The following is a 72,089-nucleotide window of genomic DNA, read 5'->3' as shown; positions in this document are numbered from 1 at the left end:
CTCCAGAATTTTCCCAGGGATTCATGTCAGACTGACTGGTCTGTAGCTCCCAGGTTCCTCCTTTTTATCCTTTTTGAAGATAGGGATAACATTATTCTTCCTCCAGTCATCTGGCACTTCACCCATCCTCCCTGATTTCTCAAAGAGAATAGACAGCGGTTCTCAAAGCTCTTCTGACAGTTCCTTTATTACTCTAGGATGAAGTTCATCTGGCCCTGGAGATTTGAACTCATTCAAAGTAATTAGGTGTTCTTTGACCATATGCCTATCAATCTCAAGCTGCAATCCTGCCCCTTCAGCCTGTACTTTGCCTTTGCCAGGGGGCTCATAGACCCTCTTTTGGGAGAAGACTTAGCCAAAGTAGGAAGTGAGCACTTCTGCCTTGTCTTTGTCATCTCTTATCATTTTGCCATCCTTATTTAATAGCTGAACCACCATTTCTTTCCTCTGTCTTATACTATCCACGTAGCTGAAGAAAGCTTTCTTGTTGCTTTTAGCATCCCTCGCTAACCTTAGCTCATTCTCAGCTTTAGCCTTCCTGACGCCATCCCTGCAATTCTGTGCTACCTGCCTGTACTCTTCCTTTGTAGCTTGGCCTTCCCTCCACTTCCTATAAGTGTCTTTTTTCTTTTCTTTTTTCAGGCCATCTCTAAACTTTTTGTGAAGCTACATCAGCCTCTTCTGTTGTCTTCCACCTTATTTTTCTTGTTGGAATTGTTTGTAATTGTGTCTTGAGAATTTCCTTTTTAAAAAAACTCCCACCTATCTTGGACTCCTTTTCTCATTAGAGTCGCTTGCCATGGGACCTTACTTGTCATTGTTCTGAGTTTATTAAAATTGGCTTTCCTAAAATCCAGGGCACACGTTTGGCTACATCCAGCTTTTGCTTGTTTTAGAACCAAGAACTCCCAGAGAGCAAACAATCAGAGTGAGCAAACAGGGAGAGCAGACAGGAGTTTGGCAGAGGAGTTGCAGTTGAAGAGGAGACAAAGGCAAAGTGGTGAGTGGGCTGGAGTAAGCCCAGGGGACTGTCCTTTCCATTCTGAGTTGCCATGTGCTCACCAAGTGCTCCTGAGAGCTCCAACTGAATTGAAGGGGTGTGGCCTGAGTACTCCCAGCAACTGTGTGGGCAGGTAGTTTCAGTCTGATTCCCACCTCCTAGCTGAGCAGAGCAGAGCAGAGCAGAGGAAGCTGCTCCGGCTAGTCTAGGGACTATACAAGCAAGCAAGCAAGTTCCCAGAGAGTGAGCAATTAGAGCAAGCTAACAGGGTGAGCAAACAGGAGTTTGGCAGAGGAGTTTGGCAGGAGAGGTCAAGGGGGAGGTCCCTAACAAATTTTGTTTTCAATGTCTTTTTCTTGTAACACACACTTCCATACCAGTGGGACTCTGTTTTTAACCTCCAGTGAATAGAGGACAAAGCACTGGCTATCCTAGTACAATCAGAAAGCTAGAAACATAAAGGGAATAGAGACTATGGAAGGAAAAGACTCTCCAGTGGTGGTGACCTGCAAGGTCCATGCAAAGTTTGTTTTCTTGCCTGATCAACATGGCCTACATGTGCAACAAGTGCAAGTTGATCATGCTGTTGGAAGACAAGGTAAGAGGACTGGAATGGCAAGTGTCGACCCTCCAGGGAATAAGAGAAGACAAAGAGTTCTTAGACAGAACGATGGAACTACAGCAGCAAAGTGAAGTACAGAAGCTAGAACAGCAACAGCAAGCTGAGGCAGAAGAGGAAACTGCTGAGGTGAGGAAAAATGAAGTAGAGGATACTCCTTGGAAAAGGGTGACAGTTAGGAACAGAAGAACTAGAAGCCACTCTGCACTAGTGGAAGCAGTGGAGCTATGGAACCGTTTTCAGGTACTTGAGGATGAGACTGGAGGACAGCCTGCAGAGGAAGAATTACAGGGGACCCCACATGACAGCGACCAAGAGGCTGAAGGTCAGTCAAGCAGAGGCAATAAAACCAAGGCCTACAACAACAAGAAGAGAAGAGCAGTCATTGTGGGAGACTCCTTGCTGCATGGGATCGAAACCCAAGTATGTCACGAAGGTCCATGGACTCACCAGGTATGCTGTCTCCCGGAAGGACGGATTAGAGATGTGACTGAAGGGTTGTCTGCACTCATAAAGCCACTGACAGGTATCCCTTTCTTCTCATCCATGTGGGAACAAATGATACCGCCAAGCGGAGGTATGAAGAAATCACGTCAGACTTTGGAGCTTTGAGAAGGAAACTCAAGAACTTTGGGGCTCAGGTAGTTTTCTCATCCATCCTTCCAGTAGTTAGAGGAGGGATAGAAAGAGAAAGAAAAATACTCCAGATGAATGACTGGCTACAAAGGTGGTGCTGACATGAGAGATTTGGATTCTAAGACCACAGACTATACTTCCTGGAAGATGGACTGTTGGCAAGGGACGGGTTGCACCTCACAAGGGCTGGGAAGAATGTGTTTGGCCACAGCATGAAGAACTTCATCAGGAGGGCTTTAAACTGAATCCTACAGGGGAGGGAGACGTAAAGTTGGGGGTAACAATGGATGAAAGCTCATGCACCACAACAGACACAACAACAGCTCTAATAGAACCCAATAATAGTCTTCAAAAACATATAGGAAGAAAGCCAGACTATAAAGCACATGGTCTTCGATGTCTGTATACTAATGCCCAGAGTATGGGAAACAAACAGAATTAACTTGAACTCTTAATACGGGAGGGAAATTATGGCTTGATAGGTGAGACTTGGTGGGATGATTCCTATGACTGGAACACAGCAATCGAAGGATATAACTCCTTCAGAAAGAACAGAAGGAACAGAAAGGCAGGTGGAGTTGCACTATACATATACATATCTCTGCACAGAAATACAGAAGGATGAGCTTTGTGGCCTCATCGAGAGCATCTGGATTAAAATAAATGGAGCAAAGAATAAAAGGAACATGGCAATCAGAGTCTACTACCGGCCACCCAATCAAGGAGAAGAAAAGGATGAAACTTTTGAAAAGCAAATAGCCAATGTTTCAAGGAAGCAAGATGTAGTAGTAATGGGGGACTTCAATTTCCCTGATATTTGTTGGGAGACAAATTCTGCAAAACATGGCCCCTCCAGGAAATTCCTGACTCGTGTTGCTGATAACTTCCTCCTACAGAAAGTGGAGGAAAGACCTAGAGCATCGGCTATCCTTGACTTGATCTTAACCAACAGAGATGACTTTGTGGATAAAGTAGCAGTTACGGTAACTCTGAGGAAAAGTGACCATGTTATACTTGAGTTCAGCTTTCATAATGCTGTTTACCACATGTACATGACCTGAATTCTCCAAATGAGATGTTAGATATAGCAGTGGTCCAGCTGTAGAGAGTATCATTCTTTCCACATGGCCACTGAATGAGGATTCCTGTGAGTGGGAAGATTCAGATAACAAGGAACAGTGCAGTGGCTAATTAAAACCTTACAGCATACTGCCTGTAACATTTGGAGGTGATCTGAGCCAGAAGTCTCACCACCACCGAATACATGCACATGGCTGCTTGGAAATTCAGCCAATGGTGGATTTCACTGTGTTATCGGAGGTTACACATGATATTTCAGTGACTATTGTGTGACTTCCAAACATCTACATCAGGGGTAGGCAACCTGGTCCCTTCGAGATGTTGTTGGATCCCAACTCCCACCAGCCCCAGCCAGAATCGCCAATGGTCAGGGATTATGGTAGTTGTAGTCCAACAACATCTCAAAGGCATCAGGCTGCCTACCTTTGTGTAATTATTTCCAAAAGGTTACATATTTAAATTTGGGGAGACAGGCCATCTGAATGCCTGTATTGCAGATATAATGGAAAGTACAGACACGTGAGAATGACCACTGGCTACCATGCTTGGATATTGCCTGACATAGTAAAAAGCAAACAATGATCCGCCACAACAGATCACATGCTGACTGATTACAGGATGCTCACAGATGCCGTTACATGTTATAGCAGTGATTTGGGAGCTGCATTTCTGTGAGTTCATTTCATGGCACTGCTGTAATATGTAAAGGCCCACAGCCACCTGGGCACGGATGACAGCATGGGTTCGTAATGGGAAATGGTCATCCTGCTCCCCTGCAGGTGACCCTTCTTTGGTATGGATCTGGTTGTGGGCCTTTGAGCATTCCAGCTACTCTGTGGGATGAGCCGCTGGAAAAGTGCATCCCATGGAGCTAATGCAACACTGACAGGGAACCACAGACTTCGATTACCAGGAGAAAAACCACAAGTACTACATGCTGAAGTTAACATGAGATCACCTTTAAATCCAGCACCATTCAAGAATACTTCAAATGCTTTTTTCTTTTCTTTTCGGCACTTTCAGAAAAACAGAAGAACTGTTAGGTTGATTTCTTTGCCAAAGAGAGCTGGTTTACTGTTATCAAATAAATCCCACCTTCATTCACAAGGGCAGAAGAGTATCCCTCACATCCTCCTGTACTTTATCATACAATGTTGTACAGATGCTGTGTATTATTCTACAGCTGACTGCATTTTTTTGCTGAAGTGATCCTTTGGTGTATCAATTTTTGTTCTTTCATGGAAGAAGATGCTAAATACATCAAAAACGAGATATCTTGAAGCATCGTTGACGATTTCTAAGTAAAACAAGTGCTACCTGTAAACTTTGTTTAACCCTATTATCTTTCTGTCCTCTATATGACTATTATGTTCTTTGTCCCAGGAACTGGAATGTACAAGTCGCCATTTCCATTATTATATTATAACAACACAATCCTTGTCAGGGGAAAAACAAACACCATACAAGACTTCACATAACCAATTTGCTGACCTGCTAAATTATATTGTGAATTTACTTCAGCAGTATCTTCATGCAAATATAAAGCAGATGATTATTCTTATCTTTCATTCATGGGATGCAAACTGTCCCCAGATACTTTCCATGTGATATTTAAGTAAGATTTACAATGGTGCATAGCCTGCTGGTTTCTTTTGGAATGGATGCTAAGCAAGTTGCTTAAATGATATGCTTGACCTTGGGGGAGCTGGGGGTGGCGACGGCCGACAGGAAGCTCTGGTGTGGGCTGGTCCATGAAGTCACGAAGAGTTGGAAGCAACTGAGCGAATAAACAACAATGATCTGGAGCAACTAATTTAATCTTAATGCTACTAATAACCTAAACTGGGGGTTGCATCCATACTTGGAGCAAGCACAATGAAATTAATGGGACCTGAGTTAGTCATGACCAGCAGTTAGACTAGCAGTCAGAACACCTGGGGAAGAAGGCTGCCCTGCTGCCCTGCTGTTGTGGCCAGACTCCTCTAGAGGAGAGGAGAGGGAGCCAGCTGTGAGACATCTGGCATGGTGAGAACTTTCCACCCTCTCCAAACTGTATTTAGCCAGTCTGCTGTGGCCCCCTGGAGTGCATTAAGACCACCATTAGTAAGATGGATTATCCTTATTGGGTGGGGTGGGTTGGTCTGGTAACTTGGATTTTGTTCAGAACTTGCTTCAGTGTAATAATGGTCGCAATCAGACATCACGATAACCCATGATGGATTAATAAGTTTTGCCCAGTAGCTTATTTTTGAAATAGTCCATGATCCCCCACCACATGAACAGGCTAATGAGCTACAGTGAATAGCTACTAAGCTATTGCGTGCAATTTGACTCACCACAACCCTGCCCCCTGTTCTGCTACAGTCTCCTGCCTGAGCAGTGGCACGGTTTCACCTCTAAAGCACTGGAGGTTTGCAGTCAGGAGGCACCAGATCCAACATCAAAACCTACACAACTACTCACCAAGGAGTGAAAATCCTAAGTACACCGAAAAGGGGGGGGGGGATAAAATGATGGAGTTCTGTAGGATCAGGAAAACACTTCATACACAATCTTCTGCAGTTGGGAGGCTCCTGATCCAACAACAAAAACCTTGCACAATTCCCGAAGAGCAGCAAAAATCCCGAGTGCACCAAAAAGGAGGTGGTGGCTATTAAACCTTGGGGGTTTGCAGGATTGGGACAAAATTTCACACACAGCCTCTCCTAATTGGGAGGCACCCAATGCACCGTCAAAACCCTGCACAATTACCCCAGAAGAGGGAAAATACCAGGTGCACCAAAAAAGGGTGTGGCACAAATAAATCCTTGGGGGTTTGCAGGATCAGGACAAAACGCTCAATAATGCATTTCCGCCCATAGCTATTGCTGCCATAGATGCCTTGTCATCAAAATAAAAAACAATAGAGTAGCACATTTCAACCCCTCCCCGCCCCAACATTGCTGGCAGAGGCGCTTCTGTTCACTATAGTGCTAAAGCACAATAGCACTTTAGCCCTAAAGCGAAATTGTGCAACTCCCCCCCCCCAGCCATTGCTGGCATAAAGCCTTTACTCTCTCAAAAGTGCTACAGTGCTTTAGCAATACAGCGGAGTTGCTCATTTCACTCACACACACACACACACACACACACCGCCCCCCCTCGACGTTGCTGGCAGAGCCACTTCTGTTTGCTATAGTGCTTTAGTGCAAAGGCGCAATTGCACAAAACTGCAATTATGCATCCCCCCCTCCCAAATGCCATAGCCATTTTGCTTCTTCGTGGAAAAGTGACCAGAGAAAGAAAAAGGGGGCAGGAGCTACAACTTCCAGACAGTTTGCTGGAATGGGGTGAAATTACACAGGTGGGATGTCCTCATGGGAAGCCTGCAGATGCTGTAGTGGATAATTGTGGAACCTCTTTTCTTCTTGGAAAAACGAGCAGTTCTTCCCCTATTTTCCCCTGCTTCCCAAGTTATGCAGTTTCAAAGCAGCAATCAAGGAAGCCTGTCATTGTGCAACTTCCCTGTAGTGGGATAGCACAAGGTTCTCATTGTACTCAGGGGAAATTGTCATTTTGGAACTGTAGCACTGTATCAGGTGCTTGCTTGGCTGCTGTTGTTCCTGGGCTGCTTGTCAGATCTTTGAAAAAGGGCTCTGCAGGCTGGAGAACAGCAGCTGCAGCAGTTTTTGCTGCTCTTGCCAGCTGACTCTGTAGGTGACCAGAATAAGTTGCAGTGAGCACCAGATGACACGATAACCCATGGTGGGTTAAATAACCCTTACTGCAAACTGTGGGTTATCAGAGTGGGTTATTTCAGCCAAATAAGCCATCATGGATTTAACAATTCTCGACAGATGACATGATAACCAATGATGGGTTCAGTAAGCCATCATGGCTTATTTAACCCATTGTGGGCTATCGTGTCGTCCAAACCCAGTCACTATATTTACTTTATATTTATTGAAGTGTTTTTGTATTTGACTTTTTAATTGATGTTTTGTAACAAATTGTGTCGTGTGTCCCCCCCCCCCCTTTAATGTTGTCTTTTGATAAGATCATGGCTATTGTGAGCTGCTCAGAGTACAGTTTACTGTAGAAGAGCAGCATATGCATATACTAAATACATTAAATAAATAACTTATCATTGTTTTCAATAGGTCTACTCTAAGTCTGATTTGTGGATCCCCCAACTGAAAATAAATATCCAATCTAGGAGTTGGGGTAGAAATCAAAGGCAGTGAGACATGTCTTCATGTCAAAGGTGACCATGTTTTATTCAGCAGAGTTTGAGATTTGACATGCAAAGCTTGTCCAAACACAGCACTGTAGTGATGAGTGAGAAACTGCACCTGCTGAATGTTTCTCTGCTTCCAGTTCTTTCCTATGTTAGTTGCCTTTTGCAACTAATGTAGGAAAGGTTAGAATGCATTTGCTTTTTTGTGGCCTTCCAGATGTAGATGGACTACAACTGCCAGCATCACTGACCATTTCTCATGCTAGTTGGTGCTGATGGGACTTGGAGTGTGACTACATCTGGAAGGCTGCAGGTGCCTTACAGCCTAGTTAAGTCAAAGAACAGATTTAAGTCAGAGCTAGTGAGATGCATAGTCTGATCTGATGCAGTTTCACTCAGAGGTTAGTCTCACAGAGTTCAACTGGGGCTTACTGAATAATAATGCATAGGATTGCAGCTTTAGATGATATGCTGTTGTTTTTATTCCGCCCTTCCTGCAAGGAATTAAGTGGACATGATACAGCAATTTACACCTCCTGCATGAGCTGCATTCACATGAACTTACAAATCACATCAGCCTCATTATAATCTACCTAGCTTACTTCAGGGCAAAACCCCAAAGGGAAGAAGGTGAACCATACCAAAATTATCTGGAGAAGTCTAGCATATTACTCGTGCCACCTGAAGAGAAACAAATGAGTGAAATCACTTAGGGCCTTTAATCATACTGGGAAACAGTCCCAAGCTCAAATCAACTTAAGCATTGCTTTCATGGCTCAGACCAAAGTCCATCTGGTCTATGACTCTGTAACAGCAGCCAGCCAGATGTCTCTGGCAGGTCAGAAGCAGGACATGAAGGCAGGGCCTGTGGGTTCACCACCACATTGTTTGCATTTCTAATTACAAGCTAAAGGTTGCATGTCAGCTGGCTGAAGGTCTTTTGCTTAAGCACCATCTGTTTTACAAGATATGCAGGCTGACATTAGCACCGCTGAGTGCAGTGGAGTTTATTTCCAGGTATCTCCCTTCCATAGGATTGCAGTCATGTGGATCCCAGTAAACTGGGTATTAGGTTATGTACTGCTGCTCTTTGGTGTGTGTGTGTGAGTGCATGGATGTACATACTGCGCACACTGTCATTATTATTTCCTGCATGAATGTACCGCTACAGCACTGGCCTCACACTCAACCAGGCTATGGCAGGGGAGCTGAACCTCTTATTGTTGGAGGGCCAAATTCCATTTTGGACAAGCTCTTGGGGACTGCAATCCAGTGGTGGGGAGGGCTGAAGGTCCAAGGGGCAGAGCCACAGACAAAAAGAGCGGGGCCAAAAATACCAGCATATTCTCACTTAAGGCTGTAACTGCCAGTCACTTAGGATAGGCATTTCAACCTTTAGGTATTTCAGCGCTTTGGCATTTCAACCTAAGCTGGGAAACCACCAAATGACAGGAGGTTGGGGAGAAGATGGTGGCTCCAGGTGATGGGGGGGTGCCCATCCAGGAAACCCCAGATGGCCAAATTGGGACCCCAGGAAGGGTTCTGCATCCCTGACTGATGCTGGCTAGCGACACCTTTTGACAGTCTCAGGCAGGGAGAGCCCTTTCCCAGACCTGTGATCCTTTAGCTGGAAATGCCAGGCATAGAACCTGACCTTCTGCAGGCAAAGCAGCTGCTCCACCACTGAGTTACAGGCCCTTCCCTAAAATATACACAGACAGACGCCTGTCTTTGGTGAGAGATTCACCAAAGTTCTTATGGATTATGAGGAAAGATGCCCAGAGAATTTTAGGTTCTAAGGTGGCATACAAATGTAATCACTCAGTCATCGATTTGCCATTCATCTCTTTCCAGCCCTAACCAGGAATGAAACAGACCCTCTTCACAAGTACGACTGGCAGTGGCACGGCATGGTGATGATGATAGTCTGCCTGTGTTGTCTGTCTGTTTCCAGCAGTTGGTCTTCAGAACTATGACTTCTCAACATCGAGGTTTCAAGTTAATTATTACAGCTAACAGCAATCAATGGACTAATTTGGATCCAATTCTTTCAAAGCTATCTCAGCTCATGAACATTTTCATCTCTTTTAAGAATGAATTCCATGTCAATTATGTGTTGTGTGAACCATTGGCTTTTATCTGTCCTGAATGTTCTGCCAATTAATTTCATCAGGTAACTTTAAGTACCTGTATTATAAGAGGAAAATAAACCATCATCCACTCTCTTTGTGAGCTTCTTAGTTTTATAAACCTCTAGCTTGTGCCCCATATTAAAACCTTCCCAAATTGTTTAACCTTTCTTCATAAGTAGAATCCTTTAACCTTCTGAACTGCCCCCTCCCTTTAGTTCCACAATATCCTTTTAAAGATGTGGTGACCAAAACTGTAAACATTATTCCAAATGGGACTTTTCCCAGGTGAGGAGAATGAGAGGGGACAGTAGACAGAGCTCAAGCTTCCATGGGTCAGATAGGAAAGCTCTGTGGGCCAGATTAGGCCTGCAGGCAGGTGTTTCGGCAGATTAGGCCTGCCATAGAATATTCTGGCCTTCGGCATGAGGGAAGGGCCATCCACAGAGACTCCTCAGAAAGGAAGTATTAAGGGCTGATGTCTATTCAACATATGGACCCAACAGCCCACCGTGGCTTAATTTATCTGCAGGGGCTGACACATCATGCCAGGTGCACACAGGCAACATGTTTGCAGTGCAGGTGGGCACCTGGGTTGCCATGGCTTGTCATATCATCCGAACCCAGGCAGCACGGGTTGTTTGGGGGCAGACAATAATTCTTATTTGAGGGTTGTCTAACCCTCAAACAACCCCTGCCGCTGGGTTCACATGACCCAACAAGCCATGGCAAGCCAGGTGCCCACCAGCACTGTGTAAAAATGGCACAATGTGACAACCCCTGCGGGTAAATGAAGCCAGAGCGGGCTTTCGTGATGTGAGAACAGGCCCTTTGTCTCTATCAGTGGCTGCTCCTGATTCTCAAGAGGGAGAAAAGCTCTAAGATCTTAGCAATATGCATGTGGCCTCTAATAATAATAATAATAATAATAATAATAATAATAAATATTATTAAAATATATCTAACTCTGTATTGAATTCTTAGCTTCCACAGCTACTCTAGGGAGACTGTTCCAGAATTGTATAACTCTATCAGAGACTAAATGTAACATGAGTTTTCAAGTCCAAGGAAGGAAATTCACTTCCAAATTAAGGGTCGGGGGAGCTTCAGCTTGCCCTGATATGAAGTGCCTAAACAGAGAAAAGCACATGTAAATAATCTGATATCATGTTGTTGTATCAATTCACGGTATGAAGTCACGCCACTGAAATGCAAATTGACCTGAAAGATGTTCTCAATTATCTAGCAGAGGAAATAGTTCCTATACAATATATGATTACTGTTATTGTGGATGAGAACAGACAATATCTATCCAGCATTATTGAACAATTCATCTGAAAAACTGAAACCCCTCCAGTCTCGAAGACAGATGTTGGTCTGGAAATTAACCTTCTCTGTGCACTCTATGGAGTAACAGTTGATGTGCTCAGAACTTTCTCTCTCACTTTCTGCACATAGCACTGTCCAGTGAATAATGCCCTGCAGTTGTGCTGACTACAGGGGAGCCTAGAACAGAAAGGAGGAAAAAACTAGAGTGCCCCGCTAATATCCACATACTTCTCTCTGCCATCTGTCCCCATCAAAGCCTGGATCGAACCATTCACCCAGGTCTGAACGTCGATATCCTTAGAGTTCTAGTTGCAGGGCACTATATTTTACTGACTTGTACTGATTGCTTCCTTCTCCCTTCTCAACTTTTAGCCTCTTGGCCTTTGGATGTAGTGGTAAGGCTAGGATAAAGGATAAAATGAGGCAGATGGAAGGGACAGGGCACAGGCATCAGAAAAAAAGCAGTGTGGCTCTCTTTCCCTTCTGAACATCAATTCTTAGGACCTGATTTATGTCTCAAGCATTTACTCATGTAAGTGTTCCATGCTCGCCCAGTCACAGACACTCACCACATGCCCTGGTCCAACCTGGTGCCCTCTAGGTGATTTGGATTTCAACTCCCATCAGCACTAGTCATCAAGAATGCCAAGAACTGTAGTCCAAAACACCTGCAGGGCACCAGGTTTTATTTATTTAGATTTCTATCCCGCCCAATAGCTGAAGTTCTCTCTCCATCCAGGTCTAGGGAAGTTGCCGTGTATCATTGGCACACCCGACCACTATGATCACAGTGTGCTAAACCCATTATGCATGCTGTAAATGCACTGAAAAATTATGGGGTCCTATAGTGGAAATGCAGAAGACTATTGGATATCAAGGAGCTAGCGGTGTGCCACACTTGTTCTCTTGTCCATGTCTAGAGTGTCATTGGGCCTATTTGTTGAACTGATGGGGGGATAGCTATGCTGGTTCCCAGGGCTAAGGCTGTTGATGCTGTGCTCAAGGCTGGTAGATGAAGCCTTTTAGCACAATATCAAGGCCAGCTGAGAGCGGAGACAGAAGTTATCTGTGTGGGGCTGCCTGCCTGCGAATTGTAGTGGCTGATTATTTCCAGTCTACAAGGATGTAGAATGTTTGAAGTCATGGGACCGTGTCCAAAATGGGAGGGGTCAAGAGGATAGTATAGTCAGTGCCAGAAATATTGGAACAAGGATAACTGCTTTGGCAGTTGGCCTCTGTACACCACCACATTGAAGTTGAAAGGAAACACACCCAGATGGGAGTGAAGTCAGGACTTTCAGCTGTAATTCAAGGGGTGTGACAAAAGTGGGGCACTAACCATTCAGGAAGGACAGCCAGTGGCATGCACACACACCCATCGTTGGTGGCTCATAAGTAATGGAACAAACCAACATCATTTCAAACTTAAGGATCGCCTTTAATACCTGGATGAAAATCCTTTGCAGTCAATGACTGCCTGAAGTCCGGAACCCAAGGACATGACCAAATGCCAAGTTTCCTCCTTCGAGATGCTTTGCCAGGCCTTTACTGCAACTGCCTTCAGCTGCTGCTTGTTTGTGGGTCTTTCTGCCTTCAGTCTTGTCTTCAGTAAGTGAAAAGCATGCTCTGTTGGGTGGAGATCAGGCAACTGACTTGGCAATTGAAGAACATCTCACTTGTTTGCCTTGAGAAACTCTTGGGTAGCTTTTGCTATATGTTTTGGGTCATTATCCATCTGCAATATGAAGCGGCGTCCTATCAGTTTGGCAGCATTCGGCTGAATCTGTGCAGAAAGTATAGCCCTATACACTTCAGAATTCATCCTGCTGCTTTTATCAGCAGTCAGGTCATCAATAAACACCAGTGACCCGGTTCCATTGGCAGCCATACATGCCCATGCCATAACACTGCCTCCACCATGTTTGACAGATGATGTGGCATGCTTTGGATCATGAGCTGTTCCTTTCCCTCTCCATCCTTTTCTCTTCCTATCATTCTGATACAAGTTAATCTTGGTTTCATCAGTCCAAAGAATCTTATTCCAGAACTGGGCAGGCTTTTTTAGGTGTTTGCTGGCAAAGGCTAATCTGGCCTTTCGGTTCTTGAGCGTTACCAGTAGTTTGCACCTTGTTGTGAAGCCTCTGTATTTACATTCATAAAGTTGTCTCTTGACTGTAGATGTTGACAATGACATGCCTACCTCCTCAAGAGCATTCTTGACCTGGCTAGATGTTGTGAAAGGGTTCCTCTTCACCCTGAGCAGCATTCTGCAGTCATCCACTTTAGTTGTCTTCCGTGGTCTTCCAGGCCTTTTGCTGTTGCTGAGCTTGCCAGTTAATTCCTTCTTTTTCAGGATGTTCCAAACTGTTGTGTTGGCCACTCCCAATGTTTTTGCTATCTCTCTGATGGGTTTATTTTGTTTCCTCAGCCTAATGATGGCCTCCTTCACTCTCATGGACATCTCTTCGGACCTCATGTTGGGAGTTCCCGTGAACAGCTACCAAATGCAAATGTAACACTCAGAACCACGTCCAGGCCTTTTATCTGCTTGATTGGTCATGGGGAAACAGGCCACCCCTGGCCATGCAGCTGCTTGTCAGCCATTCGTTCCATTACTTATGAGCCACCAACGATGGGTGTGTGTGTATGCCAAGGGCTGTACTTCCTGAATGGTTAGTGCCCCACTTTTGTCAAACCCCTTGAATTACAGATGAAAGTCCTGACTTCGCTCCCATCTGGGTGTGTTTCCTTTCAACTTCAATGTGGTGGTATACAGAGGCCAACTGCCAAAACAGTTATCCTTGTTCCAATACTTCTGGCCCTGACTGTATATGATTCCCTGGGACCCTCCCAAGGCAGAGAGTCTCAACACAGACTAATTGTGAAAGTGCTGTGTACCAATCAGGATGACTCTTGGGGCACGCTTGCTGCTGGGATGGATGCACAGGAGCTGAAGGAGCATACACATATTAATCTTGTGTTGTAATTTCTTTTTTGACTGCCATTATTCTGTATTATTTTACTTCCTTGGTTTATTATTTTAGCTAAATAAACTTCTTTCCTTCACCCATTGGTGTGCTCATTGCCTCTGAACATCGAAAACAACCATCGTCTATTGGCAAAACAGGCTGATGTGGTTAAATTTGTGCTAGTAGGTGCTTTGCCCATGGTTTGTATCCCATCACATATAAATTGAACTTGTGCCCAGCCTTGCCCAGAGCTATACATAGCCGCTTCTTTCCCTCAGTCTATAAGCTTTTCTACATGAGGCTATTAATTGGCTGTGTCTACCTTTGGAGGAGCATTTCTTTTCCTGCTTTTCCACTACATAACCTCTAGGTAGCACTGTGGCCACCTAGTGGAATAGCTCAAGAGGGCATTGCACTTTCTTTCACTTTCACAAGTAAAGGCCACATTTTCCCTGCTCTAAAAAACTCACCAAAAGTGCTGGTTAGACACAGAAGCGAAACTTGAGGATCACAATGTCATCTAAAGAACCTGTAAACAACCATGAATAGGGAATGATGAGTGCATGATAAATGCCTCGTGTAGACAAGTCCTAGAATAGCTTGCTCTGCTAGCTGGTCAGCAGTTGGAACCTCTTTTCACCCTGAGCAAACTGTGCATAATACAGCACAGTTATAGATTCTCCACCTTCCTCCATTTCCCTCCCTTCCTCTGATGTTTCCTGTGTATTTATCATTAGATTGTAAACCCCAGCTGAACCTGCTATTTGAGCATCGCCATCACATCAATGGTGCTATATAAATAACAGCACAAGCCTACTGAATTCAGTGTGGCTTTGTATGTATAGGACTGCTGCCTAAATAAATTGTGAGAAACAGGTACAGGGGTACACTGGAAGGATTGTGGAAATGAAAGAACATGTGTGATGGGGGAATCCCTTTTAGCAAAAATACTGGTCAGAGATCTTACGTTGTGGTTTATATCCCAATTGGCATCTTCTGTTCATAGACAGCAACAGGATCCAGTGGAAGCTTCCTGTTGCAAAAAGGGGATGAGAGACAATCTTTGCCAATTCCCCTTACAGCCCCCTTCATTGCCTCTCTGTTGCTCTGGAGGATCCCCAGCCCTCGAGAGCAGCTTTTCAGGAGGCACAGGGGGCAGCAGGTAGAAGGAGAAATTGTGATGGTCACCTCCCCACCTCCTTCCTCCAGTGCAAGCAGAACTCAGCTAAGCGCTACTCTGGACTCAACCCATTGTAAGTCTTATCAAAGGGTTTGCCCTATCACATGCACCTGGGGCACTTCTGTTGGGGCATATGCCAGAGAATGTGACTCATGAGCATCATGATTTAAGCTGCAATCCTAGACACACTTGCTAGAGAGTAAACGCCATTGAATACAATGGGAGTTGCATCTGATTAAACATGCATAGACTGTGCGGCTACTTCATCTTATGTTGGTAGTGGCAAAGATTTCCCTGACTAAAAATGGGAAAGATGTAAATATTTCAACCATTAAAAACTGCTTATGTAAACTGTGGGGCATTGCAAGTGGTGTAATGTGATATCATTTTATCACAAATGAACTAAAAATATTAACAATTTTTAACGTACTAAACAAATACATAGAATACTCTGAATTGCCATTTTCCTGACTCAGAGGCTCTTGAGCATTCCAGTGTGCACACCATGATGGTGTACACAGACCTGTGTTTCCTCCAAAGGAGGCAAGTGTTTTGTATGTCCAAATAAGGGGCACGCATAACAGAGGTGTACACACACCATAGTTCCTGCACCCATAAGAAACCACCTTATGGTGGTTCATGTTTATATATCACATTTAATATGTAGTTTGGCAGAGTCTGGATTATTGTTGGTATACTTTAGAAAGTGCCCTAAATGTATTGAAACACAGTTTTTGTGGGTTTATCTTCATCAACATACATCCAAAGGCAAAATACTGATTTTTTTAAACAGTTCTGCTGTTTATCATATTTTCATTGCTTTCTTGATAAACACCCTATTAGGTGGTTGCAACAAATAAATAAAATAAAATATTTATCCATTGAGTGCACAAGCTTTGTGTTGCAAATTGATGAGGGATCCGTAATTAAGAGGGAAGATCAAGTACATCTGCTCTAAGCAAAAGTAATTTGCAACAGTGAATTAATGCATTTTTTTATTGGCATTTGGAGAAACGTTTGGTTTGGTTATTGTTTCAGGGGTGTTTATTTATTTATTCTCCCTGATTTCTCATCCCTTGTGTCTTTTTCCACAACAGCTTTTTTTCTTAATAAAGCTGAGGACAAATTTGTAAGAGACTTATCCTCCCTACTCCCAAATGCATTTTGCAGCTCCTGTGTTCACCTCAATATTTTTTCCCCCTGGGGTTGCCACCAGCTGATCTTCCTGTAAACTACCTTGGGATGAACTAAGAGTGAGAAGAGGCCTGAACTGAATTTGTCCAGGCTGATGGTTAGGAGGCCCGGATAGCATTCAGGAGGTTTAACATGATTGACAGAAGCAGTTTTTGGGTGCTGCTGTTGAATTTCAGGGCTAGCATTGGTTGCCAGTGTTGAGCGCACGACAGCCTATCCACTCATCAGTGCAGAGGCTTGGTTGCTAAGATCAGTGAATGTAACAAAGTTTGCAGAAAAGATTCCTGTTCCCTCCTTCCTGCTGCGGCTGCCTGAGCCACCCCTGCCCCAAGCCTCTGTATAAAACCAGGGGAGCACTCCTGAATGATGTGGGACAGGCAGCAGCAGGTTGTGCTTGGGGGGGGGGGACTGCCCCAAATCAGATGGAGTTATATTCCATGAAGATGCCTCCACCTGATTTGGGGTATTTCCCCTGCTGCTGAGGCCCATCTCACATTATTCAGGAAGGGCCCTGACTCTCCAGAATAGCTTTTTGGGGGGTGCAGGTAGCTGTAGACGGGAAGGAGGGGACAGGAAACTGTTTTCCCCATTCATGGACCTTAGGTTGCAATCCTACACCCACTTGCCTGGGAGTAAGCCCCAATGAACTCAGTGCGACTGACTTCTGAGTAGACATGTCGAGGATTGCAGTGTTAGTATCCGTGCTTTTGTACCGACGAATGAGCAGAAACGCAGGCAAGCGGTTCTAGTCCTGAAGTTCGATAGCAGCACACAGCCATCCCCAAAACTGCTTCTGTCAACTACATTAAAACTATTGATTCTATCAAAGAATGTCCTTCCATTTATGTCTCCTAGGACCCAAGCCATAGATTATTAGTAAGGTTGCAACATTTAATAGATTAAATGGTAATGAATGGTAGACTGGTAGAGAAACTTAATCAACGTAAACAGTGCAGCAATGAAAAATGTATTACGTTTAATACAAAACTGCATATGGCCAGCTTTATCCTAGAAGAAGCATCTTCCTTCTCTCACCCAGGAGACAATGTCTGTCCTAAGATGATGCCTGTTATGACATGTGGTCATCATCTAAAAACAAAGGAAGTATGCTTCTTGTCTCAGAAATATTGTTTTTATGCATGTGCAAAAGTAATAACACTGAAGTAGCCCATTGGCTATGTGAGGGTTGCTTAACCCTCACATAAGCCACCCTTGCCGGGTTCGCACAACCCAAAAAGCCATGGTGACCACCCACTGAGGCTTGAATATTCAAAAGGGCATCTCACATGCATCACAACCCATTGTGGCTTAAAGAAGCCACTGTGGGCTGCAGTAATAGTGTGAAACAGCCATTCCGTTTGACCCCGAGCCTCTGAAAACTGAATGCCCAAATCAACTCTTGAGCAGATACAAACCAACAGAATGACGACTTTTCTTTATGCCAGGCTACACTCTCTCAGAGGAAGTCCAAGACGTCAGGAAATCTAAGTGATGCCCCTTAAGTAGAAGAAATGTACTACCTGAGGTGGGGCACCTTGCTCTGCCTAATGGCAGGGTGGAACTCCATCATCCCTTCACTAATATCGATCATGCCCATCCCTTTTTGTGTTAACAGCAACTTTGGCAAGCACCACCAAGCCCATGGCTTCCAATCCAGGGGACAATCCAGGACAGCCAGCGTGGTGTAGTGGCTAGCGTGTTGGACTGGGAGCTGGGAGATCCAGGTTCTAGTCCCCACTCGGCCATAGAAGCTCACTGGGTGACTTTGGGCCAGTCACAGACTCTCAGCCCAACCCACCTCACAGGGTTGTTGTTGTGAGGATAAAATGGAGAGGAGGAGGATAATGTAAGCCGCCTTGGGTTCCCTGCAAGAGGAAAAAAGGTGGGATATAAATGCAATAAACAAGTAAGTTCTAACATTCCAATTTTAATTCTATCCTACTCTTGCAAAAACAAACAAACCACCTTACCAGGAGCAGGCAAGCTAATCCAAAATCCTTTACTTATGTATGCACTATTTTTATTTATTACATTTTTATACCACCCAAAAGCTGAAGCCCTCTGGGCAGTTCACAAAACAAAACTTAAAACTACAAAATACAATATAGTAAACATAACATAAAAACCTCAAGTTTAAAACAAAAAGCAAAGCAAAAACCAGAGTAAAAGCCATCAGCAGTGAAAAGATCTAAAAAATGCACTGACACAATTTTTAAAACTGAAGGACTAAAAAAACAGAGAAAATAAAAAGGTCTTTGCTTAAAAAACCACAACGCAGACACCAGGCGACCCTTTACTTAGCAGATCTTTCCGCCTAGCTGCCCCAGGTTTTTGGAACAAAGTGAACACGTTGGCCCCAAGCACCTAGTCAATTTGATCAATCTGCTAACTGGGCAGGAAAAATAAACCCTGAGTGGGGGGTGGGGGAGAGGAGGAACAGACCAACAAAAATCTGTTTTCTTCCTATCACAGATTGCTGGCACTCCCACCACTAGAGGTTAACATATTGTCTGCCTGCTTTTAATAGAAACATTCTTCTTGCATTCTAACAAATCACGTATCTCTGAATTCTGCATATAAAGTTGTAATTCCATCAAGGGCTTGTAATGACATTGATAAATGATGTCACTGAAACCCCTTGCTTGAAATACAGCTTTAATTATGGACACCTGGGTCCTTATTATTCCTTATATTATTTCTGTCATAGTACTATCTTGTCTTACTAGCTGGGCCACTATAGCAATTTGCTTTATCAGCAGCGCCAGTAATGCAGCATGGTATAGCAGCTCCTGTCCATGTTAATACGCTGCGTCTAGGATAACGCAGATTTGTAGGATTTTAAAAATCATAATGCAGAGCTACAACAGTAAATAGTACGTGGAAGTTATTCTGAGGCTCAAACTATACACAATACTCAGTTGCTCCCCTCCCTCCCGCCCCAATGGTTTGTATTTTGTTTTATAAAAGTAAAGCAACCTTGGATACTATAACAAAACAGGAAAGCGGGAGAGGAGCTACTTAATGCTTTTCTTTCCTGCCCTTTTTCTGCTCAAGATCACTCCCACCCTGCTTTTGCAAAGAGACACTGCATTCCCACACCTTTTCTCCCATTGGTTAAAAAGCAGTGCGGGGGAGGGGGTGAGCAGACATACAGCAGGAGAAAAAGGGCTCCTACACCAGAACTGACAAGCCAGCCCTGCTGCACATGGGGCCCTTCTGCTCACTCTGCTGAGTGGGGCCTTGGACTTCTGCCCCAAAGTCCTACCCTGACAGCACCACTGGGAAGACAGATCCCATCGCATATATCATATAACTGGTCAAGGAAGTGACATCTTGAATATGATGATTCAATGTGCTTTATTTCCATCATATAACCAGGGCTGGCTCTAGATTTCGGGGGAGCTGGGTCCAATGTCCTTGGTGGCCTCCCTCCTCTATCAGTGGACCCTGGCAGGCTTACCTGGCTGTGGTGGCAACACCTGAAACAGGGCTGGGTGGCTTTAGTATTTGCCATGGAAGGTCAGGGGCATTCTGGGAAATTAAAAGGGTAGCTAGATCCAGCTGCCTGGTGTTGTTGGGGACGCTTGACCAGGGGGAACATCTAAGGGGGCCCCAGGCAGTTGCTCAAGGATGCCAGTTGCTGAGGCCAGCCCCACATACAACCAAAGGCAGGGTTAGGAAGCCTCGTGCCCTCCTCATGTTTTGGACTACAACTCCTTGGATCCCTAACGATTGGCCATGCTGGCTGGAGGGAATGGAAGTTGCAGTCTAAAACATCTTGAGGGCACTAGGTTTGACCAAAGGAGACAGTGACCAAAGGAGACCAAAGGACCAAAAGGACCTTACCTTTGACCAAAGGAGACAGTGATTACCAGTATTTGTTGGGAGTCCAATTGATGAGGGAGCTCCAAAACTGGAATGTTATCACTTATCAAGCTTGGATATAAACTCATGACTAAATGTGAAGGGGATAATTATATGTTGCACATTTACATCCAACCCATAATGTAGTTAGAAAGAACATAGCTGCAGCTTCACAGTGCTCTTCAGAATACCTCATGATTTGGGCTGATGATAACTGGACAAGAATGGCAGGTGTTCTTAATTCATCTAGAATAGAGATGGACAACATTCCAATAACAGTTTCTCCACTAGAAGTTGCATTTTAGACTTTGGCCATTTCTACACAAGGCATTTATCATGTCCTCATGACTGGTCACTCACGGGTCCTATACATGATGTTGTCATCTTCCTCTCACTCTTTGCAAGCTCTTTGCAAGCATCACAGGATTTTCATGATGACGAAAGTCTTGTATTTCCCTTCCTCCCACTATGAACTGCGGTAAATCTATGGTGTACTGATGAAATGGCACTTTATTACAGCAATAGCACAGCACCATCTAGTGGCTTTGTAATGAACCATATAGAACTTGCCCAGAAAGGAGAGAAAGAAAAAAGAAGAGGAAAACACCACATGGAAAGGAGCCAATCATAATCCTGTAAGAAGCCCCAGTAAAGTTGTGGGATTTTAGCTTGATGTAGAGAGAGCCTTTAAAGATTCATATAATCAAAGCTATGGTTTTCCCAGTAGTAACGTATGGCTGTGAGAGCTGGACTATAAGGAAGGCTGAGCGCCAAAGAATTGATGCTTTCGAACTGTGGTGCTGGAGAAGACTCTTACGAGTCCCCTGGACTGCAAGGAGGTCAAATCAGTCCATCCTAAAGGAAATCAACCCTGACTGCTGATTGGAAGAACAGATACTGAAGCTCAAATATTTTGGCCACCTAATGCGAAGAGAAAACTCACTGGAAAAGACCCTGACACAGCACACAGATTGAAAGAAAAAGGAGAAGGGGACAGCAGAGGATGAGATGGCTAGATAGCATCACCGATGCAATGAATATGACCTTGAGCACACTCCGGGAGAGAGCAGAGGACAGGAAGGCCTGGCGTGCTATGGTCCATGGGGTCACAAAGAGTCGGACACGACTTAACAACTGAACAACAACAGAGAGAGCCTTTGGCTGCACAATTGAGAGTCAATGTACATCTTCAGTCCTTTAGGACTAATAACCTGCGAACTGACTCAGCTTTTGATTTGTTTACATGCCCAAACGGTGAATTAGAGGTTGAAACAAGCTGGAAAAGAGCAAACACTCCAGCCAAAAACGGGATCTTGGCTGACCCCTCTTCTATCTATCTCTGAATAGTGGAATTCACAGTTCCACAGAGAAACAAGTCACCTGTGAAGACCAAAAATATTGGATGCGAAATACTCTGGATATCTTTATTTATTTATGAATTTATTGCACTTCCCATTGCACTTTCAAATGTGTGTACAGATAACAACCCCTTCATGGATCACTGCCTTGTTGTGGCGAAGGGGCTTGCGTAACTGAGTGAAGCCATAAGCTATGCCATGCAGGGCCACCCAAGACGGACAGGTCATGGCAGAGAGTTCTGACAAAATGTGGTCCACTGGAGAAGGAAATGGCAACCCACTCCAGTATTCTTGCCAAGAAAACCCCATGGAACGTATCACAAGGCTAAAAGATATGACGCCGGAAGATGAGCCCCTCAGGTCGGAAGGTGTCCAATATGCTACTGGGGAAGAGCAGAGGGTATTTCCAAGTAGCGCCAGAAAGAGTGAAGAGGCTGGGCCAAACCCGAAAGGACACTCAGCTGTGGATGTGTCTGGTGGTGAAAAGAAAATCCGATGCTGTAAAGAACAATATTGTTTAGGAACCTGGAATGTCAGATCAATGAATCAAGGTAAGCTGGAGGTGGTCAAACATGAGATGGCAAGATTGAACATCGACATCTTGGGAATCAGCGAACTAAAATGGACAGGCATGGGCGAATTTAATTCAGGTGACCATCATATCTACTATTGTGGGCAAGAATCCCTTAGAAGAAATGGAGTAGCACTCGTAGTCAACAAAAGGGTGGGAAAAGCAGTACTGGGGTACAATCTTAAAAATGATAGAATGATCTCAGTACGAATCCAAGGCAAACCATTCAACATCACAGTAATTCAAGTCTATGCCCCAACCACTGAGGCCGAAGAAGCTGAGGTTGATCGGTTCTATGAAGACCTACAACACCTTCTAGAACTAACACCAAAAAAAGATGTCCTCTTCATCATTGGGGATTGGAATGCTAAAGTAGGAAATCAAGAAATCACCGGGATAACAGGCAGGCATGGTCTTGGTGTACAAAATGAAGCAGGACAAAAGCTAATAGAGTTTTGCCAAGAGAACATGCTGATCATAGCAAACACTCTTTTCCAACAGCACAAGAGGCGACTCTACACATGGACATCACCAGATGGTCAATATCGAAATCAGATTGATTATGTCCTTTGCAGCCAAAGATGGAGAAGCCCCATACAGTCAGTAAAAACAAGACCTGGAGCTGACTGTGGCTCAGATCATGAGCTGCTTCTTGCAAAATTTCGTCTTAAATTGAAGAACGTCGGGAAAACCACTAAACCGTTCAGGTATGACCTAAATCATATCCCTGATGAATATACAGTGGAGGTGAGGAATAGATTTCAGGGATTAGACCTGATAGACAGAGTGCCTGAGGAACTATGGACGGAGGTCCATAACATTGTTCAGGAGGCAGCAACGAAATCCATCCCCAAGAAAAAGAAATGCAAGAAAGCAAAGTGGCTGTCTGATGAGGCTTTACAAGTAGCTCACGAAAGAAGGGAAGCGAAAAGCAAGGGAGAAAGGGGAAGATATACCCAACTGAACGCAGAGTTCCAGAGAATAGCAAGGAGAGACAAGAAGGCCTTCTTAAATGAACAATGCAAGGAAATGGAGGAAAACAAGAGAATGGGAAAGACTAGAGATCTCTTCAAGAAAATTGGAGATCTCAAGGGAACGTTTTGTGCAAAGACGGGCATGATAAAGGACAAAGAAGGCAGGGACCTAACAGAAGCAGATGAGATTAAGAAGAGGTGGCAAGAATACACAGAAGAACTATACAGGAAAGATCTGAATGTCCCTGATAGCCATGATAGTGCGGTCACTGAACTTGAGCCGGACATCCTAGAGAGTGAAGTCAAGTGGGCCTTAGGAAGCATTAGTAACAACAAAGCTAGTGGAGATGACAGTATTCCAGCCGAGCTATTTAAAATCCTAAAAGATGATGCTGTTAAAGTGCTGCATTCAATATGTCAACAAATCTGGAACACTCAACAGTGGCCACAAGACTGGAAAAGGTCAGTTTACATTCCAATTCCAAAGAAGGGCAACGCCAAAGAGTGTTCAAACTACCGCACAATTGCGCTCATTTCACATGCCAGCAAGGTGATGCTCAAAATCCTACAAGCTAGGCTTCAGCAGTATGCGAACCGAGAACTACTGGAAGTACAAGCTGGGTTTAGAAGAGGCAGAGGAACTAGAGATCAAATCGCCAACATTCGCTGCATCATGGAGAAAGCAAGAGAATTCCAGAAAAACGTCTATTTCTGCTTCATTGACTACGCTAAAGCCTTTGATTGTGTGGATCACAACAAACTGTGGCAAATTCTTAAAGTGATGGGAGTACCAGACCACCTTACCTGTCTCCTGAGAAACCTGTACGAGGGTCAAGAAGCAACAGTAAGAACCAGACATGGAACAACCGATTGGTTCAAAATTGGGAAAGGAGTACGACAAGGCTGCATATTGTCACCCTGCTTATTTAACTTATATGCAGAGTACATCATGAGAAATGCCGGGTTGGATGAATCAGAGGTCGGAATTAAGATTGCTGGGAGAATTATCAACAACCTCCGATATGCAGACGATACCACCCTAATGGCAGAAAGCGAAGAGGATCTAAACAGCCTCTTGTTGAGGATGAAAGAGGAGAGTGCAAAAGCTGGTTTGAAACTCAACATTAAAAAAACGAAGATCATGGCATCTGGCCCCATCACTTCCGGGCATATAGAAGGGGAAGAAATGGAAGCAGTGACAGATTTTACTTTCTTGGGCTCCAAGATCACCGCAGACGGTGACTGTAGCCATGAAATTAAAAGATGCTTGCTCCTGGGGAGGAAAGCTATGGCCAACCTAGACAGCATAGTAAGAAGCAGAGACATCACCTTGCCGACAAAGGTCCGTCTAATCAAAGCTATGGTTTTCCCAGTAGTAATGTATGGCTGTGAGAGCTGGACTATAAGGAAGGCTGAGCGCCGAAGAATTGATGCTTTCGAACTGTGGTGCTGGAGAAGACTCTTACGAGTCCCCTGGACTGCAAGGAGGTCAAATCAGTCCATCCTAAAGGAAATCAACCCTGAGTGCTCATTGGAAGGACAGATACTGAAGCTGAAGCTCCAATATTTTGGCCACCTAATGCGAAGAGAAAACTCCCTGGAAAAGACCCTGATGCTGGGAAAGACTGAAGGCAAAAGGAGAAGGGGACGGCAGAGGATGAGATGGCTAGATAGCATCACGGATGCAATGAATATGAACTTGAGCACGCTCCGGGAGAGAGCGCAGGACAGGAAGGCCTGGCGTGCTATGGTCCATGGGGTCATGAAGAGTCGGACACGACTGAACGACTGAACAACAACAACAACAGATAACAACTCTGAATTAACTTCTGAATTCTACAAACAAGATCCCATAGGTTAGAATCTCCTGCAACTCTTCAAAACATGAAAACCCTGCTTGATCAGAGACACTGGGGGGATAGAAAAATGAACATCTGTAACCATGAGTTAAACTGCAGACAGGAGGTATAACTGAATCCATTGTGAGAGGGAACCCAGAGATCCAAGGGCTGCAATGTGGCCAGGAATCATATACTGCAGAGGTGGGCCTGAATATAAATAGAACAGAGGGCTGTAATGATTCTGTTGGCAGTCCTGTCCATAGGCAAGTATAGCTCCATCATGCCTCCTTCCAGTCTCTGAAAGCCATTGTCTGTGCACAGCACAAGTTGTTCTTCCAAGGATGCCTTAACTCTGGTCACGCTGAGGTCAATGCTGGAATGGGAGAGGGGGGGGGGGTTGGCAAAGGTGGAACTACAAAAGGATGGCTGTGCTTGATTCCCATGTGGGCAAGATGCAGGATGATTTGTAGGATATTTGAATGCATGCTAAAAGCATATTAGATGAGTTAAGTGCAACATAACTAGAAAAAGATGGGCAGAGTGAGATCATGTGAATATCTAGTGATTCTTTTAAATCCCCTCTCCCCAGGTAGGAAACTGGGTGATGTCAAGCTAAAATCTGTTCTTTTTCATGCCTTATTAACCACTAGCTTGAATAAATGGAGCTAGATTACCATTTATGAGCCTGCAAATGCTAAAGACAGAGTTTAGCTTGACATTTAAAAAAATGGTCTAGGTAAGCCATTGGGTAATTATTCAATGTTGCCATGAATCTGAAGAGATGTTAGAAAAAGCAGATAAATGCATTTAGATAAGGGTAATTAGTAAGATGTTCAAAACTCTGATTGAAAGCAAGCCTTAAAATTACTTGGGAGTTATCCTTTAACTCCTAGGTCACTAGTTCAAATGTATACTGGAAGAACAGTAATGGAAAAGTGGTGGTTGTTATTTTACCATCCTGAGAGCTAATAGACTATCTTCTATTCCACATGTTTGTAGACATTTACACACAACAAAAGCCAACCGCTAACAACTGGGAAGATATTTCCTTGACATGTAAATTGCAACGAATGGTATGTTTAAGGACAATTCACCACAACGAGTCTCAGCCAGGCTGGGTGAGGAAGGTGAACCTCTCAGTTACAGGGCTTCAATTCCTCTTTTGCTTTCTGGTTAATCTCAGTAGAGTATTTCATTGACAGACCTACCTGGGGTGGGGGTGGGGCACAGGGGAGGGAGAATCCAGGACAGCTGAACCACCACTTCCTATGCCCAGCTGGGTTGGTGCTAGTAGAGCAAAAAGTGGGGGAAGTGGTGTGTGTTTTTTAAATCCTGGACAACAATACAAACAGAAGAGAGGGCTGTAAGGGAGGAATAGAGAGATTGCTTTTCTGTGTTCATGACCAACAAGTTACTGCTAAAGTGGAATGTGCAGTCAAACCTGGAAAAGCAAATTCCCTTTCCCATATTTCTCTGTATCTGTACTGCAACCAAAATGATCCAGCAGTCGGAGCAACTCCCCTATGCAGAAAAGTTACAATGTCTGGGGCTGTTTAGGATAGAAAAAGAGGCAAATAAGAGGAGGCATGATAGAGGTGTGCAAAATTATGCATGGTGTGGAGAAAATGGATAGGGAGACATTTCTCTTTCTCATAATTCGAGAACTGATTGGTGGGAGATTCAGGACAGATAAAAGGAAGCACTTCTTCACACAGCACACAGTTAAAACTGTGGAATTCACTTCCACAAGCTGTAGTGATGGCCACAAACTTGAATGGCTTTGAAAGGGGTTTAGAGAAATTCCTGGAGAAGGCTATCAGTGGTCACTAGTCCTAATGGCTATGTGCTACCTACAGTATCAGAGGCAGTGTGCCTGTGTACAGCAGTTGCTGGGGAACATGAGCAGGAGAGTCCTACTGCACTCATGTCCTACTGTGGGTTTCTCATTGGTAGCTGATTGGCCACTGTGTGTGCAGAATGCTGCACTAGATGGTCTGATCCAGCATGGCTCTTCTTGTATTCTTCTATTCTTATCAAGCCTGAATGTGTAATTACACTGCAACACTATACATATTTACACAGAAGTAAGCCCTGTTAATTTCAATGGAACTTGCTCTCATGTAAGTGCACATAGCAGGAGTGTGAAACCTGTGGCCCTTGGCCTAATATCATGCGGGTCTCAGCCTAATTTCAGGACTCTGCTAGCAAGCAGTTCAACCCTCTGGCAAGAACAACCTGACTCTCCCACTGGGTGGAGGGTAGAGAATGAAAAGGAGATGTCAGAAAGAGAAAGTGGTGGCTCCACCCACTTTTGGCTCTGGCCCTACCCACCACTGGCTTTGGCTATGTCCACTGCCAGCATGTGGCTGACAGATTGACCTCAAGGGAATGCTGCTCTCAATAGAAAAAGAGGTTCCCCACCCCTGCTTGCAGCCTTAAGTTACTTTTAGGGCAATCCCACCACCACCTCCACCACCATACACAGACTTTGTTGATGAAAGGTTCTGGAGACATTTTTGTTGGTTCTAATAGTTATTTCTCTACTGTAATTCCTCCTCCTTCCCCCTTACGGATCAATATGCTTGTTCTGTGTGCCTTGCAGAATACTAAATTTATCTCTTCAAGAATGAGATCGTAAACTGGGCGAAGAGGATTTCCTACCACCTGAAGGTGGGGCTTTATTCTTTGACGTTATTACTAGATAATGTTACCCAATTTGGCCAATATTGGCTTTAGTACCTAGCGCATGACCTAAAACTAAACTAATCACCGGCTTTGCTAATACAAACACTGCCATGTCTCTCTTTACTTCTGTTCTCTGCCTAACAAGGAATCTGCGTGTTTTGTTTTAAGGCTGGAGACAGATGTAGGGAATTGCTAGGTTTTATATTTTCAAAAATGGGGCATCAGCCATTGTTTGTATTTCTTTGGCCTAGCATCTCTGGCTGGCTGGGACATGCTGTGAATTGAAGGACTTGTCTCTGTCTAAACATGCACAGGATTCCACCCTAAAACAGTCTAATCCAACTATGCCTGCAGCCTATTCCTACACTCTGTCTTCACACTGCGACCAATGCAGACTTTATGGCTTTAACCCCAAGCCAGCATTCCCCCAGCCACTTTGCTTAACATCTAGCCTGATAAGAGTTCTCCAGAAAGCTTGCTCACCACTTCATCACATTTTGATTGGTCCTAATAAAGCTATTGCGCTACAGTGGATTTGGAAATTTTTCTTATGGACGAACATGGCTGCCTTTGGTTTTTTTGAGTGTCTCCAAGAATGATAAATGTGATCATTTGCCAGCTGATAAGCTGGTTCAGGCAATGGGAAGAAGGGAGCCAAGTCTGCTCTTTTTACTCTCCATCTGTTGGGGCAACCATATGGTGCAGGTGCAGGATGCAGAGTCTCATAATGGGGAGGGTGGCCGAAAGCCATTAGAAGCTATAGAACTACTGCTCCTCCAGCAGAGAAAGACCAGGTGTGTCGGGGAAAGCCACAGATGTGCAGGATCCAAAGCCCCCTAATTCCCCAAACACACACAGAAAAAGCATCCAATACTTTACCAGTCCTGGGATTGTCAGTTATAAAAAAGGAAAAAGCTGCCCCCTTCACCTCCTGCCCTGGCTGCAGCAAGGCAGCAGGACTATGGATATAGTAGATGCTCCTCCCCCATACGTAGGATTGCACCGTAAATGTATTCATTTTTGCAATTTGTAAGCTGCTTTTCAGCAAAGCTACCAAAGCAGCATAGGATGAATTATCTATCTCATCTGTATGTTGGTTTGTGCTTTGCAGGAGTTCTGGTCTTGATAAAATACCATTAATGAGGAACCAATTAGATTGTTTCCTTCAGGTCTTCGATCAGCCCATTGCACATGATGAGCTTAGTTTAGGATACAAGCTTCCCATGTGCTGGGAAACCACCCTTGTGGAAGAAAAGAATACTGAAGTAATTTATGTGAAGTCTCTGGAGTTCCCCTGTTGTAGGAACAGAATTCATTTCTGGAAGTTGGAGGTAATTCTGTTTTGTCCAAGGATTCTTTCCAGGATAATGCAGAAGTGGGCAATGTTGTGGCTATAGATGATACATAGAAACTGTTTCAGCTCTTCCCCCAGGCAAAAAAAAAACTAACAAAAACCCTTCACTTTCCTCCTAGAATTATCTCCCGCTGGGAAAGTGAAGGCCAGGGGAAAGCCTTAGTAGGCTTGCTGCTTGTAGGCCTTGCTTTTCCTTTCACCGGTACAGGTACATCAGGTTATGTCTTTGTTTAAAAATAGGTCTGGTTCATACTTGCCTATACACAACCTGATTCCTCATCACTTGATCGCCCAGCTATTGACTCACTCTGTTCAATGTGTGAATGAGGTCTACTGAAAAGCACAGTATTAAGAGGATAGGGAAGTTCTAGCTGTGGTATTTGATCTGTGACAGCTTATGACATGAGGTTTTAGAAGTTATAGGGAACAATTATTTCTGTCACATTCCTTCGACCTCTCCCTTCGCAATCAACACACTCCAGGAAACAAGGCTTCAGACTAACACTACTTTATTAGTTAACGACTAGCTTCTTTAAAAATGCAGATTTTAGGAAACTCTCAGACTGCCATGAAACAGCTAATGCACACATCTACAAGTATCAATAGAGGAGACAAAGTGGAAGTTATAGAAGTTGCCAGCCGTCTGGGCATGAACTTCTCAGCCAGACTTGCTTCGCAGGGATGCCCCTCCCTTAAGGTGGCTCCCTCTTACGTTGGCTTCCACGAGTGGCCCACCTGGTGGAGCATCTGAGCCCTGCCCCTAACTTTTCTCATTTTGCTCTGCAATGGACCCTAGCATCCCTCAAGTCACGCCCCTCACTCTCCTCCTCCTCCGAACCCTGGGTTCTCATGGGGGAGGAATGGGGGAGCTGTTCAGGCTGGGCCATCTGTGTGTTAAGGTCTTGGGAAGAAAGTCTCACCATATCTGGGATCGCTAGGCAGGGTGCCTCCTGGCTGTTCCCATTCTGATTCCGAATCTGAGCTGCCAGACATATCCACACGCTCAGATTCATTGTTATTGCATTAAACCCAGTATTGCAAGGGTGAGCAGACATCAGGCTTGCAGGATCTACTTCTGTTTTTTTCTTAGAATGCTGAGATCCACCACCTGGACCCTAGTGCAGGATGTACACTTAACATTAAAGAATTCAGAGCCCAGGAATTTGAATATCAGAAATGTGCGGTGCTCATAATCCTTTCACACACAAATCTACTCCAATAGATTTACCCCACGTTCCCCCCCTTCCCCGCCAGCGTGGTATAATCCAGGGCAGGTGGAGGGGTGGGGGCTGTTCTGTTCCTCTGATCATTCAGTTGTGAATTAGAAATCCTTAACAATCTGCTGCAAATTGCCCAGAGACCTACCAATAGATTCAGATCTACATTCTACGCACTCCTGGCTGGAATAATGAACTTACGTAACAAAAATGATGGTATCTTTGCTAGCCAAAGACAAAACAACCACTATGAACAAGCACTTTTGTTTACTTTTTGCTGCAGTGGCTACAATTTCCACCAGACATTTTAAAATATTAAAAGTGTTATTTCTTGTTGTAGAGATATATGTGCATATAAAGTTGTTGTGGTGTCACAGAAAGCCAGATAGTTATGACATTTAGCCATGGAAAACTGTTATTGCTACTACCATATGCAAGTTACCATTTGATGCTGCAGTGAACACTGAAAATGCCACGTCTGAAGGAGTCCATAGAATATATTCTTTGACAAGTACTGGGTGGTGGTGGTGGTAGTTAGGTTTGACTTCCCATTTTTCTGCAAATCAATATACATTCTCTGGTTATGTTATGCTGCACTCCTTTATCTAGAATAAGGTTGTGTGTCACATGCATTTTTTGCCTAGTGTTCGTATCAGTCAAAATGTGCTGCCTTTCACTGCAAGATATGGCATGATTGTCAGACTTTTTATCATCTGCATTCTTTAATCCTTTCTTAACTGGCTCTTGTTCTGTTTCCTTTTCCAAATTTCACATTCAATTCCAGTTGGCCTAGTCCTCAAGGCATTCAATAAAGTCACATTTAGCCTAATGAATTCCCATTAATATCTGCAAGTAAAAATTAATTTAATGTTTTAAAATGTAAATTAAATCCAGGCTCTTTTAATAAATGTATGTTCAGCAGAAATGGCTGAGATCCTGCTGTGCAAACTATGGCACGGGGATGTTACTCTGTACATACTCAGAAAGGGATGGATATTAAGGAACACAGGCCAAGCCCTTCCTTACATGTTTAGTCCCCACATCAATGACCTTTTTCTATGCAGAAGATAAAAAAAATCACCATCTCATCCTGTACTATAGTTTGTTATGGATTCAGTTTCCCTGTAAATCTGCACTCTGCACCAAATTCAGGTTGTCAGGATAAAAGCCCAAAAAGAATCCACCCTTTGGTAGTCCATGGATCAATGCAGAATTTGATCTATGTATTTTGTCCAGTCCCCCAACATACATAGAGGATCTCCAGTTTGGCAAGGATGAAAATGAACTGTGAGAACTGATGTATGAGAAAAACAATTCATGCACCACATTACTCTAAGACAACTTCACAATCCACAAAAACACTGCAGGTGCACATGCTGGCACAAGTCCTTAGGGCTGTGGTATAAAGGCATGAACATTAATAACCAGCAATCATCCTCTGCACAATTGAGGCTGCAATCTTATACCCACTTACCTGGGGTGTAAGGCCCATTGAATTAAATGGGGCTTACTTCTAAGTAGGCATATACAGGATTCCCAAGAGGAAATGTGGACATGTTATTTTTCACATGGTGAGTGCATTATGGGGTATTTTGCTTTTCTGCCAGTTATTAATTTGCACTCCTGCAATAGAAGCAGAGCACTGAGTAAATTGATAGCCTATACACCAAAGGAAAGAATGGCAGACTGATTACTTTATGGTTATTTTGAAAAACTGATGAAACAGCAAATGATAGTCAATCCTATTAAAAAGATTAAGCGTGAGCGCACATACACACAAACACACACACACATACACACACTCCTTTAAAAAAAAAACTTGTATTGCCTGCATTGGGATTGGTTGATAGGATTCTACAACCCAAGAAGAGTGGAAATTACAGAACATCTGCAATGAAATTGGTTTTCTGTGGAAAACTGATGAATCACTTACTGCCAATGACTGGAAGGAAAAATACTTGTTTATGCCCTTATGTAATGAATTTTTATGAGGTGAAGTTTGCTGTTTATATTAAAAAATACACTTTAAACTGCCAGAGATGTAAAATAATAGAATTCCAAATTCAAAGCAATGAATTATTGCAGACAATCACGAGTAGAGTACTATCTGCTACCAAACACCCAAACAGACCCATTAGTCTTATAATGACATTAATTTTTTTCATCCACCCAGTGAAGTGGGGGGAAGGAATGGTACGAAAGGGGGCATAAGGCACGTTCCAGTTCAAAGTAGAAAGTAGATCTGCATTCATGTTTTCCGAGTTCCAGAATGTTTTTCTCCTCCTGGAAAAAGGGGGAGGGGGATTCTGAAGGGAAAAAAAATTCTCAGCAATTCTTTTAAAAACAAAACAAAAACAAGGTCGAAAAGCTTTCTGCAATCAGAGGAATCTAAATCATAGATATATCCCTCTGCTCTACAATTCCATAGGCTTAAGTTCATGATGCCTTTTCACTGGAAGAAGCTGAAATTTAGAGTCATTTTCTTTTTGTAGCTAAAAAATGCCTCACAATATCAAAATTCTCATAGTTAAAAGTGACTGCCTACATTCCCTCTAAAGACAAAAGAACAACCTTTAAATAGGTGCGGAAATTAACTGATGTTCTTGCTTGTGGCTAAGGTGGGAAGACAGTTGCTCTGTGCCAAACTGACTGCTAAACTAATGATTCCAACAACTTAATTACCCATTGTGTGCTTAATATCAACCCCCCATGGATTCCTGTCAGAGTACAAACTGTAACTCTAGCCCTCATTTGGCAATCGCTTTGGGAAAATTAACTTACTTAGGTTGTGAGGTGTGTATACAATGCAGAGTCTAAAGTTATCTTCTGTATACTTTAATTTTGCACTTTGGATATATACTGTTAGTTTGGGTTTTTTTCTGGCAGAAAACCATATAACTACTATTTGCCAGTGACAAATCTACAGGGATTATCTTCCCTATCCTTTCTCCACCAGTCAATGCAAACATAAATGAAGCAGCTAGTCACTGGCAACTCCGTGCAAGAATATGGATGGCGTAATTGCCTTGAATGGCCTAGTACAGGCACATAAGTAGATGCTGAAGAGATTCCATAATTCATAACTCAACTTCCTATCTTAAGGTACCTACAAGTACCCCTGACCCAAAGACATTTTGTAATACCCAGTTGGCCACAGCTGGGGACTATCATGAATCCTGGATACCCATCATATTGTATGGAATGCTTATGGCCAGGGGTAGGCAACTTGTGGCCCACTAGATATTTTGGCCTAAAATTCCCATCAGCCCTAACCATCTGGGATCATGGGAGTTGTAAACCAAAGGATCTGGAGCGCCACAAGTTGTCCACTCCTGGCTTATGGGGAAACTCAATTAGGGGTTCTTACAGCCTTGTGATTGTGAACCATTCCAATGGCAAATTGCTTCTTATTCGATGATATGGCGGCCTTTCCCCTCTGCAAGGGTGGGGGACCTATTAAAATGGTCCGCCCCTGGAGATTAATGGATTCCGATGGATTCCAGAGGGCTCTGGGGGATTTTCCTGCTGGTATGGCTGGTGCTCCTGTCGAAGCCCAGGTCGCTCTGTGGAATGCAGAGATGACTCGGGCGGTTGACACGATTGCGCCCAAGCGCCCTTGCCCTCTGAGCAGAGCCCGGCCCGCTCCTTGGTATACACCTGAGCTGAGGGCAATGAAGCAAGAGGGGAGACGGCTAGAACGCAGGTGGAGGAAAACTCGTGCTGAGTCTGACCGAACACAGGTAAGAGCCCACTATCGAGCCTACTCTGTGGCGGTGAGGGTGGCAAAGAGGCAGTTCTTTTCCACCAGCATTGCATCTTCTCAGTGTCGTCCAGCGGAGCTTTTCCGAGTGGTTCGCGGCCTGTTACATTCTGGGCCAGGGAGAGAGACGGTGGAACCCTCGGTAGCACGCTGTGACAAGTTTGCGCGGCACTTTGAGGATAAAGTCGCTCAGATTCGTCATGAATTGGACACCACCATTAATGCAGTTCCATTGGTAGAGGCGTTCAGAGCACCGTCTGGTCCAGTTTTATTGGATAAGTTTCAGTTACTGAGGCCTGAGGATGTGGACAAGGTGCTTGGCCAAGTCCGATCGACCACTTGTGTGCTTGACCCTTGCCCTTCATGGCTTATTAAATCAAACAAGGAGGGGTTGTCCGGCTGGGTCCAGGAGGTTGTAAATTCCTCCTTGAGAGAGGGAGTGGTGCCTGCTGCTTTAAAAGAGGCAGTAATTAGACCACTCCTGAAAAAGCCTAACCTGGACCCAGAGGATGTTAACAATTATAGGCCAGTGGCCAACATCCCCTTCCTGGGCAAGGTGCTTGAGCGAGTGGTTGTAGGACAGCTCCAGGCACTGTTGAATGAAACGGATTATCTAGATCCAATTCAATCGGGCTTCAGCCCTGGTTTTGGAATGGAAACTGCCTTGGTCGCCCTGTGGGATGACCTCTGCCGGGAGAGGGACAGGGGGAGTGCGACCCTGTTGATTCTCCTGGACCTCTCAGCGGCTTTTGATACCATCGACCATGGTATCCTTCTGGATAGGTTGTCTGGGTTGGGAGTTGGAGGCACTGCACTACAGTGGTTCCGCTCCTACTTGGATGGCCGATTCCAGAAGGTGGTGCTGGGGGATTATTGCTCTGTGCCATGGCAATTGTGCCATGGGGTTCCACAGGGCTCTATTTTATCCCCCATGCTGTTTAACATCTACATGAAACTGCTGGGGGAGGTTATCCGGAGGTGTGGGCTGAGGTGCCATCAATATGCAGATGACACCCAGCTCGACCTCTCTTTTACATCAAAACCAGGTGAGGCAGTGGCTGTTCTGAACCAGTGCCTGGGCACGGTAATGGACTGGATGAGGGCTAATAAACTGAAACTCAATCCAGACAAGACGGAGGTACTGTTACTGGGTGGTTCGTCTGCCCAGCTAGGTGATATTCAACCTGTTCTGGAGGGGGTTGCACTCCCCCTAAAGGATCAGGTTCGTAGTTTGGGGGTGCTCTTGGATCCAGAACTGTCACTTGAGGCACAGGTGAACTCAGTGGCACGGAGCACTTTTTATCAGCTTAGGCTGGTATACCAACTACGCCCTTATCTGGACAGACATAGCCTAGCTACAGTTATCCATGCTCTGATAACTTCTCGTCTGGATTACTGCAATGCGTTATACGTGGGGCTGCCTTTGAAAATGGTCCGGAAACTTCAGCTGGTCCAAAATAGGGCAGCAAGATTGTTAACAGGGACTGGACTGCGAGCTCATATTACGCCAGTACTTTTCCAACTGCACTGGCTGCCAGTCCGTTTCCGGGCCCGATTCAAAGTGCTGGTGTTAACATTCAAAGCCCTTAACGGCTTGGGGCCAGGTTATCTGAAGGATCGCCTCCTCCCATATGTGCCTGCCCAGACCTTAAGATCATCATCAGCGGCCCTTCTCCGTGAGCCCCTGCCAAAGGAAGTGAGGCGGGTGGCTACTAGGAGGAGGGCTTTTTCTGTTGTGGCACCCCGGCTCTGGAATGAGCTCCCTAGTGAGGTTCGCCTGGCGCCTACATTGTACTCCTTTCGGCGCCAGGTGAAGACCTTTTTATTTTCCCAGGCATTTTAGCTTTCTAAATTTTTATCTTTGCTGTTTTAAATCTGTATTTTAAACTCCTGCACTGCTGCTAGGTTTTATTGTGGTTGTATTGTTATATTGTGGTTTTAATGTTCTATATATTTTAAATTGTTTTATTGTGTGTTGTTTGGTTTTAATTTTTGTGAACCGCCCAGAGAGCTTCGGCTATTGGGCGGTATAGAAATAAATAAATAAATAATAAAATAAATATGGCTCGTGGGTGATAGCATGCCGCTTGCCACAGGGCTGGTGTGTTTAGATGAGGGCTTTGCCACAATGATTAAACCCAGTGTCACAAAAGTAATATCCATGTAAGAAACTGTAGCATACAAAACTGGGGCACCATTTCAAGAGCTTGGGGGAAGTGGAGGGAGCGTCCCAAGATTCACAGGAAGGCCTGCTCTATTGGATATATTAAGGATTAAACTGCAAAACAGCAGTGTGTTTTAAAAGAATGTGGTTATATTTTGTAATGATCAGATATGTACGACTAGTATGCAAGAAATAATCACTCGGTCAAAAGTACTTGGGGGACAGGGAGAGATTAGGGTAGAATTCCATCTTTCAGTGGTGCCCCTGTTATTAAGTAGTCAACTAATTAATTACATTTCTATACTGCCTAATAGCTGAAGCTCTCTGGACAGTTCACAAGGCAATATCACTTCGAAACTCTTTTCCCCCTCTAAGAATCTGCTGTGTGATTTGGCCGATGTCCCCATTTTCATAGTGATAACGGCAAAAAGGCAGATACAACTGCAGGAAATACTGTGGGAACCAAGAAAACCCACGAGTTATGAATGCCCTTCAAGTGGCTTGGGGCAGGCCGGCGAGCCCCCCCCCCCGTCTCTGCAGCATTCGAATACAGAACAAAAATAAGTTAAAACAAACAAATCAATTCACCCTCCTTTCACCAAGCTATGACCGAGCCTCTGGTTGTTGGAACCCCCTTCAAACGAATAACGGTGAAATGTCACATGTAGGCTAGTAATAAGTATATTATTTCCACATCTAACTCTCATAGGTCTTTCCCCCACTTCTTTCCAGCTTCTCAGATCAACAGGTTAGAGTGGCTGTCCACTCACAACCTTACTGCCAAAAAGCTCAGGAGGAAGGACTGCTGCTGGAACCTTAAGGGAATTAGAGGTCTGCATAGGAAGCTGCCTCATACCAAGTCAGACCTTTGGTCCCTCTAGCTCAATATTGTCAACATTAACTACCTGGTTGGTAACTACCTTACCAACTTGTCCAGTCACCGAGGTCATTGGAGGGCTTGCTCCTGGTGGGTCCACATGGATCTATAGCCTGATTGGAGTCCACCAGGAAAAGAGCCTTCAGTGTGGAGGCCCCCTTTCTTTGGAACTTCCTGCCCCTGGAGGTCAGGCAGGCACCAACACTGCATTGTTTCCAATGCCTCCAGAAAACAGCACTGTTCCAGGAGGCATTCCTTAACTGATCGGTCACAATTTTTATTGGAATTGTTTTTTTGTTTTTTTTAAGCATGATTTAGTTTTATTCTTTTTATTCTTTTACTGTTTTATCTTTTGTGTTCATAAAATGAATAAAACTAGCAGTGGCTCCCCAAGATTTCAGGCAGGATTCTTTCCTAGCCAGGAATGGAACCTGTGACGTTCTGCAAGCAAAGCATGTGCTCCCCTGCTGTTTGCAGGAGCACCACTCCAAAGGTACAAAGACTCCCAGATCAGCCATAAGCTTTCCTTCCTACTGGGTTATGATGAGCTGGAAGTGGAGAAGGGCAGGTCAGCCCAAAAGCAAGTGGGATACAAGTCATGAATGCTCATTCTATGGCAATTGTTTTTCACATACCATAAAAAGACAAACTCCCTCCTTTGCAAGTGGTACAACACCAGAACTTGCTTTATTACTTTGGGGGAAAAAACAGTTTAAAGGATATGCAAATCAGCCTAAAATATTTAACTTGTTCAAGCTCAAACTGAAATTCAGCAACTGAAATTGAATTGCAACCTAACTTTGAAAGTGTGCTGTAAACAGCTTGTGAGTTTTGGTCAAAGGTAAAACTCATTGAATTTGGGAATGGTTCCTTTTGAAACTGAAATTGTACCCTTACTTACCACGATTAAAAGCTTTAGTTTAGTGCAAAAGACTACAACAGCAAGCAAAAAAATAGGCAGATGACAAAATACTGTATTTGGACAAAGCTGTATTAGAATGATGAGGAAAAGTTTTGTTTTCCATTCTTTATTGGGTACAGCTGAGAGATGTGAATACAAAGCCTACAGCAAGGTTTCATCTGTAAAGAAGCATTTTATTAAATCATCCTTCATTTCACTCATCATATCTTATGGATTCCACTTCAGATTGGTAGATATCAGGGTGGACACTGAGCCCATAGAATCCCAGAGTAGTTCTGATTCTGAGGAAGAGCAGTCGCTCCTGGGAGAGGAGCGCACTCCTCTTTCCCAGGGCCAACAGCTGACGGAGATTCCTCCCACCAGCATTCCTAGATTAGAAAGCAGTCCAGGGAGTGACCGAGCACAGATAGCAAACTTGGTGGATGCGCGATGTAGACGCAGAGAGCGGCGCCAGATGGAGGGCGCGGAAAGGAGGCGTAGTGCCCGGTTGGCGCGCAAACAAAGGCTGCGCCCAGAGGATCCAAGGGAAAAGGGGAGGGACTCTCCCTAGTCCTTAAGTTCAGGGGTCTGCCAGTAATTCCCTTTCAAACGGGGACCAACTGTTTCAACTTAGGGCATAGGTACTCTGCTGCTCAGATCTAGTTGCTACCTGTAGAGCTGTTAAGTTGTAAAAGAAGAATAAAGCTTTGAAAGGAATCCCTTTGTCTGTGTCTGGACTTGGCTACTGGATTAGACTGAGAGAGGCCTCCAAGGAGCCCTTGACAATAGGCAAAATGGACATTGTCAATTTTTGAGATATAATACATAGTAGCAATTAAGATTCTATTTAAATCAAATTGAATAGGGATAGAAAGGAAGTTTTCCAAACTAAAATTTCATCTCTTAAAAATATTACTTTTGTGAGAAATGCCTCCTGAAGTGAAAAGCTCATAGCTAAAGTGTTCTAATTTTTTTATGACCTTAAACATTTGCTGTAGCACTCTCACAGAGGCAATTAACTACAACACCTGGACTGCTAACCAATGAGGCTATTGTGGTAAAGAAAGGTAAACAGAAATCAAAGTTATCTTCTGCAAAAACAAGGATACAAGAGAAGAAATTTAGAAGAAACTGACAGCAATATTGGTTTTCAACTAAAGATTGTGCATAACACACTGGCATCAGAAAGATATGTATCAAAAATTATTGAACTAACATTTCATCATGATTAGACTAATGTGAAGCACTACATTTGTACAGTTAGATCTATTATTTGGGACTAGACTCAGTGCAATGCCTAGGAAATCAAGCTGATAGTGAAATGTGGCCCACTTTTGGAAACATTTCCCCAGTACTTTATGTATAAGGGCTTTTTGTTGCTGTACATTGCATTTAAGTGACCCAGCCTCCACTCCTTGCTCCTGGCCTTTTCTGAAGTGCTTGACTTTAGTCCATGCCTGATCATGGGCAGTAAAGAGCATCATAAAACCAGGGTCACCTGATTAAGACAGCTGCCAAGAAACATCTGTTGCACCACATATAATGATATAAATGCTGTGTTCACCTGTGGATTGAGTGCATGTGTCTTGCTGGAGCTCAGTTCTCTGCACAGGCTTTGTGTTGGTATTTTAAGGTCCCCTCCACATTGTCATGTTCGATAGTATAAATAAAATGGGACAACATTAATCTAAGTTTCATTTTTCATTTATAATTTATTAAGTTTTTTTTTTAAATCACAGTTTCTTTACAATTGCTGAATGTTTTACAGTAAAGCAACTTACAAAAATAGCACTAAATTAACAGAATTATAGAATGAACAGGTCAAAATTAATATATATAAAGGTGAATTTAAATATCCCTATAGAGAAGTTCTGTAGATTTCAAAATTATACCCAATTACGGATTTGAGGAAAACCTAAGCTACTGCATATATACCTCCTTCATTTCGATCTTATATTTTAATGGCTGCAGATCTTGCACTTCTGATCCACATTTAGGACAGGTGAAATACATATCAAGTAAGTAGTTACTTTTAATACAGTAGTAACAAAAAACATGTACACAGCCTATGGTGTGAGGCATAGTAGGCCATTCCCCACACAGAGCACATTCCTTAGAACATGGTACTGAATTATTGTCAATATTGGAACATCTTGCAATAGGTAAAGACCAAGAAGAAACTTTGAGTTTGAGCTTTTGCATGTTAATAAGGGGTAAAAGAAAAATCAGGAATTCAGCAAACCCATGCCACAAGAGTTCCCTATTCATGTATTCAAATCCAATTCGACGGACCCTCTGTGGCTGGCAGAACACTGATCTGATTCCTAAAGTACGTTCTGTAAGCGTAGCAAACTTCCCCTTCTGAAGAAAAACTAAGAAGTTCAGTAATTCACCAAGTTTGAGCAGCCCAACAACTAAGTTAATGAAATACTTTGTCTTCTGGAATGACTCCAATGGACGATAGCTAAATAAATCATAACACCTTTCTTCTAGCCATTTCCCACCAACGGTGCAAATAAGATACCATAATTTCTGTTGCTTGCTCAATGTCTGGTATTTCTGCATCTGAGATAAGTCATTTTTGTACTGAATGTTCAGAATATCCTGTCCCACTGTAGCATTCTTGGAATAGATGGTGAATCTCCACAAAAAAGCCCACAGAAATGCTTTAACCTCTGGTTCAAAGCGAGCCAAAAGTCCAGGTTTAAATCCATGAAAACAGCGAGTAAACTGGGACCACACCAGCTGCTCCAGAGCTTTGTTTAGTTCAAGGGCATCAAGCTGACTTATTCTGAGCACAGGAGTCACTGTCTTGCCACTGTTGTCCCTGGACGCCATTGTCAACATGAAGCTTTCTATGACAAAAAGCAGTTTTTTCAGTATAATTTCTATTACACTTTTGTATGTTTTAGAAAAATTATTCCATTAATTGTGATGACAACTTTGTGAGCTAGATCATTCGAGAGAGAGAAGGTGACTTACTCCAAGGTCACCCATTGGCAAATTGAGAGTTGAACCATGGGCGCTCTGCTCTCACACACCAGTTGTCCAAGTACACACACTACATAGGATCACTGAGCAATAGCACCACTCATAATTTTCATCCTCTCTTGTTAATATCAGTCTCCCAATTTAAAGCCACAATGTGTAATCTAACAATTAAACTGAACACTTGAGTGTTCAGTTAAATGTGGTATAATAAGTTGAATATTCCCCCCCACCCCTATTGTATTTTAAAATCTCTCAGCTATTTGCCCTCCTCCCAAACTGTTTATTATTTATTTATTTGATTTGTATCCTGCCTTTCCACCAAGAAAAATTCTCCCAAAATGTCTTACTATCATAAATAAAACTTGAATAAAACAGTGCATTAAAACACAATAGAAACACAGCAACAACAGAATAAAATCAGCATTCAAGCCAACATATCCATTTACATGCCAAGGGCCTGCTTGAATAAAGAGGTTTTGCCTGCCAGCGGAAGGACAGCAGAGGTTGCAGAAAAAGGTGATAGCATTTTTAAAAAGTTGGAATAAATGGGGAGCGTAATACTACGGCCACTAGGAGGGCCATAGGATTTTCCAGTTTCTGGGAACTGAGCCCCAAGCCAGCGCTCCGAAGATGGTTCCAAGAAACCACGCTCCTTGCCCCCTCCCCTGCTGCCTCATAGGCAGCGCAATTCCTGCCAGTCTCTGCGCTTGGAAATGGAGCACGGAGAGGGAAAAAAGGGTGTTCCCGGGGGTGGGCAGGGGCGGAGATAGCAGAAGCCACTTACAACGTTTCCTATGCACCACACAGCCTCCCCCCGCCCCGCTCTGACATGCCCCAGCTAACCGTCCAAAATCACATGTTTCGCTGAAAATGCAGGGTGGCCAGAGCACGGAGCAGAGGATTCTTGCCATGCTCCAGCCGCCCTGCATTGGATAGGCATTTGAAGGCTGATGTCTATCTTGATAGGACTGTGCCCTAGAGCTATTTCAGAGATGTAAGTGTTCCGTGGTAAGATTGCAGTACTAGCTATTGCTGAATTAATGATCAAATGTGAAAAAAGAATAGTATCACAGTTAAAATAGTTAATAGACCTTAAATGTTTAGCTGGGTATATTAAGTAGACTTATGTGGATAATGGAGAAAACCTTGCCACATCAGCACTTACTGTACAAAATGAAGTGAAGGGAGGAATGAGAACCATGCACGAGAGAATTAATATAAATTAATATAAGACGTTGTAGTAGGGCCTGTGCTCAACTTTTAATAGCTGGAGAGAACTCTAGTTTCACTTAACTAAAACCAGCATTCAGACCAAAGTTGTTGCCTTCCAAGTGTTTATTAAATGGTGTTGGCTGTTTTGAGGTTGGGGCAAGGATCCAGAGGGGAGGCAAATAGATATATCTGAGCAATGCTTTTACATCTTTCTACCTTACATGAATCTTTTTCCAAATCGATTTGGATGCCCAAAAACCCATGCTCATTGGAAATGATGCTAAAGGCTACAGGGCATCACCATTTCCTGGTATGATCTGTGGGCACACCCAATAATCCCCTGTAGCTACACAATGTAAGAGACAATAACAATAGGCAAGCTGTCTTTCAAGCAACTTTGAAAGACACCTCTATTACAAATCTTCTCACTGAGGAACCCCTGCTAATGTTCTGAAGAATCCCAGGGTTCCCTGCAACATACATTGAGGACTAGAGGATTTATGACACTACAGCGGCTAGGTTGTATTATGTTGCACTCTAGTGATTAGTTTCTTTGAAATCAGAACAATGTTCCACTCTACTGATTTCATGATGGTTCAGTCTGTGTCAACTGAAAAGAAGTATTTATCATCAGGTGATGGACAGCTGGTGACCTTGTAGCACCCTAGTCTCAGCCTTTCAGCACTGTCTAGAGGCTGTACATTTTAGGCAGTTGTCTCCGATTTTTCCTTTCTGTTCATGTACAACTTCCTGCTGTCAGCTGGCAATCAGCCTCATTAATTCCCCCACAGTCTTAAAAGGAACTGAACCAGTCAACAGCTTTTATAAAATGCAAAGATAGCTCACAAATTAAAATCTTCACCAAGAAACAATACTGGGTCCATATATGGCAGATCAGGTGGCTCAGCTCATAGAAAAGTTTGAGCTGGTAGAGTTTTTTTTATTATTTATATAGTACCGTCAAAGTACATGGGACATTGGAGTGCAAAAGCACAGGTACCTCCCTGAGGTTACAATCTAAAATTTGAGACAGGGGAAACAACTGAGGAAGGGGTGAGTTAAACAAGTGAAAGAATATGCAATTACTTCAATTATATGTAGTTAAGATTGATTACAGGCTTAGTTAACATTACAGCATGGAACCAGGTATTGTGGCACACAGGCTTTATGGCAAAAGTGGCCTTTGAGGAAAGATTTAAGGTAACTAAGGGAGGTGGCATCACTCAGGTGCTCTGGGAAGGAGTTCAAAGCATATGGGGCAGCAAGGGAATAGGAGATGTTTGGATGGTGGAGTGAAGATTGTGGGCAGGGATGTATTGCGATGTAAGAGTAGAGAGAGAAGGGGGAGGAATGTGTGATCCAGGGGACTCCCTGAACTAATGTCACCCAAACACAAACTTACTAGGCGAGGCACATCATTATCTCTGTCTCAGCTTTTCATCTGGTCTATCTCACAGGGGTCTTTTAAGTATTACTAAGATAATGTATGTGGAATGCTTTACAGTTCTAAGTAAAGTACTAAGTATTAAATTATTAAAAGTTTAGGAAGCATTTGAAAGTGTGGATACTTGTGCAGTATATGCTCAACATTTCAAAGAACACTGCAAGGCAAGCACGCTCATAAGGCCTCTTCCTTTAGAAAGCATTGGTGTATACAGATACTGGATCCAATTGTAAGGGGAGCCAGCCTCAACTTCCTGCCTGCAGTTCCTGGGGCATACATTTGACCAAGAGCAGAGTGTTGGTTGGATCTCGAGGAGTATAAAATACTTCTCAAAATGTACCATCAATTTAAGATTTAAAGATGAGGATAAAAAACACTAAATAGGAACCCTGTATGCCCAATAGCAAGGTGGAATGGACAATGCATTGCTTTTCATTCCAACATGTCCAGGAACCCAGCAAAATACAAATAATCAGAGATAAGGCTTTCTCTGTGATGGGATGGTGCGCTGGTACTGGAATTCCCTCCCTAGGGTGGTTTACCTGAACCCAACTTGGTATTTCTCAACATCAGGTGAAAATCTTTTTTTATTTTTCCAGGCTTTTCAGATCTGTTGATATTAACTCTGCTTTTACCAGTTATGCTGTTTGTGTGTTTCAGGCTGCAATCCTATGTATGTCTAGACAGAAAAAAGACCTACAACTCCCAGCATTCCCCAGCCAGCCATGGAGTTTTATGATTATTTTTCTGTCTAAACATGCATAGGATTGCACACTTAATAATTTTTGTTCTTACAGTGCAATCCTATACATATTTACACAGTAGTATTGGTTCCATTTAATTCAATGGGAGTTACTCCCAGGTAGGTGGGCACAGGACTGCAGCCTAAATAAATGAGATCATATACATACACACATGTGATTGTATGATTGCTTGCTTAAGACCATCTAGAGAGTTTGTTTGTTGCTGGGGTGAGATCTGAATCAGTAACTTCTGACTTACACTCTTACAAATAGTGCTATAGTAGTTTTTGTTATAGTACATCCTGTCTTGAAGGTACAAGTATTCTGGAATGAGGAACATTCCATGAAAGTAGGAGAAATGTAGCACCTGTTTTCCAGCACTTTATTTAGATCACTGATAACTCATATGGCTAGAATATTAGGCCCAAATAGAAACTCGTAAAATTATTGTCAATAATAATTCTCTGGTAAAGGGAATGATTAGGTAAAATAAAATGGATACTTTACGAAAAAAATACAGGCCAGATAAATCTTAGTGTACTTATGGCAAAGAAAGAAATTTAAAGAGGATGTGGTCCACGTCTTAAATCTAACCAGCATTTTATTGAAATATCATGCTGCTTTCCTTTCTAGAAAACAAACTGTAAATCATGTTTTTCTATCTGTCTCATAGTTCTTTTAAATAAGCTAATGCATTGTCCATTTTTACTTTACTAAAATCAGGAGTCCCTCCTGCAAAAAACACACTGTAAGAAAACAAATTGCTGTATATCACCAATAAAATAGGTATTTCCTCCAATATAAGCAATGCTTACTGAGTATTGTACAAATTATGAATGAATATATTTTATTTAGAAATGCATTATTGACAGAAATCTATCAATAGTAAAGTGGGTATTGTCAAGGACCTGTCAATATTAATGTAATTATGATTAAGGGGATAACATGGATTTTAGCTTTAATACCAAATAACATCTCCTACATTGCTGCTATCAATATAAGCATTATTATTGACCTGTTCTGAGGCTCAGAACTAGATGTATTACCATTAGGCATATTTGTCAATGCATTCTGCCTACAAAAATCCTACATTTAAATTTACAGGCCTGTAAACTTTGGCAGCACAAATGTATGAGTTCAAGTAATCTCTAGGGTGTCATTCCCCCCCCCCACGGTTATTCTGCTGTAATAAACTAATTTATGCCAATCCAATGTCATTGCCATCTCACTCCCACTCCTCCACTCTCTTTTTATTAAAGAAAAGCATAATTAGCAAAAACAAATATCATTTTTATAATGGAGGGTCACACTTGCTGATGCTTATGGAGGCTGGCTTTGCATATCTTCAGGATCCAAAGCTTAACAAAAAAGAAAATAATGGGCTAAACCCCTATTATAAGAAATTTCACTATTGAAATCCCTTAATTGCATTCCATGTCCATGCAAGACCTTATTAGTGAATCTCTCTGTAAATAATATTCCAATTGATTCAAACTTCTTATTATCCAAGTGTCTTAGTTCCCAAGGCCATGTACATCAATGAGCTAGTATTGTAATATGCAGCCAATAATCAGTTAGACACTCATCATAAAGTAAAATGCGTCCCCAGCAGCCAATCAATGCTGCATCTCGTTGGTTACATTGTCTGGCAGAAATGTTTTGTGGGATCTGGACACCATGTTTGGAGGGTTTAAGAATATGTTTTTGTTTACATTCATCACCTATTCCTGTGTCAGCTCAGCTTACACTTCAAAGCATGGCAGTACCTAAAGACCTTTTCCATCCTGAAAGCTCTTTTTAACAAGATTAACGTAACAATTAGTATACAGAGCTTACTTCTGCATTTCAAAGCAAGTCCGATGTCATCACCTGTGATAATATCCCCTTGATGCCATTATAGATAGTAGCAAATAGAGCTTACACAAAGAGGGGGAGGGATTCAGAAGTGCTAATTTTCAAGCACATGTGATGCCATTCTACAAGGCTGAGGTACTGATGCAAAGTTGTGATATCCAAACGTGTTGTATGCATTTTGTGAAGTAACATGTAAAACGTTTGAACCATTACAAGTTATGATTTTAACTAAACCAAGTCACCAAACTAGAAAAAAAAATAGATCACTTGCATTTATAGTTTTCATCCCAGATCCAGTTTCTGACCCTAGGGCAAAGTCTGAAGGCACAAAATGCAGCAACCTTGCTGAAAATAAGCAGGTCTAAGTCTGATCACTTGGGAATGCTGTGTGCATTGAGTTCCATCACAGGCAAAAGGGGATATAAATGTAATAAATATTATTTGTAAAAGTGATAATGTCTTGGAGTAATTCCCACTGTGTGCGCTGTTAAAAGGTTTTTAAAAATAATCTGTATCCAGTCCTTGCATGCTTTTCCATGGAATCCAAGAAGCGTTTGATGAATACAGTCCCATTAGAATTCGACTGCCAGGTAGGAAGATCATTATCAAAGCTATAGGAAAGTTAGATATAAGATTTTTTTTAAAAAATGGGACCACACTGGCTGTTTTTAGGCTGCCTCAGATCTATGGGGTTTCAACCCAAACCACAATTGAGAATCTTAGACACCCATACTTTACAATATATTTTTATACCCTCAGTCTCGTCAGTGATAGGTACGTTACCTCAACAAAAGCTTCACTGGAAGCCTTGAGTATATTATCTCTTAATCACTGTAAAATTATTTTGTCATTACTATGCCATTAGCTTAAATAACCTTAGAAAAGATTAATTTCATATTACATTTTGAATTTCTATACTCTTCAATTAAGTGCCTACTATCGTTTGAAAGAATAATATAGACTTAGGTTCTCTAACCACTCTGCATAGCTAATACTTAACATTAATAAAACTTCCCATGTTTGAATCTCTGAAAATATTAACTGATTATTTTCATACTACTCATGTGAGACATTTAAGCTTTATCTTTATTTTACAAGTGAAAAAGAGGTCTGCAAAACATATAACAACTGCATCAAAATTTGGGGAAGGGGTGGAAGGAGAAATCAAATAGTTTCTATTAATGTACTCATTTTCCTACATTCACATAATCTTTTAGCTTGATTTTAGTCATTTATATGAATGTTCTTCACTGGCAATGCATGTTACTGTGCTGGATGTTATTGACAGCCATGTCCACAGTAAAATCCAAGTTTCAAATTGCAGCTTGGTGAAAATACTGGATTTGTGCAAATATTTATAGCTAAGAACTGGCTATGTTTTTATCTTGTCCGGTTAAGTATCCAAATTTATGAATATGAATATATCTATGCGCACAAAGGTGTTATTCAAAGAGCAGCAGTAGCATAATGCCTATCGAAGACAAACGAAATCTGTCTCACTACTTCATGATTTAAAGTTTCACCAAATTCTTTAGGCCAGGTATCACCCCAACTTCTTAAAGGTGGGGGGAGAGGGGGAAAAGATGTTGTTGATAAATGGCATTATGAAAGCCCCATCTGCAATATGTGAGAGTCTTAGGATAGTGATTCAGGGAACTGTCTGCAGATTAATTTCATTTGTGCCCAAGATAAAAGTACCCTGGAACTTTACGGGAGGCATGGGGGAAGGGGCAATGTACAGTGCAAGTAATCATTTGACTTTTGTGGTCATCAAATTTCAGGATTTTAAAGGCAGAATTGTACAATCTTCACCATGATTTTTCAAAATCAATTTTTTTATTCAAAATTTTAGTTAGAAGTATTCATAGCAATTTTTAATATGGTTAAGACCTGATCCAATCACTCCCTTACATGTATTGTTAGGCACATACAGCCCTCTGTGAGTACAGTTTTCCATTTGTAGGAGGGCTGCTGACAGGAAACTCCTGCTTCCAGAGCAGGATGCACAGAAGAAGCTAGAGAGATATAGTAGAAATTGAATCGAACCCAAAGAACTCAACAATACTTATTCCCTGATCTTCACACGTCTGTCCTGTAAATTTTCATTTCAGATAGAGAACGAGGACACGTAAAGACTGACTTGACCAATATCATAGTGCACCTGCTGCTATAAGATTTGAATCTAGGTTTTGCATAGGCCTTTTGAAATCACATGTTTTTCTTAATGCAGGAGCAGTCCAGACTGAATAATTTTATACGAAACACTACTTTTGGCTCAGTTCTATCAAACTGACATGTTTGTTTAGTTTTAAGGAGGCTTAACAATATAGCTGTAATTCCAAATTTTCATCTTGTGCTTTGGAATGAGTGTCTTAAGGATGGTTAGAATTCAAAATTAATGTATTAGTGGCTGTTTAACAAAAGTGCAATATTATTTTAAAAAGAAAAACAGGGATACAAATGAAGTATTATGTATAGTTTTATTTTACATTTTTCTCATTCTGTCTCATGATTTTAGTGGCACTGCATGGCAGTAAGGTCAAGCAGTTTTCTGTTTTCTTCCTTAGTTTGCTATCAATACAAGATTATTAAGGTGACTTAAAATCAGTTATATTAAGTATCAATGATTAACATTAAATTTGAATTTAATACAAACATTCAATACTATAGTTCTTTAAATCTAAATTTAGGGTTGCTTTCAAATACACTGAATTGAATCCTGCTTTTCTATTTTAAAGGAAAGATAGGGATTTCTTTTCCTTTTCTTTTCATTTTTTACTTCAGGAGTCAAGCATTAAAAATTTGATACAAGTTGTGCGCTGTACTCATAATTTTCCATGATCATAAATATTTATGATCATCAACCATATAGCATGGCCATTACTTTTCACCTCATCAAGAAAACACCATTTTGCCCAGTAATTACAAGCCTGGCTTCTGAAAGTTCTGGTTACTTAGCCTCCAACCCCTGCAGAGCCAAACTCTGTAATGGATGGTGGCCTTGTCTGCAAGTATATGAATTTGTTCAGCATGTTTACATGTGTATAGAGAGCCAAAGAGAAATACATTAATTTCACAGCCCAACCCTCCAACTTTAAAGCAGATAGAACTGTGCTGTGCAAATCACATGTGGACTGACCAATGATTTTGGATTGTACTCCAAGGAATTACAAAGACTTTATTTAGTTGCAAATCAGTATGTTTAAACTGTTACAGCAACTCTTGCTGAGGAAATATACGGACTACAAAGCTGCTTGATCTAAAGCAAACACAGGGCAAACTATTTTTACAAAATTCTGGGAGATCAAGCATTTACCTTAATTTATAACCCAACAGGTGATAACAGGTGATAAGAGTTGAGAACAGCAGAATGTTTGAAAGCATTCCTACCATGTTATATAGAGAAGTCCCTGAATGAGTCGTTATGGTATTCAATATGAAGACATGTGAGAATGCTTTAACAGATGCTGAGGTAGCTTCAGAGACTTAACTCATTTGTAGTCTCAAGAAGCACAGCATATTATTGATACATTTCTCAATAACATTCCAAGAAGTTCAGAACCTAGCGTGTCAAAGGTTAAGTCTGAGCCTTCAGCTAAGAAAATCCACATACATCACACCAATACTGAGAACAAAGAAATCAAAAACAACATTTTGTAGACAAATATTCTACTTAATTTCCATAGCAAAAATTTGCACTTTTGTAGATTATGGTGCGTTAATGCTTTTAGTTCCTTATATTAGCAATTTCATTGAATTCTGAAGTTTGGTTAAACCCCCATAAGAGTTTGACCATATAGAGGAAACTGTAAAAGCAGAAGGAATGATAAATAAATATGGGACGGTATCCAGTGTGATACTACTGCTAATGTAAATTAAATTGTTGTTGTTGTTCAGTCGTTAAGTTGTGTCCGACTCTTCGTGACCCCATGGACCACAGCACGCCAGGCCCTCCTGTCCTCCGCTCTCTCCCGGAGTGTGCTCAGGTTCATGTAAATTAAATTGCGCTAGTGCAAATGATGTCTAATGCAATGACAATAGCATCTGGTGGCATGATGTACCAGCAAACACTACTGGAGTTGCAGTAGAGGTCGCTTATGCTAGTGCAATGTAATTTACATTAGCAGTAGTGTTTATCTATCTAAAATTATTTCTAGGCTGCCTTTAAGGGTGGAACCCTCTCAAGGCAGCATACAAGACAAAAACCACACAATGTGGATACAATAAAAATCCATTAAAACATGTTTTAACAAAATCCATAAAAACGGAGACTGCCAATTTAAATCAATAAAAACAAAACTCAACAGTAAAAAACAACGGCTCAGACTTAAGTGAAAGCTGGTGAAAACAGGTGTCTTCCCTGAAGGCTTGCAAGGAAGGGGCCTGACGAACCCCTGAAAGAAGCTGATTCCAAAGTGCGGAGAGAAGGTCCTCCCTCTTGTACTCACCAGCCTAACCACCATTGGCAGTGGGCAGGTGAAAAGGGGCCTGTTGATAATCACAGAGCGTGGGCAGCCTGGTATGGGAGAAGGTGATCCTTCGAGTAGGTTGGGCACAAACTATTTAAGGTTTTGAAGGTTAAAACCAGCATTTTAAATTGTGCTTGGAAATGCACTAGCAGCCAGTGCAGCTGGCGCAGTATTGGAGTCACATGAACTGACCATCTGGTCACCACCAATATCTGGGCAGCTGCATTCTGCACCAGCTGAAGTTTCCAAACCATCTTCAAAGGCAGTCCCACGCAAAGCACATTACAGTAGTCCAGCCTGGGTATCACTAGTGGATAGATACCTGAGGTAAGATCTTTCCTTAGGCTGGTTGCAACTGATGTACCAGCCTAAGCTGATAAAAAGTACTCCTTGTCACCGCTGCCACCTGAGCTTGCCCAGTTAGTGCCTAGTCTAGGACAACACCTAACTGTACATTTCGTCCTTCAGGAGGAGTACAATCCCATCTAGGATCACAAGTAATCCTCTATCCAGATTAGTCAATTTCCCTACCCACAGTACCTCTGTCTTTTCTGGATTATGTCTTAGCTTGTTTGCTGTTATCCATCCCCAAACCACCTCCAGACACTGGTTCAACACCGCCTCTAGGATCATTAAATTGGAACAAGAAGTAGAGCTGATGGTTATCTGCATTAGTGACATTTCAGCCCAAACTTCTTCCAGCGGCTTCATGTAGATGTTGAAAAGCACAGGGGACAAGATGGAACCCTGCAGCACACCACAAGCCAACGGCCATGGGGGTGGAGCAGAAGAAGACCCCCAGCAGTACCTTCTGAGATCGTTCATCCAGGAAGTGATGGAACCAGTGTTACATTAGATACTGCCCACTGATAAAACAAATTGGCCCTAATCTGTTGGCTCTTCATGACGTGCAGCTTCAGGGATGGGGGATGCTGTTCAAATGCATGACTTTCTTTGTGCATATCTGTAATGCTTTGGGCCATGCAACTCACATGGAATTTACTAGCTACCAAAATCTCATCCGCTAGTATTTTATCCATCTCATATACACAAACAGCTATATTCCTACAGTACTACTCAAGACAAACAAAAATATTGGAAAGTTGATGTTCATAGCAACCAAACTGTAAATGGTTTAAGATTTTTATTCAAACTTAAGAGATGTGCACAAAGTGACCATTTCCATGACTGACAAAAAGAAAGAATGATATGCTTAATTTTTTTTCATTTTTAATAAGGATAACAGGGCTTATGAGAAGGCTTATACTATGCACTTTTTAGCTCACTCAAATCTTTATCTTAAGGAAATAATTTAAGGGAGGTACCATGGGCTTTGAAAGGAAATTAAAATGTGCCTGCTAATGTAGCATTAATTTCCTTATAGCAATTTTGCTTGGATCAAGTCTGAGCACTGTGCAGTAGGCATGCTTTGAATATGTGATTTCAAACTGATATTTCCTTTCTCGCATATGTTACCACATTTAAGAGGTCTAAGATATCCCTTCAAAGGAATGAATGAGTATGTAACATACCCATATACAGAGTGGCCCAAAAGTAGGTATACAGTATAGTTTATTTGCATTTTATTACATTGTTTATTACATTTACATTTGTTTAACACTGTTTAATCTCGTAAGTGCTCGAAATGTATTCCATCAACGTTGCAACATTCCTTGAACCTGTCCAGAACACTGTGACTCACAGTACGACACAAATTCCGGTCTGCATCAATGTCCATATATCCATCCACATTCTAAACAACTGTATACCTACTTTTGGGCCACCTGGTATAATAATGACACACCCTAGTAACTGCAATGCCATGGGAACCTGAGCACCCACACTGTAGTAACTGACTTCTGCAAAATTTTTCTCAACACCCTAAGTGGTAGTATTCACCACATAGTTTTTCTCCATATTAGTGGTATTATGCAGCATGTATAGCAAATTCAGATTTTGAATAAGGTCATCAAAGGAAATAAGGTCAGCAAAGACAATCTTGTTCCTGTTGGAGATGCAGCTTGAATGTATTAGGAAAAAAAATTAAAGGATATATGGAATCCTACTTGAGAACATTTCATTAATCTTTTCAACATTCCTTTTACCCTCATGAGCAAGATCCTCCAGATTCATTTTGATTTTGCTTTATGCAAAAGTCCAGTGGCAAGTCTAACTGTACTATTTGAGGCCTCTTTCACAAGACTAATGAATGCACGCACACACATGTATTTTCTCAGCCAGGATTGTTGTTTGCTGTAAGGAAGTGGATTGAGCAAGAAGCCCCTCAAATGGCCATACCGATACCATTGGTTCTGAAGCATCTGCTGAGGCACTTCCTACCATGAGCTAGGGTTGTAAGCAGAGGCCTCACATACAAGCTGCTTGTTATGCACAAACTTCAATCAAGATTTTAAAAACCCCAAAGGTCAGTGATCCTGTGAATGGCTCTTTGCAAGAACATCAACAAGACCTTTTATAGACATTGACTAAGGAATTAAAATCTTTAACAGCACAGAAGTAAGTCCCATTGATTTAATGAGGCTTACTCCCAGGTTCAGTGGGCATAGGATTACAGCCTATATGGCTGAAGCAATTCAATCTCCTCATGAGTGTCTCCAACTCTCTTTGATTCTATAATATCAAGAAGCATAATTTTCAACCACACTCATGTGTTTGTTAAACTTGTATCCCACTTTTCCAACAAAAATACAAACAATGAAATGCAATAAAACAGCAGTAACACAATGTAAAAAAAAAAAAAGAGAGAGAGAGAGAGAGAGAGAGAGAGAGAGAGAGAGAAAACCAAGGCAGGTAAAATCACTAGAATGAATAAAAGCAACCAGTTAACCCAATTGTAGAATATAACCCAAAACTCAATTGTACCATATTCTCAAGTCAGCTTCTGGGCCAATAAAAATGCATTTGTGAGCCAATGGAAAATCAGAGACAAGGCAAATCCAGCTTCCCTTGGCAAGATTCCAGAGCCTAAGATCAGTCACCAAGGAAGCCCTGCCTCACATTTTGACCAAATATTCCTCAGATGTTGGCAGGACAAACAGAAGGGCTCTTCCGGAAGATCTTAAAACCCAGGCAGGTTTTTATGTGAGAATGCAATTTTTAAGATAACCTTACATTTTTTTCCTAAAGTTTTTTTAAAGTCTTGTAAACCTGCAGTCTATCTCAAGCCTACTGATACCTCCTTCTTGTATGTAGAGGGTGCTGTTTTGGCCACTTGGAAAATTGATATTGTTATTTATACAAGTCATGATGTTCATTCTTTTTTGTGTTTTTCATTTGTTTTCATTTATCCTGCCTTTAGATGTGTGCAAGTTACTGAAAGTGTGTATTTTATCAATGGTTCACTTCTTTAAAAAAACAGAGAGAGCTTTTTACGAATAGGGCTTCATACCTACCTGGAAACTACATGTTCTGGTCTTCAGATCCCCTTATCTCATGAATGTGTACAGGTTTATATAGTCTGAAGGAGCACCTCTTCCCATATCAGCTTACCTATCCGTTGAGCTTTTCTGCAGAGGCCTTTCCCCAGGGGCATCCTTTATCTGCGATATGGTACGTAACAACACAGGAGGGCTATGGAATGCCCTCCCTCAGGAGGATCGCCTCGTGCCTACGTTGCAACCTTTCGCCAGGTTCTTCATCACCCAGGGATCCTCATTTGTGGTAAACTTTTTAATTGTTACGGATTTAGGGCAGCATCCACTCTTTCAAGCTTCACCTAGTTGGAAGGGTTATTGCAGGGATAAAAGCGGCGGTGGTGGTGGGCTAGGGTGGGGGGGGGAAACCAGCCATCTCCCACTGAGCTCATTGGAAAACAGTGGCTTATGCATGTGAACAAATAAAAAACCAACAACTGCAAAGCAAAAATCCAACAGGTGACGCTTCCCCTTCCCCTTCAAACATGGGCGCGGGGAGGGTGGAAGGAAGAGTGTCCCTTGCCACATTTCTATGTGCTAAGAGCAGAGAGCCCCTGTCAGTGCCGTTCGTTTCGTTCTTATTGCTTCGCGTGTCCCAGAGGCCAGCCTGGCTCTGGGGCTCCTATTACGCCCGGCTGTGGGCCGTTCCCAGCGAGTCCCTTCGCTCGCCTTCCCTCCAGCTCCCCGCGCCTCCGCCATCCCGCCCATCCCTCCTTCTCCTCCCTCACAGACTGACCTGCTGCTCTTCTCCTGAGGGAGGGGCTACTCCAGGAAGCATCACCGCCCCGGTCCCGGTGGCTCGCGACCCAAGGTGGGCGGGGAAGAGGCCTGCGTGACCCGGATTTCACATCGAGCACCGAGTTCTCACTCTGAGATGCCTAGAGCGGCCGAGCATGATTCCCTCTTCCTCCTCCATTCCGCTTTTCTCATCTCTATGGCGCTTTAGCACGGCTTTCTCAGTATCATAGCTGACGGGGCCGGCAAAGGTAAAGCGTCTCCAGAGAGGAAACCGGAAATACTACCGAGACTCCGCCGTAGCATCTCCTAGAGTGGCTCCCTCGCGGCATCGTCGCTCTTGGTCGCAAGGGTTTGGCCCATAGACAATACAAGGTCAAGAGTGATACGCTGTCCAGGTTTCCGGTTTCAACAGACCTTATGTTTTCTCCCCAGGGGCGGAAGTGAGAAGCTGACCATAGAAAACAATTGGGGAAATGTCAGATTTTCCCACAATTATGATTGGGTGAGAGGCGACCCCGGCTCCCGACTCACGCACAACACCATCACCAACGTCAAAAAGTAACAGCAAAGGCAGAACTTCATGTCATTTCTGACAAAGGGCTTTTTCGTGTGAAAAAAATGGTCTGAGTTTTTAAACACTTTAAAAGTTTAAAGAGTTTGCATGAAAGTCCAGTGGAGTACAAGATTTCTGCCTGCAATGAATGGATTTGGACCAGAAGGGCTCTGAGAGGGGGACTTGATTGGTCTTTGGTACAAACCGAGCGGCGCTTTGTACGGGGGATTATTATTTTTTTTTTTTAGGAAATCCAGACCAGTGTAATCTACAACCTTAAAAGTGGACTGCAGTGCAGGGCTGTTGTATGCCGCTCTCAACCTCAGCTAAACCCGCAGTCCAGATACGACATCACTGAACTACTTTGCAGGATTGTCGTAAATCTCTTTCTGAGTCTCAGGCTGATCTCCATTTTGCAATATTAACATGGTCTACACTTCAGAACTGGTCCTTCAGTCCCCCACCCCAACACAAAATATGGGATAATGCATTGGCAGGGCTATTTCGAAATTATTATTTGTAAGTGTTGGCTAGAATTTTTCCCCACACGAAATAAGTTCTGAGTTAGAAAGATTCGCTCTTTTCTTTGCTGCTGCCTTTCGGGGTTGACACCCCAGCGCTCAGTCTAGCAAGATTTTAAAAGAACCCACTTGGTTTCTCCCTTGTTTTCTATGGGCAACTCTCACTTCCGCCGGGGGGAAGATTTAAAATGGCTTCTAATGTAAACCCGGAAATTCCCTATCCAAATCATGTGGTGAGCTACTCTAATTTTAGATCTGTGGTTTGCCAAGGCTCTTGGAAAGAGAGCCCCGACGGTTATGCGCCGCGGCTCGACGGGTTCAGCCGCTTGACGAACGGTAGGTGGATCCAATCACATGGCAGGGGAGCCACGACCCGCTGGCCAATAAGGTATGCGTGGAGAAATTGGATTCAGGCCAGGGAAGAGAGCGAGCGAGGGAATATTAGGAAGTATAATAATATACTGGACTAGTATAGTCCAGTGCTGGATTCTAACAGCGGCCAGCTCAAGTCTGTCTTCCCCAATCTGGTGCCCTCCAGAGGGGTTGGACTACAGCTGGCTGGGGGATTATGGGAATTGTAGTCCACATCTGGAGGGCACCAAGTTGGGGAAGGCTGAGCTAAAGGCATAAAGCCAATGGTTATTTTTTTCCCCCCGAACTTAGAGGTTCTACTTACCTGTAATTGCTAATAACTGTTGATAAGACTCTTCCTCCAAAAATATGTTCAACCTTTTTTTTAACAGGTGACTGAGCCTGTAGCTATTACTAAATTGGGCGGCGAATATGTAATTAATAATAATTATGTGTTTTGTGCAGAACTTTCTTTGGTCTATTCTGAATCTACTGCCAATCAATTTAATTAGGCAACCAAGTTCTAATAGAATTAGAGAAGCAGAAAATTACAATTTTTTCACACTATACGTATTTATTTATTTAGGGCATTTTTACCCCACTCTTCAGCCGAAAAAGGTTCCCAGAGTGGCTTACAAAGATGAATATTAAGACTGTCCCTGCCCTCAGGCTTACAATCTAAAAGACACAACACAAAAGGAAAAGGGATTGGGAGGGAGGAGGGGAAAGAAAGTAAATACATCACTGATCTCCCCCCTGTGTTCTTCCTGGGAGGCAGGAGGTGCAGCCCCCCAGTGGCCCTCAGTTCTCCAGCTGATGGGTGAGGCCAGAGTCTGCAGTCCCTGGGAGCTGTCAGTTGGAGCTGCAAGTTCTTTCTAGCAGAGAGGGGTGGAGCGAGCTCCCTGCAGCTCCTCCCTCTCTGGCCGATGTACATAATGTTATAAAGTTCTCATGTTCCTTCATCCTTTTCATGGAAGGATCATGTCTGCAGGACTGAATAGTTGCTGTAGAGAGTTTTAGCCTTTACAAAATGTAGCCCTTACCCATAAAATTAAAAAAAAATTCTGAAGGATCTTTGTAGTTCTTATTGGTGCATTTTATTTATTTATTTAAAATATTTCTTGGCTGTCTTTCAGGGCAAGGCTTATAACAATAACACTTGCATAATAAAAGCCAATACAACAGGAAAAACAGCAACAGCAGCAAACATCTTAAAAAACAAACAGCATAAAAACAAAAGCTACCACATACAACTGCAGCTACAACACAGTATGATAATCAGGGGAAGAACAGAGTAAAGTAGCAGGTTTTCAGGGACTTCCTAAAAGACTGTAATGATGGGGCCTGGTAGACTCCTGATGGCAGCTTATTCCAGAGGTGTGGGGCCACTGCAGAAAAGGCCCTCTCTCATGTAGTTGCCCACCTAACTGCCCTCAAAGGTGAGCAAATGAGAAGGGCCTCTCTTGCTGATCTTAAAGTGCAGGCAGGCCATTATGGTGGTCCTTCCAGTAATTTGGTCCAAAACTGTTTAAGACTTTAACAGTCAAAACCAGCACTTTAAATTGGACTTGGAAAACACCAGTAACCAGTGTAACTGGTGCAATATAGGCGTTATATGATCAGATTTCCAAGTCCCCACCAACACTCAGCAGCCGCATTCTGCACCAGCTGAAGTTTCTGAAATGTCTTCAAAGGCAGCACATTACAGTAGTCCAGCCTCAGTATCACTAGTGCATGGATAACTGAGGCAAGGTCTTTCCTTTCCAGATAGGGCTGCAGTTGGTGTACCATCCTAAGCTGGTAAAACGCACTCCTGGATATTGCAGCCACCCTGGCTTCCCCATTTAGCGGACAGTCCAGGAAGACTCCCAGACTATACAGACTTTGATTTGTTCTGTTCCTTTCTCAGCCCTGACCAAATAGTTTAAGAAAGCACATTTGTGTGATAAAATACTATTTAAATAAAGGGAAGAGAAAGTATTTTCTCACCCAAATGTACTTTCTTAAGCCATTTGGTCAGGACTGACCCTAGACCAAATAACACCCTGCTCTAGTTGTTCAATTTTGAATATCTTCTCTTTTTTTGTATCACATTTGTAGCCCATTTCATGAATTTGATGCAGTTTGCACATATGATTTATCTCTGTCATATAAAACAAATTTGTGCATATGGATCTGTTCATAATTGCTTCCATGCACACCATTTGTGGAATGGAAACTGGCATGCAAAAAGAGAGAGAAGAATGACAATGTAACAATGTTGCCAGCTTTAAAGTGAAGATGGAACTATTTGCACTGAGCGGATAATCCATGATGTGAGCCTGTGTCCCTAAACCCTGTCCCTAAATCTGGACTGTTGGGAGCAGTTATGTCCTACATGTAATTATTCCATAACCAGCCACTCTCCCTAGTTACTATTCTTTTCGCTTGACCTGTGAACTCTTCCTTTTGGTCCTAATTGGGATTGCCACCTTCCCACTCACCTTGTATCATAAGGTGAAATTTCTCCTGTCACTGTATGCCCACGGCGAGATAAATAGCTTCATCCTTTGACATTTGGTCCTTTGCACAGCTGCTGAAGGCACCAAAACTCTGCTAGAAAGTGGAAGCTAATCACTTCTGCTTTCCTATTTGTAAGTTGAGAGTATATGCCAAGGATAGGAAACTTATACCCTCCGGATGGTCAGGGATTATAGGAGTTGTAGTCCAAAACATTTGGAGGGCACCAGGTTGCCTATACCTGGTATATTCCATCTGGAAGAGCACATGGTCTTTTAAGAGCTCTGAAGCAACATTGAATTCAACAGAAATAGGTTTCCCCACTCCTGTCATACTGGGGTGGGAGAAACTTCATCTGTGGAATTTCAGTCTTCCCCCTGAGCTTTCAAATAGAAAGACGCTCATGGAATTTTGTTATGCTCATTTCTAGTTCTGTCAGCATCTGCATTATTGAAATTCTTGTTATTGACTTTCCCCTTTTGGAATTTGTTGAGATCACTCTGTCATTGATACCTGTACTAGATAGTGTTTAGAGGCATAAACTCAAGATTTTTTTTAAAACCAACATTTAAAAAATGAACAATAGATTTACATCTTACAAACAAACAAAAGACAAAGTCTAGTTTTTGCATTGGTAAAATGCATTGGGGTTTTTTTGGGGGGGGTCGGAAAAAATGGTATGTGTATGAAATATATTTCTCACAAGCTGAACAATGGAACTTGTTTCTTCCATCCTAACATGTGAATAAGACAGAACATTTTCCCTACTCCCCACAGCTTTCAGACCTTGATCATTTACTGCTGCATTTGATACACCTTTGAAGTTGATAGTTATTCTCTCTCCCTCCAGAACCCCCCCCCCCACACACACACACACATACATACATATACTTCAGGCCAAACTGATCTGCTATAGTTCCGTAGAGGCCAAGGGATGCAGCATTTCTCCCTATACCTTTGACATCCGTCGTCCATAGCTGGTCTCACCCGATCAGTCCTAGAAGAAGCAGAAAACATCCAGCCTTGAACTAATTTGCTGCAATGATGGCAGTGGGTTAGATCTTTGTATAGAAGTAGGTAAGCTATACCAGTCTTCCCCAACCTAGAGCCTTCCAGGTATATTGGACTACAACTCCCAGCATGCCCCAGCCAGATGCATCTGGATGGCACTGGGCTGGGGAAGATTGTTCTGTACTATATTGCATTTGTGGCACTAAAGAGACTGGCACTGGCTAACCTGGTGTGATGGTTTGTAATATTCTGTTACTCAGGCAACAAAGGGGATGTTGTCAGTTTGGCTGGGATTAAAACTTCATTCATGGCATGGCTATGGAGAGGAAGAAGTCCTGGGATGTAGGGAAGCTAGGGGATAGGGAACCCAGAGGCAAAGAAGGTGAAGGAAGGGTGGAGAGTAAATAATGGGTTGAGAAAGAGCAATCTGAAGAATTAGTAGGCGAAGAATAAGGCTTGATGAAAAAGCAAGAGAAAAAAGTGAATTAGAAGGGCTCTGAAGAAACTGCACAGCACTCATGATCAGGAAGGGCAGCAGGCTTGTAGGAATATGCTAGTACCCTACGCCTATTAAAAAATGGGGGTGAAATGTGTTTTTTCTGGACACTCACTGAAATGACGATCTCTCCAACACACCTGAATTCTATAGCTCTTTGTTAGTGTGATGTTCTTGCCTGAGAGAAATGGAGAGGATTTTACCAGTGGCACCAGAAACCACCTTGAGGAGTCTATGCCTGTAATGCAACCCAAAGGAAATTCAGAGGCCAAACCTGCCCTCATCTCAAAATCTCTGTCACAGTTTTATCCCTGCTCTGTTTTCAGTAGCATCTGCTTAGCGACAAGTATCTTCTGAACTACTAGCATTTTTAGCTACTATGCTACGGAACATGCATAATGGGGAAACTCCTGATACCCTCTGATTTCAACCAGGTTGAAACCCCATCTGTGTGCTACAGTGGAGCTAAACCTTGCTATCTACTGTAAACTCTTTGTTAACTAAACCCTGTAAACAATGTTCTTTTCATCGTGCAGCATCTCTGTATACTTGCATTAATACAAACAAAAATGTAGTCATTACAATTCACTCACACAGTTTTAACAATCACCAGGCCTATTCCCTGTGCTTGTATAGTAACTCATTTTCATAAACATTATTTTGGACTACGTGACTTTGAATATGACCCTGAAGATTAATAGATATGTTTTACTGGCTCTAATTGGCCCATTCGCCCCTTGATGCACACACATGACTCATATTAAAGCTAATGGGGTCTATGTGTATGCCTAAAGGTTAGAAAACTATTTGAAAGGCTCTGTACATTTTGTGGTATTAATGATCTCCTAATTGCAGAGGTGCTGCACTGTAGCTTGGGAACTCTGAAGGAAAGAAAAATTGATGGGGGTAGGTGGGACGGAAATCCATAATTCCATGAATACAGCAGCATACACACCCCATAAAATACAAATCCTTCTGTAGCGGAACAGGTTAGTAGGGGAGCTTGTTAGTAGTGGAGCTTGAGTCCAAAGGCTTCTCTGGTGACCCTACATGCCTATCACTCTCTCAACTTCCTGTGTCAACTTTTACAAATAGATTAGATTAGTTCAACCAGATTGCACTGTGGGACAAACTCTGTTAGCTACTACCGCCCCATCCCTCTCTGTTACCTGGGCAGGTAGAGGTTCTTAGTACCTACAAAGGTTTAGGAATTGATTGATGCGCTTCTGCATATACTTTTCTTAATTCGGTTTAAGAATAAATACTAATTATTTTCTTCTACTCTATTTTATTATTGAGTTGTGTCTGCTCCATGCTCCATTCCGCCTTCCTTCCAGTTTTAACATGGAGAATTTCTAAATTTATTCCAGATTTGGCACACATGCAGTCAGTTTATTCTGTGTATTCATGTTATTCCTTACATGCACACGCAGCATCAATATTTTTCTTTTATGCTATACTTCATTCAGTGTGTGCAACCAATTGTGCATGTTTATAACTGCACCAGGGTGGTAGTAGTGCAAGTGAGCAGAGGAGGGTGAAAGCTGTGGCAAAGTGCATATGTTCAGCTGTCTGTACCAAGCCTGTCAATCAAAAATAGAAGAATGGTGGATTGCTACTCCACAAACAATCCCATGTAATTCAGAACACACAAATCCAGGAAAAAATGTTGATGTGGAGAATTTTAAACATCTCTGATTCAGATGGCTTTCCAACTGGCTCTCTTCTATATAATTTCTACAGTAAGTTTTTCAGTAATGATTTATCTTTGAATGTCTAAATAAGAAGTGGGGAACCCCAGGCCTGGATGCCAAATATGGCACTCCTTGGGTCCCAATCTGACCCTCCTAGGTTCCTCAGATGTCCACATCCCTTTCCACCAACCACTGATAATTGGGTAGTTTCTTGGCTTTTGTGCAGTTTTTCCCCTTTTCTAAAAGGTTGAAATGCCTCTCTGAAGCATCTCAGCCCCAGTGGCAAAGCCTCAAGTTAAGAAGTATACAAGTGAGTTAAGCACCTTTGCGAGTTTAGCAACAGAGTGAGGAGGCCAGGGCCATAGACTTTTCCCCACTTTCTTCTAGTGAATAACTTAGTTTTCCAGGTAAGCAAACACAATCATAACAATAAAAAATCAGTTATGCAGGTAGAAAGCAGCAGTGTGGGATTCATCCAGTGTATTGCATTGAGTGCCACATGTATAACTATCTGCCCTCTGGACAGAAAACGTGGATATGTGCTTGGTGTAATGAGCTCTGGGATTTCATGGAACAAGTTTGTTCCCTTGAAGCCAAGGCTGATGTTCTGGAGAAGCTGAGAGAAGCAGAGAGAGGTTGCTGGACAAGACCTTTGGGAACCTGATAGCTGTGCCCTAATTCTTGGGTGACAGCTCTGCTGCTGCCACAGACAATAGGGGTTTTGGGGAAGGAGGGTGTCATTCTATGAAATGCTACCTGTGTACCTGTGCTCTGCATAGAGCAGCTAGACAGGTGAAGCTGAAGAGTCTCAGTGAGGAGGTGAGACAATACTGGGCGCATGCTATCATCCCCTGGACCAGAACGCTTAAGAGGGGGGCAGCAAAGATGATCAGGGGACTGGAAACAAAGCCCTATGAGGACAGACTGAAAGAACTGGGCATGTTCAGCCTTGAGAAGAGAAGACTGAGGGGAGATAGGATAGCACTCTTCAAGTACTTGAAAGGCTGTCACAGAGAGGAAGGCCAGGATCTCTTCTCGATCATCCCAGACTGCAGGACGCGGAATAATGGGCTCAGATTCCGGCTGAACATCAGGAAAAACTTTCTGATTGTTAGAGCAATACGGCAATGGAACCAATTGCCTAGGGAGGGGCTCTCCCACACTGGAGGCATTCAAGATGAGGCTGGACAGCTGTCTGTCAGGGATGCTCTGACTTGGATTCCTGCATTGAGCAGGGGGTTGGACTCAAGGAAGCTATCAGAGAAAAGAAGGCTTTCTTCAGAAAATCGAAGTCTTGCCCAAAAGCGGAGAACAAAAAAGAAACATAAAGTTGTGTAGAGGAAATGCAAGCAGACCATAAGAGTTATAAAAAAGCATTTTGAAGAACATGTCACTAACAATATCAAGGCTAAGAGCAAATCATTCTTTAAATACATCAGAAAGCAGGGAACCAACTAGGGACAGACCCTTGGTTTGATCCAGTATGGCTCTTCTCATGTTCATAAGCTACAATATGCTGGTATTTTTGTATTTTTGGCCCCACACCTTTTTGTCTTTGGCCCTGCCCACCACTGGAATGCAGCCCCCAAGAGTTTATCTGAAATTGAATTTGGCCGTTGGGCTGAAGGAAGCCCCTTACCCCTGGTCTAAATAAATCATGTTGGAAGTAAATTTAAGAGTGGTTACCCAGAAAAACTGAACATGGAAACAAAAAAGGTAGAATAATTATGTTCCCTTGCCTCACCCCAAAAGGCAAAAGATGAGTCCCAAGATTATTTAGATTTGAAGAAGTGCGACTGAAGCATATACATGAGGTTTATTCTTTTATTATGAGAGCCTACACATAATTTCCCCAGGAGCTACTGAGGTGATTATATGGGGGCTGCCATGGTATGTGGACAATTTCTCAGATCTGTAGTAGCTCTTGAACTGGTGACCTGAGGAATTTTAAGAAAGGATTCACCCTGGGCGCTATCACCCAGCTCTGTCCAGATGGGAAAAAGTGCCAAGAGACCAGCATAACACCTTTCAGATCCCTACTAATCTGAGTGACTAGGAGACCTGCTCTTGAAAACCGCAGATGTCTTCTCCCTAAACTACAGGAGCTGGATCTGACACCTAGCAATGTTAGTAATGTGTGGTGAGGAAAATGCACTCCTGTGGAAAGTTCATTGTAATTTACCACCCACAGTTAACAAAAGTGTCATATAAATTTATCATGTAGTTCAGCTTCCCCCCCTCCCTCCTTTTATGAGCTAAACTTTACATTCATGATCAGTCATTTTGGTTAATGAAAAACTCTGTAGCCTCTGCTTTTTATTATTTAAAAAATTCCTCTTGTCTTTGTGTAGTTCAAGTCCTTTTGTTAATTATACTGAACTAGATTTCCACCGAGACTCCAGCAGTAGCGCTGTCAGCATGTGATCTGTCAAGGCCCCATGAAACCTTCTTCAATGGCTTTTGTAACTTAAGTACTTTTCTGTAGACTCTCTTGTTGTACAAAAGGTGCGCTACTGTGCACTGTTTTGATCAAAGTCATACTCATATGAGTTTTATCTTTTAATTTAGTCTAATTTCTGTTCTTTTTCTAGTTTAGGAAGACTATTTCTCCTCTTGTCTGGTAAGGAAAGTAGTTGTTCCCATAGTGCTACAGCTCTATGATCAGAAATTTAAGTATTAACCTTGCCTTTAATTTTAAGAAATGGTAAGTTAAATGTGCGATTTACTTATCTGCAGTATATGTCATAGCAACATAAAGTCCCTGCTTCAGAAAGTTTATAGGATAGTAAGAATATGGATCAATGTCATTTCTCATTTTCTGTGGATATTTTGGGAGCATTGTGGCTAATTCTGGAACATTTTAATCTTTTTATTATTCAGATCTGCCTTTAATGTTCTTGCTGTTGAAGTGTGTATTATGTATACGTCTGAAAACAAAGAAAGATGACAAACATTGTGAAAGGGATATCTATAGATACCTAAGATGTGACATCGTTGTCTGTAAGAATGATTTTACAATCAAAGCTGAATTAAAATGGCCTCCTCAGTTCACCACCCCAGTTTACAGGAGATAAACTGGAGTAGCCATTTGTTTTTTTCCAGAGCAGAACAGTGGCTTGTTCGTTTGAGGTGCGCGTGGGTGCTTACCAGAGCAATGGTTTCTTCTTTCTTTCCTTTTAATGTATTTTAAAACCCGTCACTTGTGAGGGTGTTGTTGGGCTTCCTCTCCTCCCTGCTTTCTTCTCCTGAGTTTAAAATTAAAGCTGCAGCTTGCTCTGGTTGTAGTGGCATTTAATTTAAACAAAGAAGGGGATGGGGTAGAGGAGATTAATCTGCCGCCCTGCTGCAATTTTGTAAAAGTATGAGAATAAAGGTGGCAGAGCTCGTGTTCAGAGCGCCAGCCAGGCAGCTATGCCCTTCTACAGCAGGCTGTTCCATCCCACTGCCCCTCTCCCATTTTCTCTTTATATTTTCCAACTGGCACTTGGGATTTAGTCCTTGTTAGGCTGTGGGCGTGGCGTGGGAGTTCCTTCTTTAGGTTTTGTGCAGAGAGTTTCTTGGGATTCCCTTGAGCATGCAGATACCTCCCTCTTGTTTCTCAGTGACTCCATTTTGACTCTGTTCCCTCAGCACCTGAGTACACTATTATGGGGAGGATGTTTTATTGTTTCCAGTTTATGTTGATAATTGTTTGTGTGTTGCTTCAGGGGTGTTTGCCATAAAGTGACTTAGAAATCACAAACAAATAAATACCGTTGTTATATAGGCTTTGATTTACCAACAACAATAATGTGCATGTATGCACCTCCGTACATTACTCCCTTTCCTTATTTTGCATTTGCCTCATCCTGAGAAACATCTTTTTATCTGAACTTAACTGATGAAGGCAAGAAGCCCATGGGACAAGGCAGAACCATGGAGTGCTCCAAATGAGCAACTTGCTCCAAAGAAGTCTAGGACTGGGCAGAAGCCTTTTATGCAACAGGCCCAGACCACCCCTTCCAGGCTCCGCCCTTCCTTGAGGAGTGGAAGGCCTTAAAGGTGGCGTCGAACCTAGCAATCTTCCTTCTCTCACACAAACCCCTCTAGGCTCACTGATGGGTTCTGCTGACACGACAGCAAGCGTCTGTGGTGTGGAAGGGGTCAACACCTTTGGTGTTCTGGAGGTTCCGATTCAGGGGTCTTTAAGTAAAGGATCTCTGATCAGAAAGGCTTAGGCACCGACAGGATGCCTGAGCCTGGGTTGGCTTCCAGCATCTCTGGCAATCCTTTCTCCATCTGAGTTGGAATTAGAGCTCAGGCTGCTGCTGCTCAGTGTAAGAGTCTTTACATTATCCAAAAGAAGCAATGTGACCGAAAAACTCCAATGATCCTTTTTGATAACATAAGTTGGCACAGGAGCTGCCTGAAGAGAAGCTCAAAGGATGTGTACACAGTCCTTGGTTTTGTACATATGCCTGATCAAGTGTAAATCCTATGATATATGGATCTCAAAGTCACTAATATTATTTATTTCCTTTTGTTTGGAAATTACTTGTTTGTTGGGTTGAACTGCATTTTCGTTAAAGGCATGCTTTAAACCAGGCTCTTGCAACAGTCCACTCTCTTTTTTTCACAAAAAGCAGCTGTGTCTCCCCATCTGGATCAGCTAGGGATGGCGGAGAAATCCGCCACAGACTCCAATGAGGCTGGACTAACTGCCCCTGCCACCCCCCGAAATCCCCCCCGGGACGGAACCAACCTGGCGGCAGCTGGTCTGGGTCGCCGTCTTCATCCGCTGCTCGGCTGTGGAACAAAATGGCGTCCAGCGTAGCAGACGCCATTTGCATCCCTGCCGTTGGCCGTGATTGGCTACGTAAATATTTACGTAGCCAATCATGGCCAACGGCAGGGACGCAAATGGCGTCCCCTACACTGGACGCCATTTGCATCTGCAGACTGGCCGTGGCCAGAAGTCCGGCAGTGGCCGGAGCCAGCCAGCAGCTCTGCGGACTCCCCGTGGAGCGGAGCTGGCTGGGGAGGATTCCAGGGTGAGGGACGGATCGCCTCCCCACCCCCAGCGTATGCCCCAGAACAGAACCAGGTAAGTTATCCGCCCACCCCTAGGATCAGCGTGGGGAGATGTGGGCTTAATTCTTTCCTCCTTGTACCATTTTCCCACCAAAAAGCCACCCCAGTGATGCTGTTTACCCCAGATGTGCTATTTGCAGCAGTAGAATTTACATTTGACAAAGTATGTGCGTGGCTAGCTTGCAGTCCCAGAACAGTGGGCAAATGAGGAACACGCATCTGAGCAAGCGTGAGCTAGATGCCAACTAGAGGTGATTACATAAGAGTGAGGGTCATGTGGGCTCCTTTGGGAGCACAGATGCATCACTTCATTGTTGCCCCAACAGAGGCATGTGACACTAGCATTGGAATTAACCAGTCATCTGAGCAATCCAAGTGATTATCGCTTCCATTTTTTACCACTGCAAAATATAGCCCAAGCATGGGGTATTGGGTTTCTTTTTTTGCTCTCGCGCATGCTGTGCTGGCAAAGTATGCATCGAGCCTTATATATGCCTCTTGAGAACATCTGTATCTTGGTGACGCTGACCTTCCTATGTGGTCAGCGTCACCTTAACTTAAATATGGAGGAGGTGGTAGGGTTGGACTGATCTTGGATAGTGGGGGATGTCTCTCCATATATAGATAGATAGATACACACACACACACACACACACACATATACACACACCATACCCAACTGCTGTAGTGTTGCTGACAGCCCTCTCCTCTTCTTCTTAATCTGTATCCTTCCTCTCCATGACACAAGGCATCTGAGCTGCCAGGGAGTAGGGATGGAGGGCATTCCTCCACACTGTGCAGCACCTGTCTCCATGTAAAATGCTGGAGTGGGGGAGTGCTGGCTTGGCAACATAAGGATCCTCTTCTCCCTTGATCATCTGCCATATGTCTACAATCCCGCAGGTGTTCTACTAGCATATTTTAACCTTCACTAATGCAAAAATATTTTTCTAATTGCATGTAATTGACACGTGATTAAGATAAATGCTTGGAGATACAGTGGGGGAAGCTCTTTTGTTATTTTGGCTTTCAGCTGCATCTTGGATCAGATTGATACCACATCAGAACAATGTTTTATAGCCTCTGCCAATTTAATAATCAAATTTGATGCTAGATCTGTACAGAATGACATATTTGATTGACAGAAAAGGCTGTTATATATGGATGTGATGTGCTATTCATTTATAACAAGGTCTTTGAGTGGCAGTTTAACAATGGTAGAATTTCTACTTTATATACTATAAATGACTCTCGTGGTACAGGCAGTTCTGCGCAAGCTGTATTATGTAGAGAGCACACTCCTCCCTCCCACCCTACGGTAGTGTTTGGTAAGACTTAAAAAAATTCTTATGGGTTGTGACAATTAATCCAATATTGTTAAGTAATGTCAAGTACCACTATGGTTGCAGATGGTAACATGAGAGCTTTTAGGTATTTAATGGCCAGTGAAGGACAGCATATCTTTTTTGAGATACATTATACACTTAACGAAATATTTTGGAGAAGTGGTTCCAGGTTTGCATTCATTTGCATCACGTTGGGTGTACTTTTAATTTGAAAGACTACTACACAAAAAGATTTCCTTTAATGCAGCCTTAAGTGTTTGCGATGAAAGTAATTCCTAGAGATGGTGGCAAAGTTCTTCTGAGCCTGGCTCCACAGAGGAAAAACAAAAGGTTGCAAGGGGGTGGGGGGAGCCCATCTTCTGTGGAGGATCAGGAGGAGACGGGCTCCTTCCCTCCCCCCCCCTCAGATTTTGCCCCTGAAACCTCTTACAGCAAAACAATTTATTGTAATGGAGCTACGTTGTTCAATGACATTCAACAGGGAAAATATTGAGAGACTTCAGGAGAAAAAACAGAGGATGAAGGGAAGCTCATTCCCCATGGAGGACCCACACGGGATGCCTGCTATTGAATGTAGGCTCTAATCCTCCCCCCACCCCACCCTGTTGGATGTAATAGAGACACGTCACACATTTACATTCAATAGTGGAAAGAAAGAGGCAATAGGCAAGGGTCCACAACCTTTTCAGTCCCGAGGGCTGCATGTGTTGCTGGCTTGGGGGCCATATGCACACGTAGATGTGCACATCCTTGCATACACGTGCGCGCACACACACGCACACAGGCCAGCAGTTCTGATACAGTTCACTATTTTATCATTGCTAGCAACGGCAGGGAAAGCACAATCTGTATCAGGATCTCTGAGGAGAGGAAGTAGACTACAGGTGGTGGGGGCGAATGCAGTGGGAGGGCCAGGGCACATATTTTGGGGGGGGTGCAGGTTGTAGGGGCAAAAATCAAGGATGGTGTTGGGGGAAACCCAACTTCCTCCAGCCTTCCTCCACTCATGGGAGTTGTTTGTGTGTGTGGGGTGTGTGTGTGAAACATTTTACATCATTTCTGAATGAATCCAGGGTGAACATGGGAGAGCTCATCCCATCTCTAGAGCACTTGGAATTTGCAGGAACGCCACTGGAGACATTGCACGTTTTGATTTACTGACAGGGCTGGCCTCAGGAGACAGTATTGTCGGGCATTTGCCAAGGCTCACACCACTGTAGGGGCGTCAGTGCTGAGCCACTTTGCTGTCGCTGCCTGCTCACCTGCCTTCTCCAAGTATAAAAGCAGGGGGACAAGAACGAATAGATGGAGGAGTACTCTCCTTGAACTCTTCCTCTGTGTGGTTCAGCAGATTGACACCCGAGGGAAATGTGAGTGTCAAGGAGGAGATGGCTGGGCATCTTGCCAAGAGCCTCCCAAAACCTGGTGTTTACCTCAGCATTTTGATGTACGTAAATGAAACTTTTATTGAATTCTTACTCTTCTGTATTTTGGCTGCAGTATGGGCATATAGGATAGAATCCAATGGGGTGCTTATTCTCCTGCCAATTCCTTTCTGCCCCTCTGATTCCCTTCTGCAAGTGGTGGGTCCCGCCAACGCTGTGGTGCAAGCAGGACCCAGTGCTTATGCAAGGGAGATTTAGTGCTTCCTAGGGGAAGCCCCCAAATGAGCGGAAACGAGCTCCACTGACCTGGCTCCTTCCAGAAACGACTGTTTCTGCTCATTTCGGGTGGCCCCAGGAGCGCTAAATTGCCGTTGCACAAGCGGTGGGGGCGGCTTGCTCAATGGACTTGGTGAGGCAGAAGAGAATCGGCAGGGTTGGAAGCGCCTTGTTGGATTCTGCCCTTTTATATTGAAATTATTTTTGAGGCAAGAAAAATAATTAACCTTAGATGCTCTTTAGCAGTGTTCCTTTCTTCTGTTCAAGAATATAGGATTTGAGTGCCCTGTGGGAAAACTGTGTTGTACTCCACCTTCCCATTTTCATTGCTCAGGATGGCTGGCATAACACTTACAAAAACACTAATGGAGGGAGCAATCCTATGGCTGCTAGACAGTGGCTAGACAGCCATAGGATATGCTGTTTTCTGGGAGCTGACCTCAGAGCCCGTGCTCCGAGGTCAGTCCCTGGAAAACTGACCTCCCCCCACGTCCGCGCTGCCTTGGATGCAGCACGGAGAAGCCCCACCCTCCGCGCTCACAAGAGGAGTGCAGAGCAGCTGAAAAAGGACAGGGCTGGGGGCATTCCGGGGCGGAGACAGCGGAAATGTGTTGTACAGCAGCCTCCTCTCCTGCTCAGTCCCCCATGGCTAGACAGCCAAAAACGGCTGTCTAGCAGAAAAAGCAGTGCAGGAGAGGTGCAGAGGGAATAATCTCCCCATGCTTCTCCTGCCTTGCTTTGGATAGGCAGCCGCCTCCGAATTCGGAGGTAGCCGCCTATCTAGATAGGATTGCGCCCTAATACAAAGAGATAAAAACTGAAACCATCAACAGAGTCAAAACAGCAGAACTAAATCAGGGAGCAAACAATTGCTAGGCAACAGCCCTCAAGGAAATGCCCAGAAAAAAATAAACACTCTAACTTTGCCATCTAAAAAAAAACAAACCATGGATAGTGCTGACTGAATTTTCCTGGCAAAAGCATTCTAGAAGCAGGGTGCCACAACTGAGAAGACCCTGTCTCCTGTCACCACTGGCCTCATTTCGGAAGGTGGGGTACTTGACCCAGGACCCCCAGTGATAATCTAAGTGGAAGGGCAGGTTCAGACAGTTCCTTCAGATACTAGGTGCCATTAACATGAATTTAAGGAAGGGCAGGCAACATGAAGCACTTGGGCTGTCAAAGTGGGACTTTCTCACAACCCGGTGCCCTTCAGATGTGTTGGACTACAACTTCCATCATCCCCAGCCAGCATGGCTATTGGGGGATGCTGTTCTTGAGCTACAGGATCTATAGATATTACATTGGTATGAAAAATATTTTCCTGATAGGCTGAGCTCTCACATCCAATTCTAAACACCTGTAATTTACCAGGACAACACCTGATAGGAATGGGCCACAAGAAATGCTAAATATTCCTTAACGGTGCTTTCTTTCTCTAACACCTTCCTCCCTAGTTCAGGCAACAATATACTTTATGTTTTCTGTGTTACTAATAGCACCGTTGTTAAATGTGAAGTGCCTCAATACAAATATATCTAAAAGGAGTAGCCAGTGACCCACATTACAGCAGGGCCAAGAAAGATCAGTGGCACTGTATTCATATGAGGCTTCTTAAGGCTGAGTGTGAATGCTACCACAGTAATTCATTTTGTCAGTGGACTTCCTTCTCTTGGACAAGCCATACATCACAATGCTGGTTTCACACAATACCTTGACTTCTGCTTTGAATAGACTGTCAGTTCTTTGGAAAGGACCTACATTCTTTTTCTTGGCTTTGATGCCAGTGTATTAGGACTCTTAGTGTTTTGAAGAGTTATTTTTAAAATACCGTTGCCGTCTTTGTGCATTTCTGAGAATATTGTGACTCAAATGTAAAGCTCATTCACCCACAACTGCGGCAACAAAAATAACTAGTCTCAGGTCAGTTTGATTCCTGTTGAGATTTCCATAGTGTCATGTTACAAAGCACTATTTTATCACATGAAAATCTTACATTAATTTGGATATGACAATAGTAAATAACATTTTTACTTCCCCCAGCCTTTATAACTATTCATTCTTCTGTATTAAGAAAGCTAGAT

General features: G+C 43.1%; 1 protein-coding gene across 2 annotated transcripts; it reads right to left on the bottom strand.

Annotated features, from left to right (window-relative positions):
- Positions 1-37,328: 37,328 nt before the first annotated feature.
- On the bottom strand, positions 37,329-54,882 carry PEX2 (peroxisomal biogenesis factor 2). 2 transcript variants are annotated; one of them, XM_084849257.1, is made up of 3 exons: positions 54,802-54,882; positions 54,142-54,367; positions 37,329-40,773 (listed from the first exon to the last, which is right to left on the bottom strand). In XM_084849257.1, exons 2-3 carry the CDS (start codon positions 54,182-54,184, stop codon positions 39,839-39,841), a joined length of 978 nt encoding a protein of 325 aa, XP_084705383.1. In that variant the 5' UTR covers positions 54,185-54,367; positions 54,802-54,882; the 3' UTR covers positions 37,329-39,838. The 2 variants fall into 2 exon arrangements, with proteins under 2 accessions (XP_084705383.1, XP_084705384.1); XM_084849258.1 differs by lacking the exon at positions 54,142-54,367.
- Positions 54,883-72,089: the final 17,207 nt, after the last annotated feature.

This window comes from Heloderma suspectum, chromosome 4 (genome assembly GCF_057233095.1).
Source record: "Heloderma suspectum isolate Gila_16-S chromosome 4, 16-S_ref, whole genome shotgun sequence".
Classification (NCBI taxonomy): Eukaryota; Metazoa; Chordata; class Lepidosauria; order Squamata; family Helodermatidae; genus Heloderma; species Heloderma suspectum.
This window is presented reverse-complemented; position numbering and strand designations above follow the sequence as displayed.

Coding starts and splice junctions, on each gene's coding strand:
- PEX2 (XM_084849257.1), bottom strand. CDS start 54,184: ATGCCCCTGGGGAAAGGCCTCTGCAGAAAAGCTCAACGGATAG. Junction 40,774..54,141: donor CAGAAAAGCTCAACGGATAG/GTAAGCTGATAT, acceptor TTTTTGTCATAG/AAAGCTTCATGTTGACAATG.